Raw genomic sequence first — 71,863 nt, forward strand, 5'->3', positions numbered from 1 at the left:
AGGGTTTACACAGCCATAATTATGTAAACACTGAATAATGACCTAACCAAAATTACAATATAATTACATTGAGAGGATGTGAGGAGAGGAAGGGTATGCCTTGGGGTGAAGGCAGAGGAAACAAAACAAAACAAAATCCTCAGCTTCCATAGCAGGAAGCTAATAGATAATTCCTTAAACTATAATGTCAAGAAGTAGCAAACTACAAAACACAAGATGTAGCAATATCCACTAGAAACATGAAAGCAGAAACCAAAATAATCAGCTAAAAAAGGTGAAAATGGTGTCTCTGGATCCAGCTGTTATTACAGAACTATTTAACTCTTTTAAGTCATGAAAAATGAAAAAAATGAATGAATAAATGAAAGGAAGAAAAGATGGGAAGAGGGAGGTCGGGGAAAAAATCTTTAGTTATATTAAAGAACTAAAAATAAAAACAAAAACTTAAAGGATTAGAATAAAACACAAGACAATGTTTATAGCCTTGGATTGGGCTAAACAACATTAATACCCAAAAGTTATAAAGAAAACATTGATATATTTTACCCCCTAAAAATGTAAAACATGAGTACAAGAAAAAATACCAAGATAAATGTCAAGTATCAGACTGGGAAAAAGTATTTATCAGCATATTTAAGGAAAGATTAATATGTACAATATATGAAGTACTTCTAAAAATTAACAAGAAACAACCCAGTAGAACAAAACATGAATGTTCAAAGAAATACAGATGCTTAATATGCCTAAGTAGCTATCATACTAGTAATCACTGCATTGCAAATTAAAATGAAATATTTTTCCCCCAAATGGCAAAAATGTAAAAATAATCACACATCTTGCATTGATCAGGCAAACAGGCATTTGCCTCAAAGCTTCACAGTATGAGTGTAAGCTGGTCAAACCACTTGTTTTCATAGCTTTTCAAAGTCATAAATGGCTTTAACCCCATAATTCCACTTCTAGTAAGCTATCCTACAGGGATGTATGCACGTATAGAGAGAAATATTTATCAGGAATGTTCAATATAGCACTGTGTATAATAATGGAAATTGCAAAGAGCCTGATGTCTATGCATTATGTAATTTTTTAAAAACGAGAAAAAAAGAGTTAAAGACAATTAAAGACAATGAAAGATTTCCAAAACACAGTTATGCCTTAAAAAAAAAAATCAGGGTATGTTTCTTTGTGTGCAAATATATACATGAAGATACGAAGAGAATTAGAAGGACCCAAGCATTCCAGTAGTTAAGTGTGAGGAAGGGGCAATGGGTGAGGTGAGGATGAGAAGGAAGTTTTGCTTATTTTGCTCTGCACCTTTCTGTATCATCTGAATCTTCTACATGACTGCGTCTTTATGTATCTTTGAATAATTGTTTAAGTCATAAAATTTTAACTCCAGATACTTTTGTAGGAAGTTTTATTTACTTGGAATTTGAAATAAATATTCTTTATGAACAATTACATTATCCCTGAGTTCTAAAAAGTGCTTGAAAAAATAGATAGAAATAAATTTCTACAGAGCACTGCACATACCTAGCAACCTGTAAGGGCTGTTCACTCTGGAGCGTTTGCTTATCTGCAGCCAAATCCCAGAGTGCTGGTGGGGCCAGGCCAGTGTCGGACTCTTTAATACCTATATAGAAAGAGATGACAAAATTCACTGAAATGTAATGCATCACCCTAAATCAACCACAGCACTATGATATTTTGGACTGAATAATTCTTTGTTGTGGGGTCTGTCCTGTGCAGGACATTTAGCAATATGCCTGGCTTCTAGCCACTAGATGCCACTAGTACTGCCCTTCCTCGAGTCATGAGAATCAAGAATGTCTCCAGACTTGCTAAATGTCCCAGGGTAGGGGGAACAGGGATGGGGGCAAAATCACCCCAGCTTAAAATCACTACCCTAAGTAATTATCAAGCCAAAAATTTAACGCCATAGGAGTATTTAACATTTCTTGTGCAGGTCAAATACTTTAAAACTTCACCACTTAAGTTCCTAAAAAGAAGTTTCCAACTACTCAGCAATAGCCCACTTACATCAAGCAATACTATGTGAGATCATATTTTCATTTTATAAGAAAATTTTGACTTGTATATTAGTTTATTGAACTGAGCTTTGACCAATAGAAATGTTACTTGCTCAGAGGATGATATTGTTACTTAGTTACACAAGCATTAAACCTGGTTGTAAAAAGCAGTGAAAGAGATTGTTAAATGTGATCCAATTTCTTAATGGACAGGAAGGATGCTAACTTTTTTTTTTTATCTGTAATTCACGAAGGAGTATAATGTGTATGGAAACCCTTTTGGCATAATTAACACATTCCACGTAAAGGAAGGAAATGGAAATTAAAAAATACATACCAGTGAGCTCATTAATTTTCTTGAGAAGTTGTTGAATGTCATCTTCAACCTGCTTTATCTGCCTAGAATAAGTGCTCTGACCCTAGGTGATGAAGATCAGTTTAATTAGAACATCAGGATATCAACGATTTATTAAACTACAGATAAAAGTTTTAATGGTGGGCCGGCCCGTGGCTCACTCGGGAGAGTGCGGTGCTGGTAACACCAAGGCCACGGGTTCGGACCCAAAACTTATGAAGGAACAGTAAAGAGACGGAATATATCATTTTTAGAAGTATTCCTGAGGGCCGGCCCGTGTCTCACTCGGGAGAATGTGGTGCTGAGAACACCAAGTCAAGGGTTAAGATCCCCTTACCAGTCATCTTTTTAAAAAGAAAAAAATAAGTATTCCTGAATCACTGTTTCCCCCCCAAAACTGACAACCCACCATTATGCAGGACAATAAATGAAAATCATGCCTGAAACTACTGTAAGACTACAGACCAATTTCTATGCATTAAAACTTTCCATTTCAAGATCGAATTCAGTTACATACATTTTAAATATAGTAAATATTTGTGTAAATTACTTTAAATATCTTTCAATATAGTACCATACTTTAATTACAAATAGTATAAAAACAATGTAGAAGCTTAGAGATTCTGAATCTCTGATCTATTCTATGATCTATGATCTGATCTATTCTAGACAGAAACTTCAGGTGGGCAACTTTTCAGTGATGATTACTATGAACTGCTAGACATTCTCTTCTAATTATTTTGGAGGGACTATATCAAGACAATTCTTATTTCAACATAAGTATCTACATTTTGTAGGCACTGAAAGGACTTACGTAAGTTTTCAGCAAGGCAATATCCCCCTCATCCAGGGCTAAAAGAAGAGAGAAAATACATTAGACTCAAAAGAAACTAGAACTGATCAATTTTTCTGTTCAATTCAAACTGTTTTAACTGAGTGACAAAAATTGAGCAAAATTATGATGATATTTGATGATGATCATCAAACAGTTCCCAAACTCAAGTAACTTTTATCTAATTGGGGGAAAGGGAAATTTTAAAAGTATATAATGTACATAATTATCTGTTTTATACACTTTAGTACATATACAAAACACATCCATTAAGGATCGTGGTTAAATAAATTATACTATATTCATAAATATATATATTCATAACACAGAAAAGCACTAATAGACATAGAAAGCTATCCAAGAAATACTATTAAGTGAAACAGGTAGATTTTTTAAAAAAAAGAAAAAGCGGGTTCAGATCCCCATACTGGCCAACTGTCAAAAACAAACAAATAAAAAAAAAACATATAGAATGTGCATATATATAAAAATTCTTTAAAACAAGGGGCTGGCCAGTTAACTGAGTTGCTTCGAGTTCAGCCTTGTAACACCCAGGTTGAGGTTTCAGATCCCTGTACCAGCCAGCCACCAAAAAACCATACCCACACCAATATGCAGGGTAGCCTGAAATGGTGTTCATCTAAATGTTAACAGTGGTTATCTGGGATTTCAAGTGACTTACAATCAGTCCTCTTTATTCATGGATTCTGCATTTGTGAATTCATCCAGTTGCTCAATTTATTTGTAATCCCCAAATCAATACTCATGCGCTTTTGTAGCCATTCACCAACATGCGCAGAGTGGCGAAAAAAGTGAATTCACAGCTGAGAACAAGTCACTCTGCCCTCTGTCTCAGCTCATACAGAGATGACCAGAGAATGGAGATGGTAGGGCCAATGCGAGGGCAATGCAACGTAGTCCAAGAAGCTCCGGCTTGGGATCCAGCAGGAAAGGGTCTGAATCCCAACTCTGGACTCTGTTAGTGGGGCAGCCTCAGCCAAGTCACTTAACTCTTCTGAACTTTGCTTTCTCTTTTGTAAAATAAAAAGACTCGACGAGGATGAGTTTTTAGGATTTAAGATTATTATCTATGAGATATGTGTATATATATTTCTCCTAGGAGCAATGGTTCAGGAATTGCCAACTCAGTGTTCACAATAACTTTTATAAAACATATCTATCATGGATAACAAGAATCAACTGTACATATTTTAGGGAATTTTGGTATATGCTAAGCAGAAGCTGACTACATTACCAGCCCAATAAAAACCCTGCTCACCTAGTCTCTAACAAACTTCTCTAGTTTGCAACATTTTACACATGTTGTAGTCACAACCTGCTGCTGGGGAATTAAGCACATCCTGTACAACTCCACTGGAAGAGGACCCGTGGAAGTTTGTGAGGGTTTGCCCTGGATTTCACTTCATATGCCTTTTCTCTTTGCTGATTTTGCTTTGTATCCTCTCACTGTAATCAATCATATTCATGAGTAAAACTACAGTCTTAGTCCTGTGAACCCTACCATCAAATTACTGTACCTGAGGGTAGTCCTGGGGCCTCCCCAAACATAGCAGCATATCCTGATACAGAAATCTAGTAGGCAGAGAGAAATCTGGCTCTAGAGTTCAGATGTCAGCTTGAGGTTAAAAAGATTGATTAGGGAATCACATATAGAAAAGAGGCAGTCCAAGATGAGAACAGATGAAATTAACCGAAACAAAACCTTAGAGAAACCATGTGAGAACACAATGACAGAAAGAGAGGAAGCGGTCAAAGGAAGAGGATAAACGGGAAGATCGAGTAAGAGAAACCAAGAGAGGCCCAAAGGCTCAACAATGTCAAAAACACAAAGATTAGGATTGAGAAAATACTAAAGATCTGGGAATTAAGAAACCATTGATCAGCTTTAACAGACTGACAGGGACGGAAACCAAACTGCAAGGGGTTTAAAAATGAAACAAGTAGAAAAGAACAAGACACAGAGGGCATAATAGTAATAATAGCTACAATTTATTGAGATGTTCACTGTATGAGACACTGTGATTAGAGATGGATATACATATTACTCAATCCTATATAAGCCAGTCAAGTGAATACAATTATTTCCACATCAGATAAAAAACCTGAGTTTCACTAAATTTAAGTAACTTGTCCATTATCACAGTCAGAAAGAAGCAAAGCCAAGATTCAAACCTAAGTCTTTCTGACTCCCAAGCCTGTCCTTTCAGCCACTTATAGGCAAAGAAAAAAAGAAAAGAAAATGGGTTGTAGTTTGAGAGAGCAGGAGACTAGAATCATTTTCTCAACTGTGTCTTTTTAAGATAAAATGTACATTAGCATATATGTTTACAGAAAGTGGAAAATTCCATAGGAAAAGCAGCATGAGAGGTGGTGAATGATGAAATAAAGTCCCAGAGGAGGAAGGGATAAGGTTAGGAACACAGACGGAAAGATTAGACTTGATAAAAATTGATATCACTTCAAGGCAGGATTAAAATTAAAAACAGAAAAAGACAGAGAAATTAAGAGAACACTGGAGTGAACTCTCAATCTCCTCAGCAGAGAAAAAAGTCATCAGCCAACAAGGAAAAGAATTGAACTGAGGACTTGAGAAATGTGAAAAAGGCTTGAAATAACCACTATGGCAAACAAAACGGAATCAACAGGAGATTCACAAAATGTTATTTTGCAATGAAGACAGAGTTGAGATCTGAAAGTCTGAACTAGAAGTAACTTAGTAAGGTTTTGTGCCTTGTTATTGGCAGCCTATCAGCAGAAGAAAAACAAGAAAAAAAGGAATTTCCAGAATCAAAGACGGGAGGGCAGAAATTGAAATGGGCAAAGAGAGTTGGTACTAAGTACCCAGTGGAAAAAGAGAATAGTCTAAGAAGAAAGCAAAAGATACCAGCTTAGAGGATTAGATGGATCAAGAAGATTCAGTGGCAACGAAGACTGAAGAGCAAAAAGTTGTGATGAAAAGAGAAATGGAATGTTTGATATTTTAGAAGTGAAGCAGTGGAGTTCCAGTCAAGATGGTGGAATAGGCGGTCCCCAGTGTCATTCTCTCCCATAAATCAATTAATTCATAATGATAAAAATGTAACATCAGCCAAGCTGGGGCCACTGGACCTCAGGTGAAGAGGAGGAGAGACCTATGGAACTCATGAAGGCAGGAGAAACCACAATGAGAGAAAGAAAAAACTGCTCTCAGCGTTTCGGCCTACGGCCACTTTAATTCTGGAACACATGGAGCAGGAGTGAACAGGAGCCAGCAGGAGCCACAGCTGTGCCTTTTAAATGGAGTTACTTGGAGGCAGAAGGGGAGAAGAGGTCTTTGGTGGCCTCCAGGACAGAAAGACCACTAATAGGGTTCCCATGGACCCACACAGGAGCGAGAAGCCAGAACAGCTGAAAAAGGGGAGCCATTCAGAGGCCAGTGAGAGGCAGAGGACCAGTGCAGGGCCTGTCCCATGGGAAGTGTTTGGAGCACAGGTGGTGGGTGAGACAGGACCACCGGGAGAACACTGCAACACAGCAAGAACAGCTGATCCACCCCCCAATCTGTGCAGGACCACTCAGAAGAGACTGGTCAGGAATGCAGAATGGCAGGGAGTGCAGTTTGATGAAAAAACTCAGGCCTGGATCAGAGTTTCTATACAACCCAGCTGCACCGAGTATCAGAGCCAGAAGTACCTATAAGGTCATCCATTAAACCCTGAGCTGCACAAAAAGTCTTCCCTAGGGAAACAGCAGCAAAGCAGCAATTTAGGTCAACCACACAGGTCAAGTACTGGTTCCCACAGGAAGTAAGCAAAGGACGAAAAATTAGTTCCGGCCCAGGCACACCACCAATGCCTTGGGGCCCACCCAGGGACCAATGGCATGGAGAAGGGGACTGGACCCCCCTCTCACAACCAGGAACCCCACGCCAGCACCTCAGGGCCCACCCGGGGACCCGGGGCATGGAGAAGGCGACCAGACCCCGCTCCCACAACCATGCACCCTGTGCCAGCACCTCAGGGCCCACTCAGGGACCTGGAGCATGGAGAAGGGGACCGGACTCCCCTCCCTCAACCAGGCTCACTGTGCCAATGCCTCGGGGCCCACCCAGGGACCTGGGGTATGGAGCTGGGAACTGGACCTCCCTCCCACAACCAGGAACCCCATGCCAGCACCACAGGGTCCACCTGGAGACCTGGGGCATGGAGAAGAGGACCAGACCTCCCTTCCACAATCAGGCACACCTCTCCAGTGCCTTGGGGCCCACCTGGGGACCCAGGGCAAGGAGAAGGGGACCGGATCCCCCTCCCACAACCAGGCACCCCGTGCCAGCGCCTCAGGACCCACTTGGGGATCCAGGGCATGGAGAAGGAGACTGGACCCCCCCCTCCCACAACCAGACACACCATGCCAGCGCCTCAGGACCCAGTCAGGGACCTGGGGTATGGAACTGGGGATCGGACATTCTCTACAACCAGGCACACCGCCAAAACCAAGGAGCATGCCAAAAACATCTTCTCCATGTGGGTGACCACCACAGCCACCACGATAACCATGGCTGCTGTGAAGGCGGCTAGATGCTACAACCACCATGCAGATTGTCCACCAGCCACTGGAGTGCCTTAACCCAAGGAGAGTTACCAGCAGAGATAAAGAAAGGAGGAGGATCTCTCTCTCCACAGAGCCCATTTCAGAGTGATGGAAGAGGCATCTGCTCTATGGGGGACCTGATCACACCTCTCAGCATTGGACAGATCTTTTGGGCAGCAAATGAATAGAGTGACCATTATTCTTTCAGAGGGTGAGAAGAAATCTAGGGTGATTAGAGGGGGGTGGGGGTAGGGAGAGGGGGGTGGGGGAGTGAAAGGGGGATGGGGAGGGATCGGACAAGGGGCATAAATAATAATTACAATTTGTAACAATATATATGCTAGTAATATTGATTTGATCAACATATGTAAATGTTGAATCCCCAAAATATGCAAATGTTGAACCCCCAAAATATGCATAATCAAATATGATTCATAAAAATTAGAAAGAAAAAAGATTTGAAGATCCTATTTTTAGGAAAATATTTTTTCAATACAGCTTTGATCTCTCTGAGACTTTGACTCAGCTACAAACTCCTTGAAATTCTTTTCTCTTTTAGGGTTCTTTGGCATTGATTTCCAGATTCTATTCCTACTCCATATCTTTCTCAGTATCCATTGCTGGTTTCCTGGGTTCTCTTTATTTATATACTTCCTATTTGGGGCATATAAATAATTTTGTCCCTTAAGCTTTTAAGATTCTTCCCTTGATATCTGCTTGTTTCACCCAGTCTCTCAGTTCACTTTTCACTCCCATAACTGTTTTTGACTCCCAACTAAAAAAAAAAAAAAGTGAAGCAGTTTCTTTAACAATAAAGTAACAGTGATCATTAGGTGGCTGAGGTGCAGTGACAGTGTAAATCACCAAAATGATTCAGTAACTGTTGAAGACACTCAAAACAATGTGAGAGAACAACAGGGAACCAAAGGGGTTGAGAATCAAACGACCTGGGCACTAGTTCTAAAAAGGTCTTGTATTTACTAGGTAACCTTGGAAAAACCATTTAACCTCTCTTAGCATAAGCTTTGTCATCTGAAAAACAGATAATACTAGTTTTCTGGCCAGCTGCCCCCCCCCCCAAAAAAAGTTGGAGATAATACTAGTTGTACCCTCAGTGTTTCTTTAAAGATGAAATAAGACATGGATGAGGAAGCACATAAAATTCTATACATGTTAATCATAACTGTATCCAAGGAATAAATGTATTAATATTTTTACAGAATAATAACATGTCCAGAGAAACACACAGATCACAATCTGTGCACAGATCAAATGTTAAATCTCTAGCTGAGTTTTTCAATAGGTACTGAGTACCTCTGAGGTTTTTAGTGTCCTAAAGTACTTTTAAGGGAAATAGTAGAGTGGGATGAAGGTAGAGAGGAAATGCTCTTTCTTTGAGGGGGAGAGGGTAAGTGGAGAAGAAAGGGTACTAGGAGAAGTTGAAGTTGTTAAAGGGAAGAATGAGAAACATTAAAAAAAAAAAAAAAAACTTTGAAAACATTTAAAAATAGCTTATAAGAAACAAAGGGAGAAAACAGCATAAAAACAGGCCGGCCCATGGCTCACTCGGTAGAGTGTGGTGCTGATAACACCAAGGCCACGGGTTCAGATCCTATATAGGGATGGCCGGTTGGCTCACTGGCTGAGCGTGGTGCTGACAACACCAAGCCAAGGGTTGAGATCCCCTTACCAGTCACCTTTAAAAAAGAAAAGAAAAGAAAAGAAAACAGCATAAAGATAAGACTACAAATGGGGCTACTGGTAAGAAATCATGACAACAAATGGTGTGCATATTCATGCACTGTGAGTGAAAATTGTCACACAACTGGTATAGTCTCTAGGGAGAGTAATTTGGCATTACCTATCAAAGTTACAACACCATTTCTAGAATTTACCCTACAACTTGTGCTTTTCCATGTGGTAAAAGTTACATGAACAAGGTCATTCATTGCTTCATGACAGCAACAGAATGGAAAAATCTAAATGTCCATCAATAATAATTAAATACATCATTGTACACCCATGAAGTGGGATACTGTGCCGGTGCAGAGAGTGACAAACACCACTGACTCTTCATATAATATGAAACTACCTTTAAGATATATTAAGATTGAAAAAAAAAAGCAAGATGTTGAAGTATATACAGCATGCCACACTTATAAAAAATAAATAAAAAGAATACATAAGCAGACTTGTTTGTATATGTACTAAAAATGTCTCCAAAGATACACAAAATGGCAACATTAGTTACCTCCGCGGAGAAGTTGGGGGCCGGGGCAAGGACGGGTCACTTTTCAAATGTATGTTTTCTGCCTCTTGAGTTTTAAAGCCTGTGAATGTATTATATAGTGAAATAAATGTGTGAGTTTTTAAATACAATTTAGAAGGTACTTCAAAAAGTTCGTGGAAAAATAGAATTAAAAGATAATACAAAAATTTCCACGAACTTTTTGAACTATCCTTATGGGTCTCAATATTCTGGCTACACAGTAATACAACACCAAGCTGTCACCCTTAGGGGTGGGGGACCGAAATGAGAAGATCAGGTGACCAAACACCGCAAGGCAGGGGAATTTTTCAAGGCCTGTAAGGACGAGCAGCGCGCGTGACTTCAAGAGCTGAGACTGAATAAGAATATCGATCAGCAGGAGACGAGCACAGAACCTGGAGCGGGATGCGGGAGACAGACAAGGTTAACTCGGCCGCCCCCCTGGACTAAATCACCAGGGACACGAAAGGGCCACAGCACCGAGCCGGGAGCGGGAACCCAGCTCCTCTCCAGTGCCAAGGCTGGTCCCGCCCGGGCTCCGAGCTCCTGCCGCTGTCAACTGACCTCGGATGGGCTTGTCGTCCTTCTCATCCTCTTTCGTTTTCCGTTGATCCGCACCGAGGTAATCCGGCATTTTAGCAGACCCAAGTGCCGCGGTTCCTTGGTGATTACACAGCACCTTCCTGGCTTCCGGTGGTGCCTGCCTTTCTCTTCCCCACCGGAAGTAGAGCCTGACTCCGCGGGTCCCTTTACGCCGCCGGGAGAGGCGGAAGAGCGCGCTGAAGAAAACGCCTCGGCGCCCGGGTCGCCGTTGTAGGAAGGGTACCTTGTCAGGAGGAAACGTCGGTCTACCGTGGCCCATCACCATCTCTAGTTCCCTGAGCACCCCGGGCAATAAATCCCAAGACCAACCGTGGTTCAGGTGATTAGTAAAATCATGACCTAGTCATTAACTGTGCAGCCTTGGGTAACTTTATTCTCTGAATTTTAGTTTTAGTTTCCCCTTTATCTCACAGGATTGTGGAGGCATTAAATAACCGTGTTTGTAAAATACTGGGCTTATTAGACACATAATAAGTAGTGGCTAGATCTACAGAGTGAAGGTAATATACATTTCTGATAAGGAGTTAATATCCAGAATATACAAAGAACTACAAGAGAACAACCTGATCTTTTAAATGAATGAAGAACTTGAATAGACATTTCTCCAAAAAAGATATACAAGTGGCAGACAAACACATGAAAAGATATTCACCATCACTGTTGGGAAAATGCAAATCTAACCATAATTAGATGTTACCTCATGCCCATTAGGATGGCTACTATCAAAAAACAAAAACAACAGGAAATAAGGGTTGGCGATGATGTGGAGAAAATGGAACCCTTGTGCACTGTTGGTGAGAATGTAAAACGGTGCGACTGTTGTAGAGAAGTGTGGCGTTTCCTGAAAAAATTAAAAATGAAATCACCATATATTCTAGTAATTCCTGTTCTGGATATATACCCAAAAGAATTGAAAACAGGGTCCCAAAAAGATACTGTAAATCGACGTTCATAGCAGCATTATTCACAATAGCCAAAAGGTGGAAACAACCCAAGTGACCATCTAGAGATGAATGGATAAACAGTATGCAGCATGTACATACAACGGAATACTGTAATATTTAGCCTTAAAAAGGAATGAAATTTTGATATGGGCTGCAACATGGATGAACCTTGAGATTACACTGAGTAGGCCAGACATAAAAAGACAAATGCTGTATGATTTCACTTACATGAGGTACCTAGCATAGTCAAATTCACAGACATAAAAAGTAGAAGGGTGGGCCGGCCCGGTGGCGCACTCGGTAGAGGGCGGTGCTTGGGAGCTGGTTCGGATCCCATATAGAGACCGGTCTGCTCACTGGTTGAGCGCGGTGCGGGCGCGACACTGAGGGTTGCGATCCGGTTACCCGTCAGGAAAAAAGACAAAAAGGAAAAAATAAAAAAAAAATAAAAAAACATAAAAAGTAGAAGGGTGGTTGCCTGTGGCTGGAAGATGGGAGGAATGGGGAGTTGTTCGCTGAGTACACAGTTTCACTTTTGCAAGATAAAAAGAGTTCTGGAGATTGGTTGCACAACAATGTGAATGTACTGTACACTTAAAAATGGTAAAGATAAATTTCATGATATGTGAATTTTACCATTATTTTACAAAAACACCGTTATGACCTTAGAGAGGTGATGGTGGGAATGTATGGGAGGAAATGTGAGAAAAAATATTAATATTGAGAAAGTGGAGGTAACTTTGCACCTTGGAGCCTATTTTAATGGTGGCTGCCTTACTAGAGAAGAGGGTCAGGAAGAGTTTTGGGGGATGATGATTAGTTCAGTTTTTGAAAAGTCAATTTTGAAGTGACAACTTTGTCATGCTGCAGACTAATTAACATCTTTAGCAGTGAAAATATAATTCTTAGAGAATAATTTGCTAGTTTCTGGTGCTCCTTGCTGAAGAGTGGCACATCAAGTCTATTTTGCCCAACCTGTTCCAGATACTGCTGTTATGGGCGAGCTTTCACCCACTGGTTTCCTTTGGCTAGTTTTTGCTTTTGAACTCAGCCCCAGAAGGAAGCGTATAGTAAGAATACAACTGTTTTTACTATACATTAAACAATTAAGTCCCAGAGTCCTATAATTTGGAATATTCTGAAAAAAACTTCATCTTTGGGCTGATCGGTTAGCTCAGTTGGTTAGAACACGGTGTTCTAACACCAAGCTTGCAGATTGGAATCTCATACCAGCCAGCCACCTAAAAGTTTTTTTTAATAAAGGAAGAAAGAAAAGAGAAGAAAACATTCCGTTAGAGCAGGATAAAAATATTGCAGCCTTGGAATAGAATCTAACACTACAGAGAGGTTTCTTCTCCAAACGAGTATTAAAAGAGATAATGCAGGTAAATTACTTAGTAATGGCACAACAAATGTTAGCCGCTATTATTATTAAGGTAAACACAATACATAACAAGTATACATGCATAATTCTCTATGGATGTATATATGTATACTATTCATTGTCGATACTAGTTCATACACCTTTTATCATTTTTTATTCATACAAGTATAGCTACTGGAAAAATCAGTGGTTAGGTTCGGACTAATATTTAAAGTAGTAGAAACTTAAAAAGAATAGAAAAGGAGCTGCTTTTAAAAGTCATGTTCTACGTATTCCACATCGATGAGGAAAATAATGCTTTTCACAGGGGAACTGATGAGTCTAGGAATCGTTCTCTCGCACGCCTTGGTCTCCAGCCGGATCCAAGTCAGAGGGACTAAGCTGCTGCACACGTTGGCGGGGGTGGGTGGGGGAGGGATTGGCAACCGCTCCAAGAAGGGTCGATCCCGGAAGTGCTTATTGGTCGTCTCCATGCGCCGGTTCCTGGGCGTCGTAGAGCGAAGGCGCGAGGCTCGGACTGGAAGGCAGAGCCGGAGGGGACGCTAAGCGCCTTTTGCCCGGGACGGGAACCGCGGCGTCCGCGAGGCTAGCCCCGGTGCCATCATGCTGCTGCTGCCGAGCGCCCCGGACGACCAGGGCACCGCAATCACCCACGCTCTGACCTCTGGTAAGTGCCCACCCAATCCTGGCTCCGTCCCGCCTCAGCCGCCCCTGCCTCAGTCCTCCGTCTTAGCGACCCCGGGATCTCTGTACCCTTGACCCTGGCGACTAGCTCTGGAACGTGTGGGGACGTGACGAGTACCCTCGTGTTCCCTACTATAAAGTAATCCTACCCAAGATTGAAAGGAAGGAGGGTGAGGGGCGTCTGCCTTATGCCCCTATGGTTGCTTTCTCCTGTCGCGGCTGCTGACTCATGGATCGGGCTGAGCACTTCAGGACCAAACACTCCGGTATCCCAGAAAGGTTCCCGTAAGCATCTCCTTGGCTACGGACAGGAGACGTAGTCCTCAGCGAGCAGCCCACGTGCTGGGGTCGTACAAAGCCTTGTTACTAGCGCTCTATTAAACACCATTCTCCCTCTCTACGTTTGTTCAGGCTTTGTTTTTTAAATGTCAGATTTCAGACGCTTCTTATTCTCAATGTTAAAAGACCTCCTGGAAAGGTCTACGTAGATAGACTTTTAAAGGCAGTCATTACAAGTGAAACATCTTGCTGCTGTAGGTTCTTAGATTTATGCTCAGGACAGTTGTGGGTATTGTAAACTTAAGGACTCCAGTCTCAGCGATCTACATTGATTCCCATAGCCACTTACACAGGCGCTTGTTGAATGTGAATTCGAACGTACACCATGTCACGTGTTGCATGTGTGTATTCTGTGTGTAATCTTACTACTAGAGGAAAAGATGTGAAAGGCTATGTTCTTAAAAGTCAAACCCACACTATGCTGGTAGTACTTCTCGGACATAGTGTTTGTCAGCACCACGCTCAGCCAGTGAGCAAACCGGCCATCCCTATATAGGATCCGAACCTGTGGCCTTGGCGTTATCAGCACCGCACTCTACCGAGTGAGCCACGGGCCGGCTTCGGACATAGTGTTTGAATCCTCTCCTGTGTAAGGTGGAGGAAATCTTAATTTCCCACACCACTTCAACTGTGGTCGTTAGGTACGAGGGAAAACTTTTAGATGAGTTATTCATTACTGGGCAGAAAAAACCTTTTTGCTTAAGTGGACTATGAAATTAAAATTAAGAAGTTCATTTTTTTCCCTGACACAGATTACTTTTTTTGAATTGCTAATATAAATCTGTGATTTATCCCCACTTCCCAGGAATAGGTAATGCCTTACTTTTCTACAACAGTTTGTGATTTTCAATGTGCTTTTATGGTTTCTCATTCAGTCTTCTTAGGAACTGACTTAGATAGGTATTATTCTCATTTTACTGTTGAAGACATATCTGAATCACTTTAGGATACATAGCCACTAATTGTCAAACCTAAACTAAACCCACAGCTTTTGGTTTCAGATCCAGAGCTTGTTCAACTACAGCACAGCTGCATTATTAAGTCACCATTTGTTGCTTGGAAAATTGTCTTTTGGAACAAATCACTGCTAGTGAATACTTAAAATTCTTAAGATCTATTTCAATTAAAGATTTTAATAAGATAAAGTTTGAGTTGGTTGTAGATTGTTTTTGATGAAGCTAGCTCTTGATGACAGTTTATCATTTCTTATTGCTTTGGTACAATTATTGGTCCAAAAGTAAAGCAGTTTACATTTCTTTCTGTTTCTCACCTTCCTCTTATATAACCAGAATGGTACTGATTATTGTTGACATTGCTAAATGTTTTATTTTGTCACATAACTGGAAGAGGTTTACTGAATACTCTGTATAGACTAGGAAATGAAAATTTCTTGCTAACCCTCATGTAAACTGGATAACTGCAATTATTTTCTTCACTGGTGGTTTTTAAATTATATTCTGATGGTATTATTGTTTTGAACTTATTTCTTGAGAAAATTTATTGCCTCGAAACAGATTTATTCCATGCAATACATTGAAGCCTCTCTTAACACTTTCAGTCACAGCCTCTACACTTTGTCAAGTTGAACCTGTGGGAAGATGGTTTGAAGCTTTTGTTAAGAGGAGAAACAGAAATGCTTCTGCCTCTTTTCAGGAACTGGAGGATAAGAAAGAGTTATCAGAAGAATCAGAAGATGAAGAATTGCAGTTGGAAGAGTTTCCCATGCTGAAAACACTTGATCCCAAAGACTGGAAGGTATTTAATATCTGAATCTTTTGTTCAGTCGGATACTTTGTTAGACATCAGCAATTTTCCCATGTGTTTTCCACTAATAAACCATGTTTAAGATGTTTCAACAAGATAACAGTAATTGAGCACCTGTTTATTGCTAAACTGAGTAGGCTAACACTAGCCATAGGGTACTATTTCTGCTGGAGAAATCATGTCACAGAAAAGATTGCGTTTGAGGTGGTCTTAAAAGGATAAGTGGCTGTTGTTGAAGCAGAGAAGGGAGAAAAGGCATTCTGGGAAGAAGGAATAGAGAAATGCAAAGACAAAAAGGAATAAAATATACTATCACCTCTGCAGGCCTTAAAGAAGAGTAGAGTAGGGTACATGAGGGATGGTGGTGAGACATTAGTTCTGAAACTGGCTGTAGACCAAACTGTTGTGTCCTTTTTATGCCATGCTAAGGAAGGAACTAAAAGTTTATTTTGGGAGCAATGGGAAGTCATCAAAAGTTTCTAAGCTATTTTTAGAAAACGAATTCTCCTGACAATAGAGAAGATTGCTTGAAAGGGGGACAGGAATGGAGGGGAAGTGAATAGTTTAGTGTTATAGGGCAAGTGTACTAATCCAAGCCTGTGAATGAAGACTTGAACTAAATTTGTGTCTTGGTTTTGAGGAAGGGGGGACAGATTTGCTTTTTTTTTTTTAAGATAAAATTTATAGGCCTTGGTGACCTTGGCTGTGTGGCAGAAGAGAAGGAGAGGTATGCAGAAGGTCTGCCAGCATTCTGGCTTGAGTGACCTGCTACAGTGTGATGTCAGTAACCAACACTGGGATCCAGATAAGGAAGTATGTGGAGAGTGCTGTTTGTGTTCAAGTTTGGCTATGTCAGAATTGAGGCTCTAGTACTATACTGATAAAATTGTTTAGCAGATGTTTGGAAATTGGTCTGGACTCTGAAAAGAGGTTAGAGCCAAAGACATTTTGAAGTCATTGGCAAATAGTAGTTGAGGCCATGAGGAATTGAATGACATCAGCCAGGAAGAAAATATAGACAAACAGGTATTATAATGCTTAAGTAGGCACTAATATAGTACTTAAATGTGAACGCTGTGGAATTAGAGTGCCTGAATTCAAATTTGGCTTGCCGTTTAGTGTGCTGGGATCTTGGAAAAGTTACTGAACATTTCTGTACCTCATTTCCCTTGTTGGTGCAATGAGATTGTTAACAGCTCAGAGGATTACAGTGAGGATTAAAGAAATGATGCATACAAAGCCCTAACTTAGTGCTTGGCACATAATAAATGCTGAACAAATAGTGGATGATAAGAATTCCCATCTCACAGGTTTTTTCAAGGATTAAATGAGGTAAGGCATATGTAAAAAGCACTCAGAAAGTGTTAGCTGATTCTCCTACTATTGTTGACATCAATTTTTTAAAAAAACTACTGAACACTGAGGAGCATGGATATTTAAGTAATAGGAAGAGGAGGAGAAACAGCAAAGGATACTAAGAAGAGTGAAATAAATAGAAAGAAAACAAGGAAAAAGACATTTGTTAGTTTAACAAAGGCTTATTAAACATCACTATACTCTTCCAGAAACAGGGAGGAGGAGGTCTGAAGAATGAAAAAACAGTCAACAGTGTCACTGCTTCAGAGAGAGGTCAATCACATAACATGAAAAATGACTGTAAAAAAAGCCACCGGATTTGGCCAACAAGTTTAGGTGACCTCACTGAAAGCAGTTCCAGTAATATGATTGGGAAGGCAAGAGATGCTGTGGGTTGAAGAGTGATTAGAAGGTGATGAAATGTAGACCCAAATGTAAAATAGTCTCTTTCAAAGCTGGGTTAGAAGTTGACCAGTAAACTCAGTTGGTAAGAGTGCAGCCTTGTAACAGCAAGGTCAAGGTTTGGATCCCCATACTGGCCAGCACCCCTCCCCCCACCCCACCACCCCAAAAAAGCTGGGTTGTAAAGAAAAAACAGTAACTTTAGGAGAAGGCAGGATTGGTAGAAAACATAATTGGAGAATGTAGAGATCTTCAATAGAGAAAAGGATGAAAGAATGGAGAAGGTCTTTGGTGTAGAAAGGAGTAGATAACAGCAGAGTAAGGTAGCATAGCAGGTTTCATTCACTAGTTCAGTTAATTGTTTCATTCATCAGATATGGATCAAGCACCTACTATAATGTCAGACAGTGTTCTAGGGGCTAAAGATACTGTGCTGAACAAAACAATATCACTGTTCCCACATAGCAGACAGAGTAAGTAAACAATCAAGAACATGTGGCCAGTAAGTGCTGGGCAAAGAATTGGAATAGGGTGTGATAGAGTGTCCAGGCCACTATTTTAAGTTGAGTAGATGAGGAAGGCCTGCAGAGTTAACATTTAAGATAAAACCTGAACAATTTGCAAAATCAGAGAGAATAGCATTCTATGCAGAGAGCTGATGCACCAGCAAAAGAAGTTTGGATGTGCCAGACACTGAAAGAAGGCAAGTGGCAGGAACAGAGTGAATGAGGGATGGGTGAGGAGTAGTAGTCAATGGAAAGCCATTGGGGAGTTTTAAGCACTGACAATTTTTAAGCACTCTAGAGGGAACAATAACAAAAAAAGTGGAAATGGGGGAGAAAGTTTTCTATTTTAAATAAGGTGGTGAGATCTAAGCTGAGATCTGGAGAAGAAGAAGATGGCAGCCACATGAAGAGTGGGGGAAGAATGTGCCAGGTAGGGAGAATAGCATGTTAGGCCCTTATATCAGAAACAGCTTGGCATCTTCAGTGAACTGAAACACCAGTCTTGTGTTTGGAAATGGGTGACCAAGGAAGAGGATGATAGGCCAGGAGGTTAGAGAGATGAAGGTGCTATGTACATCTGGAGCTCAGAGGAGAGGTCTGCAGTAGGGTTAGTTGGGGAGTTGTCAGCATATACACGGTACCATGTTATAGCCCAGGATTGAACGAGATCACCTAGGACCAAAGCAAAGAGTGAGAGAAGGAAACTCCAGGACTGAGCTTTGAAGGTTATCAAGAAGCCAGTAAAGGTGGCTGAAAAGAGCTACGGAAGGTGGGAGGAAAACAAAGAGTGGATTCATAGAAACTCTAGAGGGAGATAATGTTTCAAGGAAGGAGTTAGCTGTGTTGCCACTGGAAGTTGAAGTCAAGTGAGAGTGGAAATTAATACTGAAGAAAACAGTTTCATAGCACTTAGTTTGGAGTGGGTTGAAAAAGGAATGCGAGACAGGGTAAGAACGTTGTATGGACAGCTCTTTCAGAAAGTTTAACTCTTGACAGAGCTATCAGGCAGTAACTGGAAAGGGGTCTTGGAAGTGTTTTCAAAGATAAGAGATTACAGAGCATCTTTAATTTTTTTTTTTTTTTTTTTTTTAAAAGATGACCGGTAAGGGGATCTTAACCCTTGACTTGGTGTTGTCAGCACCACGCTCAGCCAGTGAGCGAACCGGCCATCCCTATATGGGATCCGAACCCGAGGCCTTGGTGTTATCAGCAACGCACTCTCCCGAGTGAGCCACGGGCCGGCCTGAGCATCTTTAATATTGATGAGAATAATCCAGTTGAAATTAGGAGATAGCTGAAAGATGCTAATCCTGAGAAGACTTTTAGTTAAGCAAGAGGCAAAGCTATTACCTAGAGGGTGGAGAAGTATGTGTGAGGTTTGAGGAAAGATTAGAGGATAGACGTTATGAAATAATCATCTTACAGAGTGGAAAAGTGACCCACTTCAATAGCTGATCTCATTCTCCATGACAAAGTAACACCATTTGAGTTTTGTAAGGAACCTTCACTCCAGTTGCTACCTTGACTTATAAATTCATTAGGAAGTTAACCAAAGCAGAAATGTAAGCAGACACTTCCTCTCCAGAGAAGCCTCATCCTTTGGTTTCTCAAAATTTCCATCCAACCTACCTTTTCTTGTTTGCTTGTTTGGTGGCTGGCCAGTAAGGGAATCTGAACCCTTGATCTTGGTGTCATCAGCACCACAATCTCCCAGTTGAGCCAACCAGCCAGCCCCTTACCTACCTTCTTTATTTCATATGGCTCCTAGTCTTACGCTGTCATTGTCCACTGGCCCAACCTACTGGGGCTACTGTAATGCTCCCTTCAGTTCTGAAATGTTCCTGGCTATACCTTGATTTAAGGATGGCCCATAGGATATTAATGGGCATTAAGAGAAAAAAGGGTACTTTGGTCAAGTAAGTTGGGAAAATGTTTGGTTTTAACAGGTTTTTGTTTTCTTGTTTGTTTTTTAATTGCAGGATTTCTCAGAGCCTTTTTTAGGCTTATACGCAGGCTGTACAGTAGTTCACATTTCCCAAATTTACATGACCGCAGAACCCGTTTTATACAGAGCCTCTCAGTGGACTCCTGTTATGGAAGTGTCACTTTGAGAAAAACTGTTTTAGGGTTTCAGAACATAAGGGATGAGATATATTGCTCCATTTCAAACTTGACTCCCCTTTGTGTGTTTATCAGAATCAAGATCATTATGCAGTTCTTGGACTTGGCCATGTAAGATACAAAGCTACACAGAGACAGATCAAAGCAGCTCGTAAGTATTTAGTTACTTCGAAATAATAAAATCTCTGGTGTAGGAAATGTTATCCTTTTTTTTTTTAAAAGATGACCGGTAAGGGGATCTTAACCCTTGACTTGGTGTTGTCAGCACCACGCTCAGCCAGTGAGCAAACCGGCCATCCCTATACGGGACCCGAACCCGGGTCCTTGGTGTTATCAGCACCGCACTCTCCCGAGTGAGCCACGAGCCGGCCCGGAAATGTTATCCTTTTGAAAGGATATGCAGAATCATTGTCTATAGTCATAACTCGACATTTAATAGCATGCATTATATTGTCATATCAATGTAAAACCATGTTCTCCTTTACCTTCAGAGGCAGGAAAAAAACAGTTTCATGTATGGATTTTCCCATTAGGGATAAGAAGTCAGGGAGTACGTGTATGTGTGTCTAGATAAAGAACATTCTCGCAATGGTAATCTTTTAAAAAATAATATTTCACCTCTCTTTAAAAGTATGGGCAGCAGCACTTAGTGGAAGCTGCCTTGTTACTTAGGGTTTTTGGTGTTATTTTGTGATCTTAGGTCATACCTTTGTTGATACCACCTTCTATCCTGCTCAAGAAAGAGTTCTGATGCTCCATTGTTGTTTTCATTAACAAGGTTAAAAATGGGGGGTGGGGGGAAAGAATGTTGGTAATCTGGGCTTCATATGTCTCATAAAACACCATTCCTTGATGCTTCTAAATGCATTCTTGTGGATGTAATTCCTTACAAAAACATTCGGTTCACCTGATTAGTAAAGTTTAATGAAAGAGGTGAAGGTGATCAGTTTTCTGTGTTTTGTCTTAGGAGAATGTTCTGCCCTCCACACTAGAGAATGGATATTGAGGTCAGAGGAGGTAAGATTGTGGCCATATGGAAAAGGAGTAGGGAGTCAGCCAGTCAGGAAGAGAAAGTATTGTACTTGGAGGAAAATGGCTGAACAAGAACTATATCATGTTGAAAAATATTAGTTGAGACAAAGTTTTCCCCATTAATCCTTACATTTAGCAGTCACAGGAAAGGTTTTTTAACAAAGTAAAGGAATTTATCAGATTTAGATCTATTACATTTCTTAAAAGGCTGGAATAATTTTAGATAAAGCATGTATTAGTGCATATGTATAGTTGTTGGCAGTATACATAAAAGCCAGGAAAATTTATTAGCCTTGGAAAAGTCTTTACAAAGTTTTACTATATGAAAAGATAGCATACAAATACCAAGTATGTCTTGATACATATAAATTTGTTGTATTAGTCAAGGTTCTCCAGAGAGAGCCAGTAGGATATGTATGTGAATATGTGAGAGGGGATTTATTAGGAGAATTACTTTATGAGATTGTGAAGGCTGAGGAGTCCCACGATAGGCCATCTGCAAACTGGATGCTGATAGCGTGGTTCAGTCCAAGTCCAGAAGCCTCAGAACCAGAAAAGCCAATAGTGTGATTCTCAGTCCAAGGCCAAATGCCTGAGAGCCGGGAGTGCTGCTGGTGTAAGTCCTGGAACCCAAAGGCTGAAGTCTTGAGTTTGGATGTCCATGGACAGGAGAGATGAGTGTATCCCAGCTCCAGCGGGTAGAGACAAAGAGATTCTCCTTCTCCTCCATTTTTATTTTCTCCAGGCCCCAGAGGATTGGATGGTGCCCACCCATATTGAGGGTAGATCTTTCCTACCCCGTGTCCAATCAGGCTCACATGTCAATCTCTTCTGGAAACACCCTCATAGATACACCCAAAAATAATGTTTTTCTAGGTTTCTGTGTATTCCTTAATTTAGTGTAATTGATACCTAAAGTTAACCCTCACATTTGTGAAAGAATTAGATGTGATTTAGAACTATGAAAATAGTTGGTGTTTAAAGGAGAAGGAATTCTGTCTAAAGATTAAAAATGAGAGAAACATACATTTGCTTCTGTTGAGTCTGCTCATTATTGGCATAATAGAAATTAATTTTTTGAATATTCTGTAGCCAAAAATTTTGCAACACCAGTGCAGAGGTTGTTAACAGTAAGGGGAATTGCAATTCACTCTCTGCTACCTTTGTTGAATATGCTATCAGTATTTATTCAGAAGTAAATTGTCATCCTCTTACCTCTGTCACTATAAAATAAACAGTTACTACTTACAGCTTTCTGAAAGTCTAGTCCAAAAGTTAAAATGCATAGTTAGTATTTGCAAATTTATAATTAGCACCAACCTAATAAAAATGTAAGTCCAGGGCCGGCCCGGTGGCGCACTCAGTAGAGGGCGGCGCTTGGGAGTGCAGTGGCGCTCCCGCTGAGGGTTCGGATCCCATATAGAGGCCGGTCCGCTCACTGGTTGAGCGCGGTGCGGACACGACACCGAGGGTTGCGATCCTGTTGCTGGTCGCGGTGCGGGCGTGACACCGAGGGTTGCTATCCCGTTACCGGTCATGAAAAAAAGACAAAAAAAAGGGGAAAAAAATGTAAGTCTGATAGCATTTGAGATCTTTAGAGTTCTTGCATCCTATTACAAACACAAAAAATGAGTTTTATTTTTGTTTAACATATTTTTAATAGCTACAACAAAAATTAGGAAGTCAGTTAAGGGTGAATAAAGTAAATGTTCTTTTTTCCCTTCTCTGCATTATCTGAAAAGAATAAATTGCTAGAAAAGTTGAACCCTGAGTTAAGAGAAAGTACTTGACTACTAAGGGGTGGTATTTAAATTACTTATGTAATTCTGTTTTTGTAGTAAAAGTCACCACTCTGGCAACTGATGCATGTAAGTTTGATATAGTTTGCATGAAAATAAAGTCTTTGGTAATTTGAATTTTCTAGATGTAATAATTTATTTGTGATATCTTAAACTGAAAACTTTCATATCAGGCTTCTTAAAAATTAAGAGACTTTTTATAACAATAGCAACATGAATGTACAAAAAAGCCTGTTTGCTATTGTACCTTCAAAACACCTCAGAAACTGTCTTTTGTCAGGGAGAGAAAAGGAGAGGAAAGTTGTTGAAATTTCAGTAAACTTATGATAGCTGTTCCTAAATTACCTTTGTTTCTTTTTAAAACTGATGATGTTCTTTGGCTGAGTTTACCTTATTTTTTTTAAATTGGGTAACATCTTATGTCCATTCCCAGCCCCCCACCCCCCACACCCCCTCACCAGGGACAGAGTATAAAACAGTAAGGACCCTCTAATAGACATGGGAGGATAAAGATGACTAGGCAGTAAAATCAGTGTAGAGAAAAACAGTGCAGTGTAAGAAGAGACTATCCAACAAAAAACTGAGACATCACCTCTTTATGAAGACACTGTTTATTGGGGGCAGGGTAGGCATTGCAGAAAGAGAACAGGGAAAAGTAAGTACAGATTACTTGGAAACTACAAACCTAAGAGCAGAATTTAAAATTACAAAGGTTGATGTATATTTAGAAAACACAAAGCAGAGGACAACCTTGAGGAATGTTCCCAAGATTCAGAAGGAAAGAATAAAAAGATGCTAGATTTCCCTGAAGAAGAAAGCAGAATAAATGTAACAGAAACAATAATTGCAAATAAAGAAGAGAACTTACCTGATTTTTTAAAAGATTTATGTCTTGAGATTGAGAGTGTTTGTAGGCATGTGACTTAGATTTCATTAATCAACACACATGGAGTTCAAAGAAGAACAATGTAAGCTGGGCTGTGCTGCACAAAATCCCTTTTGCTGGCAAGAGTGGAAGAGCACTGCGAAGAGAAACTTAGAATTTTCACTGGCTGCCCTGACAGTGGTCATAGCTTGTGCTCCATATCTGCAGTATGATTGTGCCCACAGTAGCAGGTCATCATGCTTCCAAATTGTCCAGCATGATTTGGTTCTTGAGCCTCTAAGCCTGACAGTTTTGTTCTCATGGAGATTCTGTGAGCTAACTAAATCTTTAATAAATTCCTTTTCTGTTTAAACCAGCTAAAATGCGAAAATGTGTCTTCTCCAGTGTTAGTAGAGAAACTGATAACACTTAAGTAGTAGAAAGATCTTAGAACTCAAAAAAACAAAAATGTATTTGTCAGTTTCTGAACCCTTTCATTGTATGTAGAAATGACGAAGTGTAATATGCCCATAAAAAGATTTCTACAAAAATGTTCATAGCAGCCTTATTCAAAATATCCAGAAACTAGGACTGGCCTAGTGGTTCAGTTGGTTAGAGAGTGGTGTTGTAACACCAAGGTCAAGGGTTTGGATACTCATACCAGCCAGCCACCAAAAAAAGAAAAAAAAAAAAAATCCAGAAGGTGGAAACCACCCAGATGTTCAACAACAGAAAAATAGATGAACAAACTGCTGTATTTTGGTACAATGTAATACTACTCAGCAATTAAAAAAGAAAGAACAATTTACTGATACACATAAAAGCATTATTTGTGTCTCACGTGATGAATCTTAATTCATGATGTTGAGCAAAAGAAGCCAGACATAAAGACGTACTATAGGTTTTGTCTACATGAAGTTCAAGAACATGCAAAAAGAATCTGTGGTGAGAAATCAGAAAGTGGTTGCCCCAGGTGATGAAGATAGGAATTGACTGGAAAAGGGCATAAGGGAACTCTATGGGTGATGGAAATGGCCTATATTTTCTTTAGGGTGGTAGCTATACGTATGTAAACAATTGTCAAAACTCATTGAACTGAATACTTAAAGTCTGACCATTTTATTCTATGTAAATTTTATCTCAGTTGAATAACATAGATATGATTAAATGACCATAAAAGAAATCACTTTGGAAATTCAATATACCCTTTTGGGCCTAGACAGAAATAAAAATTGTATTAAAGAGGGGAAAAAATAAAGTAGGCATTCAATTCACATGTTTAGAAGAATAGCAGTAAGGAAGGTGGGGGAAGAAAACAAAAAGGTGAAACAATTTCCCAAAATGGGTTTTATAAGAATAAAAAACATAGTGAAATACACAAAAGATGAAAACCATTATGGAAGATATTCTTAAGACCACTACTGTATGCAGTGAATTTGAAATTGTTGATAAAATTGAGGAAGGAATTTTTAATGTTACCAAAGTTTAAAGTTACCTAAACTGTTTTTAGGCCCAGTGTTATACTTCCCCTTGTTTAATGGAGATGTAAAAAAGAATTATGTGATTACTCAAAGCACTATGTATGCATTGAGAGGCCCGGAAGGACTGCACTTCAGTAATTTCCCCATTAGGAGGAGAAAACTGAATGTGACAGCCCCAATTCAAAGTTAGCCTCTCCCTTTTATTGTAAAGACAAGTAAGTTTCACAAGAAAATTCAGTTGATTTAATCATTACAAAGAACACAAGGATATGGGCAGAATTATGGCTAAGTATAGTTTTAACAAATGGAAACTAGTAACATCAGTGAGATAAACAGTGACATTTCATAATGCAATTTGTAAAAGAGTAAGTCGATCCAGCAACAAAAGCTTGTTCTTAGCAAACACTTTTTTCCTACAGCAATATCCTTAGTGTTTTTACACAACAATCAAGCAACTTTCTTAACATATGAATCAGTAGGTTAACCAAGGACATCTGTCCTTGAGCCAGCAATTTTGCTGTGTTACAATTCTTTATCTACAAAAAGACTTTAGCCTGGGAAAGTTTCCTGTCTTTTGCAAGCTTAACATTTCTATATGTAATTCTAAAAAGTTAGGTTATACCTGAAACTACAGGACTTTGGAAGCTAGGCCCTGTAAAATACATTTGTTTTATAAATGTTAGTATCCTCCACAGCCCAGTTTTTCAGGAGAATTATTTCAAATGTTAAAGGAATTAAAAATTCTCATGCTGACATAAACTGAACAATTCATTTTGTAAAGTTAATGTAATTCATGTATGAAAACCTAGCAAAGAGAGCTCAAAAAAACAAATCCCAGTTAAAGAAGTAGCAAGTTGAATTTAGCAGTACATTAAAAGAATAATAATGCTCATGAACAAGCAGAATTTGTCTCAGGAATCCAGTTTAGGAAATATATTAATGTAGCAGAATCTGTAGTTTAGATAATATTATTAATAAATCTATGTGATTTCCGAAGGAGATTGTGAAAGTGCGTGGAATACAATTTAATACCCATTCCTTTTTGATAAATACTTTGAAAAGAAATGCAGTTAATATCCTACTTTGATAAGTATTTCAGGCCCACAGCCAGCAAACTTTTAACTATGTGGCATTAGCACTTTTACCACTAAAATCCAGGGAGGAAACTAACCTGCCTATTATTTTTTATGTTATTTTGGGAGTTTGAGTTAATGGAGTAAGTCATTAAATAAGATAACAACTGGAAATAAGGAAAGAAATCTATTATTTGTCGGTAATATAGTATCTACCTAGAAAACCAAAAAGAGTTGACTGAAGTGGCTAGATGAAAGAAAAATACGCAAAAATTATTAGTTTTTGGAAGTTAACATCAAATATATTAGAAATGAAATTAGTGAATGAAAATGGCAGAACAAGCTCCTTTCCAAAAGTTATATTACTTCATATTCCTATGTGAACATCCTTTTCACCACAGCCTCATCAGCACTGGGTCTGATTATTTAATTCCTCCATAGACAAAGGATGAAAGATAGAAACAAAAAAGTGTTGAGTGCCAATGATTATCACAAAGTTTAAATAATTAGACCCAGTGCTGGTAAGGCTATGGTAAAAAGGATGTTTACATAGAAGTAGTATAACTTTTGGAAAGGAGCTTGTACTGCCATTTTCATTCACTAATTTCATTTCCGTGAATATATTCTAAGAAGAAAGAATCCTTAATAAGGAAAAATACTTCTATTCAAAATTATTCAAATTGACATTATTTATAAAAGTGAAAAATTGGAAATGATCCAAATATTCAAGAATAGAGAAATACTTGCATAAATTATGGTAAATTTACTTGAAACTTTACAAAGCAGTCACTAAAAAAAATTTTGGAAGAGTGCAAAAAACATGGGAAATGCAAATGCTGTAAGAAGTTGAAAACAGAATATAAGTTTGTATATATGATAATAATTAAACCTAAGTTTTTTAAAGCATATTCTTAAGTAAAAAATGTCTATTTGGAAATACACCAAGATATTAACAGTAATTGTCTTTGGGTGCTGGCACTTTGGCTAATTCTTAAAATACTTCTTTCAGTTTCTCTACAATTTCCATGTTTAATAAGCATATATTTTACTGTGGGAGAAAAGACTCTTAAATTAGCATTTTGATTTTAGAACTCGTCTGTATTTATCTCATCTTTATTTTTAGTTTTGATGCCTAAAGTGACAAATTATCTAAGTCTAACTCATTTTGTAGATAAAGCAATGGTTTTAAAACATCACCCAGACAAACGGAAAGCAGCTGGTGAACCAATAAAAGAAGGCGATAATGACTATTTCACTTGCATAACTAAAGGTAAGCAAATACTTTAGAGTCAGGAATTTCTAGGAGTAATTATTATTTATTAGTTGCTAGGATTGGGTTTCTTATGTATACTGTAGGTCATTTAACTATCCCATGAAATTTTAGAACATTTTCAGTTACATCTGTAGTAAGCCTCACTACACAAAGTCAAGTTCCCCCCACCAGCAGCATCAGCAACCCTGGCTGCCTGTTAGAAATGCTGAATCTCAGGCCCTGCCCCTACCTACTGATTAGAATCTGTATTGTAACAGACCTCCAAGTGATTCTTACCATAATCTCATCCTATAGTTAATTCATGTAAGTGTTGTATTTCATGAGAATACTAAGATCTTTCTCCATTTTATATGCTTTGTTGGTAATAAATTGTTTCTCAGACGTTTTTGTAGTCAAGATGATTATATCATAGTACAGACTCCACAGCTATTTTTTGCTATATACATAGCCATATTCTCATTAAGCAAATTAATATAGGTAACCACTATTTCTAAACATTTCCATAAATGTGTGTACGTTTGTATGCTAATTTTTTAAAAAGTGTATACACACCTTTCAAACTTACTGTTCTTGGCCCATTCTTCACAGTGCTCAAGAAGCCTAAGATCTTTTGATCTTTTACAACTGTAGGATCTAACAGTTTATTTTCTAGCTGTTTCTTTTAGCCCAGAGTCATGTACTTTCTTGAGGGGTGATTATTTAACTATTGGTTTGTCACTTGTATAAGACAATTAAGACAAATGACTTGACAAGAAATACTTAAAGAAGGAGTGGAGTGCAGTTATATCCAGTAGTGCCAGAGCTGTTGTTACCTAAATTAAATCCCCCCCATCACAAACACAAAAAATTTTTAAATATGAAAATTAATAACTTTTTTAAAGAGGGGGCAATGTTTTCTCATAGGGAAAAAATAGGTAAAGTCATGGTAATGTAATTTTATAATTTTTTTCTCAGCTTATGAAATGTTATCTGATCCAGTGAAAAGACGAGCATTTAACAGTGTAGATCCTACTTTTGATAACTCAGTTCCTTCTAAAAGTGAAGCAAAGGACAATTTCTTCGAAGTGTTTGCCCCAGTGTTTGAAAGGAATTCCAGGTGAGTTAAGGCCTCCCCTTTTGATCATAATACTCTATTGGCTTGCTTCTTGTAGTCTTCCAGGCTTCTGCTTTTTTCCTAATAGTTTTTTCTACAGAATATTTCCATTGTCTCTTCCTCCTCCTCCTTCTTCACGGTATTGAATCCTTCTTGGGAATTTACTATTCTCATTTATTTTGCCTCTAAACAGAAGTTTTACCTTTCCATAGTGAAATTCCTTTACAACTTACAGGATTCTTTTTTTTAATTGACACATTGTAATTGTATATACTTATGGGGTGTAGTCTGATGTTTTGATACACATATGTTGTATAATAATCAGGTCAGGGTAGTTAATGTATCAGTCATCTCATGCATTTATCATTTCTTTGTGGTGAAAATATTCAAAAGCCTTTCCTCTGGCTGTTACATAATATACAAAACTGAACTATTAGCCGTAGTCACCCTACTGTACAATGGAACATCAGAACTTATTCCTCCTATCTAATTGTAATTTTGTACCTATTGGCCAACCTTTCCCTGTCCTCCCACTCTTCCCACCCTCTAGTCTCTGGTAACCACCGTTCTGCACTCTGCCTCTATCAACTTTTTTTTTTCTAGATTCTGTATATGAGTGAGTTCATATAGTATTTGTCCCTCTCTGCCTGGCTTACTTGACATAATGTCCTCCAAGTCCATTCATGATGCTGCAAATGACAGGATTTCATTCTTTTTTTTATGGCTGAACAGTATTCCATTGTGTATATATACCACAATTTTTTTTTCCATTCAACCATTGTTGGACAATTAGGTTTATTCCATATCTTGGCTATTGTAAATTATGCTGCAGTGACCATGGAAGTGCAAATATCTCTGACATAGTGACTTCATTTCCATTGGGCATATACATCCAGTAGTGGGTGGTTCTATTTGTAATTTTTGAGGAAACTCGATACTGTTTTCCATAATGGCTATACTGGTTTACAATCCCACCAACAGTATGCAAGTGTCTAATGGGATGTTTTCTTGTAAATTTCCTTTGGGAGAAAGAACAATATCTGGCTTTGTATAGCATGATACTGATACTTAGGTGACAGTATTTTACCATTCTTTTGCTTCCCCTTTATCAATGGGGACACTACTCTATTTTGCTCATTATCAGTTGAGAAAAGCTTTTGTTCCTTTTTTTGAGCATCTGATTATCACAGGGCTTCTCTGACAGGATGGTTTATAATTAAGATTAAAATGTATATAATTTATTTCATTAAAGTCTGTTTTAAAATAGTGTATACTTTATGCTACATTTTTGGTTCGATATGCATTGGTAGGTTCCATTAAAGCACATCTTGGCTGCACATTGGAACCACCTGGAGAGCTTGAAAAACTTTTGATGCCCAAGTTCCATCTGAAGAGATTCTGATTTATCGGTTTAAATACCTGTAGGGATTTTTAATGCTCCCAGGTGATTCTATTACGCATCCAAATTTGACTTACGGGGATCGAACACTGAACCTTGTTGTTATCAGCACCGTGCTCTAACCAGCTGAGCTAACCTGCCAGTCCAGCAGCCAAGTTTGAAAACCACTTTGATAAGTGGTTTGGTGCAGCCTAGTACTTCCTCCATTCCACCCTTTCTATTCACATGTGTTTCATAACAGTGCTGAAGGTATAAAAGGGTGTAGTATATTTTTTGTGTAATAGTTTCATAGGGTAGAAAATATGGGTCAGTATCAGCCTCAGGGTCCTTTTCAGAGGTCATAGATGAAGTGCTGAGCCTAGAAGTCTGGCTGTAAGTGGGGAGGTGGTGGTGATGAGTGGGTGAAAATCTGTTCCCTCTGTGAATATTAACATTTTTGAAAAGTGTAGGTAAGCCTACTGGTTACTTCTGTGCTGCCTGTTTTGGGGCAAGAGTAAGTGAGCTTGGGAAAAGGGGCCAGCTGCTATTTTTCCTAGGCTACCTGGCAGCTGCTACATAATTGTATTTTATAAAACTAAAAATAACCTGATGGTTAGAAGACTATTCTGTTGTTTCTCCCCCAACCCCAGTCCACCTTTGTCCTTACTTTTATCACAGCTGCATTGTTTAACACACCACTGCTGACCTTTCAGCTCCATCTTTTGGTTGTAGGGGAGGGAGGTCAGAGGGGATCAGTAAAAACTGTTGTTTTTAATAAATTAGGTTGTTGAAATTTTGTACAAAATTTTTGAGTTGAATTTTTTTTCTAATATTTCAGATGGTCAAATAAAAAAAATGTCCCTAAATTTGGTGATATGAATTCATCATTCGAAGACGTAGATGCATTTTATTCTTTCTGGTAAGTGAATACACTATTTCTATGACGCTGTCATTTTTTAAAAGGCTAAGTATTCAATAAATACTTAATTGTTTATAAATTAATTGAGCAATGTGTGAATTGCAGAACCTTTACTGAACAAAAACTGTTCAGAAATGAATAAAAGTTTTCACATAATGCTGTATATCTCCTATGTGATATTCAGGCTTTTACAGTTTTTTCAGTCTGTTTTCTGTTCATGAGATTTCTAGAGATCGAGCACACTACAGTGGTAGAAAATGAAAATTGGGGAGTCATTTGAATGCCATAAAAAACATTTTCATTTAGCTATCTTTCTATTAAAAGTGCATAAGTAGGGAGAGTGCTATTTGTCTGTGACAATTCACTAATAAAGACAATATTTACTGGCCATTTCATATGTGCTGTGTTTTCTCATTAAATGTCTAATAAATACATAAACATAAAATCACTGTAAAACAAAAATGACAAGATTTAGTCCTATCAGTTGTAGTTACTTTTACCTTCAGAAGATGCAAACCAGAGATAACATAAACACTGCTAAAGTTACCTTAAGACTTTACAGACTAAAGTGAAGGCAGGGAAAACTTTAATAAGTCCTAGGCAAGAGAGAAACCTAACAGAAAAGAGATAGGGAGGTGTGATTTTGACTTAGCGGTGATGTGTGTATTTTGGATTTTCATGTCAAATGGCAGTGTCTTTAAAAAGAGAAGACAACGACAAAGACTTGAGCATAGTGTTAGTTCAGTATCAAAAGGGAGGGAAGGGAATTAAAACAAATTCATCCACTTGCATTGCTGTTTTTTAAAATTATATGCATCTAACTTAATTTTAGAAGGAAATTATTTTGAATTGCTTCTGTCTTGATTTTATTTTATTCCTGTCTGTATTAGGTATAATTTTGATTCTTGGAGAGAATTTTCTTATTTAGATGAAGAAGAAAAAGAAAAAGCCGAATGGTATGTATGTAAATCATTAATAAAGGAAGAAACTTATTTGGTTCTTTGGTATTTGCGATGATGTAAAAATATGCCACATATATTTTCTTTTTTTTTTTTCCTTTTTGTCTTTTTTCGTGACCGGTAACGGGATCGCAACCCTCGGTGTCGCGCCCGTACCACGACCGGCAACAGGATCGCAACCCTCGGTCTCGCGCCTGCACCACGCTCAACCAGTGAGCGGACCGGTCTCTATATGGGATCCGAACCCTCGGCGGGAGCGCCGCACTCTACCGAGTGCGCCACCGGGCCAGCCCTATTTTCTTTTTTTTTTATAATCTTTTAAAATAAGTTTTGAGGGCCGGCCCGGTGGCGCACTGGAGAGTGCGCCACTTGGGAGCGTGGCGGCGCTCCCACCGAGGGTTCGGATCCCATGTGGAGACCGGTTCCTGCTCAGTGGCTGAGCGCAGTGCAGGCGCAACACTGAGGGTTGCGATCCCGTTGCCGGTCCTCGGTACGGGCGCGACACCGAGGGTTGTGATCCCGTTACCGGTCAGTAAAAAAGACAAAAAGGAAAAAATAAATAAATAAATAAGTTTTGATATTTTGAAATCCTTCATCACAAGTTAAGCCAGATGGAGCCAAATCAATAATTGGCTAGGGTACACTTAAGAAATTGCCAAAGAATGTCATTGTCAAAATAGCTCAATTCAGCAAATTCTTTTTCTTCTGGTTGCTTAACCTAGGTTTTATTTTAGTTTTCCCCATGTGTAGGGAAATTTCTTTTGACATGAATGTCTAAAAGGATTAATTAATCAAAATTAATTCTAAATAGAATCACCCTTTAATGTTAGTAATGACAAAGCATTTTAACCTTCTAAGACATTATTCACATCTAAATTTATAAAGTATTACATTTTCCTGTCATACTGTCTATAAACAGTAGTTTGTTCTCAATACTTTGTTCTGTAGTCGTGATGAGAGGAGATGGATTGAAAAACAGAACAGAGCAACAAGGGCACAAAGAAAAAAAGAAGAAATGAACAGAATAAGAACATTAGTTGGTAAGTATAATTTGATTTTTTTAAAGTTCTTTAATTAAATATTGGAAATTCAAAAGATCAACTTTTTTTTGGTAGACAATGCATATAGCTGTGATCCAAGGATAAAAAAATTTAAGGAGGAAGAAAAAGCCAAGAAAGAAGCAGAAAAGAAAGCAAAAGCAGAAGCAAAACGGAAGGAGCAAGAAGCTAAAGAAAAAGTAAGATGACTTTTGATGAAATTGGACTTCAAGTGTTCATAAAATCTTTAATCTTCAGATTTATTTTTTTAAAAACTGTAATCTGGAAGCAAAGAATTGGGTGCTAGTATGAATGAGTCATGACAAGTTGGTATGATTGATCTTCTTTACCAGCAAATTCTTACTGAGCAAAAACATAATGTTATATAAATTTCTGTAATACTATGCTTACTTCTAATATGTCTGTTTTACATTTTCTTTTTTAAAACCATTTGACTTGTTTTTGTTTTTTTGGCGGCTGGTGGTATGGGAATCTCAACCATTGACCTTGGTGTTATAACACTGCACTGTAACCAACTGAGCCAAAAGGCCAGCCCTCAGTTTTACATTTCCTAATAAATGTATGTAGAACTTTTACTAGCTGCCTTTCCCAGTTCAACCTTCAGTCTTCAATAAGTTGACATGTCATCTTTTAAATTTTTTAATTTATTAAAAGACTGAACTTTTTGAATAAGATTATATAGTGTTTAGAAATTCTAATTTCCTTATTAAAATTTTAAAAGCAAAGACAAGCTGAATTAGAAGCTGCTCGGTTGGCTAAGGAGAAGGAAGAAGAAGAAGTTAGACAGCAAGCATTATTGGCAAAGAAGGAAAAGGATATCCAGAAAAAAGCCATTAAAAAGGAAAGACAAAAACTTCGAAACTCATGCAAGGTATGTCAGAGTAATTGAACACTATGCACAAGTAAACCAAGTTGCTGATTAAGCTTTAAAAATTTCTTTTCTTATACTATGCAAATAAAATTAAACATATATACACTTTTATCTTGAAACTTAAATGTTTTCTAGTTAACTTTTGATGAATTTCACGTGTGCATATTTCAGCATGCAAACCTGATAGTTTTTTTTTTAACATAACCATCTTGCCATTATCAAACCCCCAAAAAGTTATTTAATATTCTGATATCTGATCCATATTTAGATATCCATTATTATCTCAATAATGCCTTTTTATAGTTGGTTTATTCAAATTAGGATCCAAATGAAGTCAATGCAGAGGCTTCAGTTGTGTCTCCTAATTTTGTCTAAGACTCTAATTCTGCAGTCGGCCCCCTATCATCACCACTTCTCCCCACCATCCTCCGTCTCCCACTGTCATTGGTTTGTTGGAGAAACTAGATTGTTTTTCTGAGAATGTGACATTATTTGGTTTTAGCTGGTTGCTTCCTAATGGTGCAAAATTAATTTTTATCTAGAAAAAATTATTTGAGGAGTTAAACTTCAAGTATCTTTCATTAACAATGGGATATCATTTGGATGAGTACTGGTAGTTTTCATTCAAATAAAATTTTCACTAAAAAGTATTAACCAAAAGTACCCAAAAGCTTTGAATTTTGTCTAAGAGATATTCTTACATTTTAAACTGGTAAAGTCATAGAGCAGTATTGTTCCTTATTAAACAGCATTGAATGAGTAAATTAATGAAATTCAAGCTATAGTAGAGATTGCCTCACAGAGACTATTATATACTGTACCATTGTAGTTAAATTCAGCAAGTATCTAAATGCTTAATATGTATACAACAATTGTGTTACCTTTAATGTGACTGTCCAGAGGGCTGTAGGCACCAGCATGTATAGTCTAATATATGCCATCCTAAATCTTACGTTAACAATACAATTGAAATTAACTTGCATTATCAGCAGGCTTTTAAAAGAGGTTTAATAAAAATACAAGCACTGGTTGTCTCTTCAGGAATTTTGGTAAGCAAGAGGAAAATCTAAGTGGAAAAATGAAATATTTTCCTGTTTTCACCTGGATAGAAAATTATTTTCAGAAGGATGCAGTATTTCAAAGTGGTAAAGAGAATGGGCTTAAGACAAGCTGCCTGGGTTTGAGGTCAGTCTCCATCTACCACTTACTAGCTGTGGGACCCTCAGGAGGTTACCTCAATACCTTTGTGCTTCTGTTTCCTCGCTTGTACTATGGCTGAAATAATACCTAGTCAGAGAGTTGTGAAGATTAAATAAGATAATTCACATGTAGTGCTTGGCATATGTCAGTGTACAATGAGAACTCTAAAAACCTTTAAAAGGCCAGTTAGGAAATAGAAAGCCTGAATAGTTCTTAGAGATTTCCCTAAATGAAGGTAAAAGTTCAGGCATTTGGTAACTATGTTTTATTGCTCCTTTCCAGCATGAGTTAATTTCATTCATCAAATACCTGATAAGCACTTAGTATATACTAAGCAGTTATAACTGATGGGGCTATAATGATGACAAAGTCCTTGCTTTCAAGGAATCCACCTATCAGTGACGGAAATGACAAGTAAACAGTCAATTCAAACACTTCAAGATAAATACTAGGATGAGAAGGTACCAAAAAGGTAGTCAGAGAAGGCTTTCTGGATCTAGTGTGACTTATCCAGGTGATGTACATGGGATTAGAGATAAGAGAGATGAAAGGGTATTGAGAGAATGCAGAGATCCAGAATAATGAAGTTTAATGAGCCACGGGCACCTGAAGAGGTAAGGAGGAACCAGGTCTTGAAGGACTTTATGCTTCTTGCTAAAGAGTTTAAATCTGATCCTGAGTTGGTTTTGGTCAGGTTGCTGAGAAGATTAGAGACAGAGACCAATTAGAAGTCTTTTGCCATAGAGTCTTTTGCCACAGTCCAGGTGAGAGTATCGTGGCCTGAACAAAGGTAGAGATAATGGGAACGGGAAAAGGTAAATAAAATGAAGACATATTCAGGAAGTAGAATAGGCTACTGCCTGTTGGGATTGTGTGTTGGAGGTAATAAAGGAGAGGTGAGGTTTGTATGTATCTTGGTTTTTTGCATGGACCACTGGGTGGATGATGGTAGCATTCAAAGAAATAGACAAAAGGAGGAGGCAAAGGCTGGGGGAAAATGATGAGTTCAGTTTAGGGCATGTTGAGCCTGTTGGAACACTCAAATGAATATACTGAACAGATGATTAAGTGTACAAGTCTAGCATTTAAGAGCAGGGTTATCAGATTTACCTGAATCTCACTGGCACTAGAAACTATGCAAGTGGATGAGATCACCCTGGGAGAGAGCACAGACTGAGGAGGGTGGAGGACAGGACCCTGGCAAACACCACGACTTCAGGTGCTGATATAGGAAGAGAAGCCTGGGAAGGAGTGACCAGATAGGTAAGAAGAAAATCAGTAATGCTTCTGGAATCCCAGGGATGTGTCAGCAGTAAAAGGAGCATTGCAGTCTTAGTGAGCACCAGATTGCATGGATTAAGGGAGCAAGGAGAAGTGAAAAACAGGAGACATGAGAGTCAACAGAAGCTTAAAGCATGGCAAGTACTTTCCAATTAACTTCTTGTACATCCGGGTATATCATGCTGTTCCACTCTGAGCATAATCTTTAGTTACTCAGAATTTTTGCTATTAACCTGTTCCTTAGCATATTATATTACCTTTTTTTAATTTCACATTTAGAATTTCCAGTAGATTTTACAGTTCAGCACACACTGGATAGAAAGGCAGCTGAACAAAGGTATTTTAAGTCATCATACAGAATTTCTTGATCCTTAAGTTGTTCTCTGAGGAATCATTCTGCTTTCTATAACATCTAGAGGTATTCTCTACCATCTTTTTTCTGTTTTGCTCCTCTACTCATTTGGTATAATGCTTTTTATTGCTAGCTGAGTAGGGAGAGCCCTGGGGAGGTCCCTTGGGAGAACAGCTGGTGACAGGCAGGCCATCGAGTACGTTCACATCAAAAACCTCTCTGAGAAGCTCATGCTTTGTAATTGTGTTAGATGGGTGTATTATTGAGTGTCAGTAGATATAAGATGGAAATGTTTGTGTTTTTGCTTCTAGACCTGGAATCACTTTTCTGACAATGAGGTGGAACGGGTTAAAATGATGGAAGAAGTGGAAAAACTTTGTGATCGGCTTGAGCTAGCAAGGTATATCTATGGAACTGCTACTGAAATCTTCTCTTGAACTTGGGCTAAATTTTCATACCTTTTTTTCTTTAGTTTACAGTGCTTGAATGAAACACTCACATCGTCTACAAGAGAAGTAGGAAAGGCTGCTCTGGAAAAACAGGTAATAGAAGAACACATCACTTCTTCCTACATTTAGCAATTTTTTTTTTTTTTTTTTTTTTTTTTTTTTACTGATCGTTACGTACCTATATTTAGCATTTAATTCTCCTTTAACTTACTGTTTCTCCACCTAATATATAAGTTACCAAGGGCAAAGACTGTGGTTTCTCTGTGTCTCCCACTATGTTTTGCTCTTGTAGATTTTAATTGAATTTAATGCATATTGTTTTTACTATACATAGTGTTTGATTTGTGGTATCTAGCATATTACGTAGTTCTTGCAAAATCATTGCAAATAATTGTCTTAATTATTCCTTGAATATTTTCATAGGATGATAACATTTAGAACCAGAAGAGATCTTTGTTTTGTCTAGTCTACACCTTTTATTTTGCAGATGAGGAAACAGGCCCAGAAATTCAGTTCAACAAATGTTAGTACCTATTACACATAGCACTATGCCTAGGTGCTTTTAGAGAAATGCTTAATGATGTCGGTGCCACAGAGTTGTTCAGAAACAGTTACGCTGAAAAGAAAAGGCTTGAAGACCAGATGGAGGGCCCACAGTAAATGCCATAGGTTATATAGGAAGTGCCACCTCCAGGTGTGAGTGGTCCAGGAAGGCTCAGCAAAGGGTTTGAAGCAGCCTTGAAGGAAAAGACAAGTGTCAAAATGAAGATTGGGGAAACAGCATGAACTGTATATTATAGGTAGGAGCAGAAAGTTATGGGGAGGAGTGAGAAATGAAGTTGGTTAGGGAAAGTAGAGCCAAACTAAGCAAGTTTCTGATACCATGATGCCTAGTTTCCATTACTGCAGATCTTTGAGTAGTAGCAGAGGGTTCAACATTGTACTGTTAATCTAGCATTTGTGGGCAGGAAGCAACAGATAGATGTGAAGTAACGAGTTATAAGGATCTCATTGTAAGGACCTGTACTATAAAAATAATGATGGGAATTAGAAGTTTTCAAAGTTACAGTTATTGGACTTGATGACCGGTTCTAAAGGACTGAAGGAGAGAAATAAGTCAAAGATGACTCTAAGATAGCAGCTGACAGAAGCAACAAGGTCAAGTAAAGGTTTTCTTTTTTTACTTGTCCAAGTTTGAAGATAGACTAGAAGGAACAGTGTAAAAAGTAGAACTTCATGATAAAGCAGAGGACACTTTGCTATGCCTTTACCTTTTTAGAGAATAAATGAGATTATCTGCTATAAGGGTGAATATGAGCTTAAAGAAATGGCCATGTGGGTGAATAACCCAGTGACTGTAGACTTGCTGAGTAGTATCCAGGGCAAATGGAAGTCGCATGACATGAGTATCGGGCAGGTCAAGCCATGGGTGGGTCTTGGGTCCTCCAAAAGACCTATGCAGCCTGGAAGCCAGGGTGAAAAGCTGATGCTGCTTTGGGGGCTGGCCTGGGAGGATTATAGGATCAGGGAAGATGACACTGAGAGTTGAGGACCAAAAGCCCCAGCCAGAAAGAGAATATAGAGTAGCAAAATGCTTTAAGTTCCTGACTCACCTATGATATTTGTTTAGATAGAAGAAATAAATGAGCAAATTAGAAAAGAGAAAGAGGAAGCTGAGGCTCGTATGCGACAAGCATCTAAGAATGCAGAGAAATCAACTGGTGGAGGTGGAAATGGCAATAAAAATTGGTCAGAAGATGATCTGCAATTACTAATTAAAGCTGTGAATCTTTTTCCTGCTGGAACGAATTCAAGGTACTGGTTTTAATGAAACTTCTCTTCAGTACATGCTGGAGCTTGGAGATAATGTAGGCAAACATCCAAATAGAAGCACTGGTTATGGCAGAAATTTCCGGAAATAAGCTTGAGTCTAGACAGATTAACTGCTTTCTACTAAATTCTGTGCCACAGTGGGTAGTTTGAAAAACAAGGTGCCTTTTGAACCTGCCAGTCTTATCCATTACACTAATACGTATATACATATGTATGTATAGCAAAATGCTTCATCCCTTTCTCAGGAAATAGAAGATCATGAGACATAAACATTGGCTGTTACATTGGTTTATTTTGTTATGGCTTATATTAGAGAGCCGGGTTTGTGTTATGTCGTTTCTCTTCCATAGTCTTGGCTCTTTATTGTTTCCTACCTTAAACTGGAACTTACTTCAGAAGTCTGAATTTAGAACTCAAAAGAAGCCTTAGAGATTTAGAGATCCAGCTTCCCTCAGTCGATAGATGAGGAAACTATGGCTGTTTTCAGAATGATTTATCTCCTTTTCTTAAGAAGTATATGTCATATTGGCAGTATACAAAATGTGTGGTTTTATTTTTGTTGATTTGTACACAGAATCTATAAGGTTTTGTACAAACTTAAAACCAAAATTGTATATAGTTGATTTAAACATATGAAAGGCAAAAACTACAGTCCAGCAATAGTAATTTGGAATAGTAGCATAATTAGACCACCAATTTGGAGCTCATTCTAGATATTATAACTAACCTCTGCAGTAAAAATGTAACGGTTTTTGTTTCGTTTGTCCTTAATATAATTTAAACTATTACATTGGTTACTCTAGATGGGAAGTTATTGCTAATTACATGAACATACATTCTTCTTCTGGACTAAAAAGAACTGCCAAAGATGTTATTGGCAAAGCAAAGAGTCTGCAAAAACTTGGTGAGTTAGTTTTGAGAAATCAATTTGTTACCTTAAATACACATTTTTAAAATTTATGCAATTTAATAAAAGACTAAATGAGATGATGTGTATGAAAATTTTTCATTTCTCAGATCCTCATCAAAAAGATGACATAAACAAAAAGGCTTTTGATAAGTTTAAAAAAGAACATGGAGTGGTGCCTCAAGCAGACAATGCAACACCTTCAGAGCGATTTGAAGGTAATTAAATTTTTTTTTTCTAGGAGTAGAAAATGGAAGCCATGTATCCAGTTACTTGAAGATATACAAGACCTAGAGTCTGTGTTAAGAATGTCTGGAAAATAAAATGTTTAGAAGACTGGAAGATGTAAAGCAAGCATTTTCTGGACAGTCACAGATTTACTTCAACTAACCATTAATAATTGAGAATTACAGTTCTTCCATTTCAGAGGCCATTAGGGGAGGGGCTGTGCTTATCTTGTTTGCCAGATTTTCCAAATCAGTATTAGAGGATATTATTGGGACAACTGAAGAGATAATCTACTTTTATCAAGGTTAATTTCCTGATTTTGGAAAATGTACTGTAGGGCTGGCTGGTTAGCTCAGTCGGTTAGAGTGTGACCTTATGACATCAAGATCAAGGGTTTGGAACCCTGTACCAGCCAGCTGCAAAAAAAAAAAAAAAAAAAAAAAGTACTGTAATTGAGTAAGAAAATGTCCTTGTTTTAAAGGAAAAACCTGCTCTTTTATCTCCTTCACAAAATATCATACAACATTCAGATATTAATACACTCTTCTCAGCTCTTTTTTATGGGATTTGTTCCCCTGTTGGAGGCAGACCCTGATGTTTGTACTCACAGCCTGTCTTCTGTCTGTGAGAGCAGGAGTGATTGACATTGATGCTAACCGGATGTGACTCCTTTACCTCTTTTATAGGTTTAGTGGGAAAGCTCCTCCCTCTTCAGTTGTGCCATTGTGCAAGCTGGTACCATTTTTTGAGTAGTGATTTCTCATAGGAACTTTGCAACATTATGTTTCATTTATTTGGGTATTGTGAAGTACTGGAGAACAGCAGAAAATAATTGCATGTCACACCATCTTTTTTCCAAAAGACAGGAGGTGATATTAAGAAAGGCTTTAGACCAGTAAAAAGAAATTCAATTAAGGGCTTCTTAGGATTTAAAAGCTACCTTCCAAAAAGCTTCTAATCTGCCTGCAAATACGGATACAAGTCTCTGCCTTGTTTCAAGTAGGTGGTTTGTTTTTTTTTTTTTTTGGCAGCTGGCCAGTATAGGGATCCAAACCCTTGACTTTGGTGTTATAAGCACCATGCTCTCCCAGGTAAGCTAACCAGCCAGTCCCATTCTTTTTCTTATTTAATTGGGAATTAACTTTGCTTTCTAGGCTTAACTTTGTACCAGATCTCATAGGATGTACCAGGGTACTTCAAAAAGTTCATGGAAAGATTGGTGTTACCTTTTAATACTCTTTTTCCATGAACTTTTTGAACTACCCTTGGAATTTCAAGCAGTAGTCAGACTACTGGTACTATAGGTGCTACTGCATTTTCCCTACATTATCTGAAATAACTAAATTGCCAGTAGTCCATTAACTTAAAATAATCAAATCAACTTTTCACCATTCATCATTCACATTTTACCTACGTGAGCTGTGTAATACTTACATCCTTAAGAAATAGATTTGTTTCTGACACATATATTAGATATGTGGTGAAATATAAAAGGTTTAGTTGAAGAACCACATTAGCAGTTACATAGAGGTGCTTAGTATTGGCTTCACAAGATTTTAGTGGGTGTGGTGAAAAGAATGCCACACTGTAACATTGAATGTAACCTCAGCTTGCCTCTATAGCACTGAAACCTTGGGTACTCGGCTTAATTTTGCTAGGCTTGTTTCCTCCAATGTTAAACAAGAATGGTTTCTAGGGGTCCATCCACCTAAAAGTTTTATAACGGAGGAGCTCTTTCCCTTATCCTATAAGGAACTAGATTTATCAGAAATCTTAGATGATGTGATTGTTTTTTTCAACCCAGCAGTCCAACTATACTGTACATCTAAATCAGACTTAAATACAAAACAAAGGGTCTGGTGAGATTAATATTAAGTCTTGAGAGACCAGCAAGCCTCATATAAGGCAGACAGTGTCTGTTATACTGTTTTAAAAGCCTTTGAGATGTTTGATTTTCTGGGATGTGAGCTATCTAAAGTTTTTTCTCTCTTTCATTAACACTTAAGAGTTTTATATGTATGTCTCATCTCTGGAAGTTTCTTCCAAATTACATGTTCCATATTGGAATGGGCATTTAGCAAGATATCTGTGCAAAAGACTCATCTGGGAATGCATTCCAAGACAATTTTCTACCACTCACAGGAGAAGAGTTTTTAAGTAATTTTTCTCAAACAGGTCCATACACAGATTTCACTCCTTGGACAACAGAAGAACAGAAGCTTTTGGAACAAGCTTTGAAAACATACCCAGTAAATACACCTGAAAGATGGGAAAAAATAGCAGAAGCAGTGCCTGGCAGAACAAAGAAGGACTGCATGAAACGATATAAGGTTGTAGATTTTTAGAGTTTATAAATTCCATTATTACTTAAATTGTAACTTGTGTTATAGTTGGCATTTTGATTATGTCTATTAATTGGGTAATAGTGTATGTTACTGTGCTTCACAGTAGTTATGGGGGCCAATAGTACTGCAAAGAAATGACCAACCTTAGAAACCTTCTAGTCTAGGCAATAGTGAAATCAACCTTTTTCAGTAGTGTCTTAACTTACAGATTTATCCAATTTGAATTTTTCACATATTTAGAACAAACACTGAATATGTCTGTTTTTAAATTCTGACAGCTTCTAAATTTTAATCATACTTTTTTCCTTTTGCAGGAACTCGTTGAGATGGTAAAAGCAAAGAAAGCTGCTCAAGAACAAGTACTAAATGCAAGTAGAGCCAAGAAATGACCTAATGACAATCTTTATTGTGTGTGCATTTTATAATAAAACGGAAAATACTGTACAAATTTTTATTCTTAAAATTATACTTATGATAATAATTTGAAAGTGTGCTGCTTCTAACATAATTTCTCAGAGCACAAAGATCAACCATTATACAAAGCAATCCTTCAGGGGTCTTATCCTTTGAAAGTATGACACAATATGTCACTCACATTTCCAAAAATATGTTTATTTTTTATTTAGGAATTGATAGCTTAAAACTTGCAGCTCTCTTAGTTTTATAAATACGTATGTTGAAAATATTGTGATTAGGAGCATACTAATCACGAAGCCAGCACATGTTACTGCGAATCCTGTTAAAATCTGGTAGTTGCTCAATGGGACCTAAAGGATTAAAAAGATAGTTAAAACTGAATTAAATTAAGAGAAAAGTACTTGGCCAACTTTCTGCATAGGAGAAAAGGAGTTAGGCTTACCAACAGCAGCAATTGCTGGACTCTTATCATAAATATATTTGTTACATACTTCTCGAACTATCTCAGCATTCACAGCCTGAAATAGAGAAGACACTATCATTCAGAGCTTTTTGTAGTAAAGACAAATTCTATAACTGGAACTTTTTTAAACTAAAGCAAGATTTAGGATACATATTTTAAGCTTTTGTAATAAAGATCTTTTTACACAAGACCCAATAGTATCTCTAAGGACTAATTACATCAATTCTTGCTTCAAGCTCAGGGATGGGGATTCTTCTATTATAGCATAACATTTGCCTGCCAATATCTTCACAAATTGGAGTTGAACCTGTTTAAAGAGAAGGAAAAACTTAAATATTGGAATATAGATCAGCCAATAAGAAAAAAGAACTTATGTCTTTATTCTTACCATCAAGCTGCAATAACATGTTTGTTTTCAGAAGATTTTTGGCTCGTGCAACTTCACTTTCAGTGACACTTGTACAGAGTCGCATCCTAAAAAAAATTTGAGAAAAGTGGTATTATCCAATAGTTGGAAAATGTTATGTGTTTTATGAGTTAATGACCTAAAGAAAGATAGGCTATATTCTACATATTACACCACAACATGCAAGTGATTATGATTTCAACTTAGTAAAAAGTTGAAATTACTAATAATCGCAATGCTAAGCAAAAGCTAAAATAATACTGATTATTTTCCCTGGTATTAACTTCTCAAAAATGATGTAAATTTGTCTAATTGCTCATTAACAGACATTCAATACAATATAAAAATAGGCCGACCACATTTTGAGAAATGCTATAATCATCTTGAGATTTCTCAAATCCCCATCTGTGAGGGTCTGATATGATAGGGGATGGGTCAGTGGGTCAATTATTGGTTTCTCAAAAGAATCAGCTGAGTCTTAACTGAAATCTAATCATTAAATTAATAATTACAACCCAATTTGACCAAATGTAGAGAGATGTAAGCCACTTAGGAACAGTGGAGGAAAGGAACCAAAGCTAAATAAAAGTTTTCCAAGAAGCTGTGAGCCTTTCTGCCTCTGTCTACTATATTAGTTTTTTATTACTACATTTTTCTTTTAGCAATGGTGGCTTCAGATTTACTTTCTTAACACTGCTTTTCCAAGCCACATTACTTTTAGAGATATTTTCCAAACAACTTCTAGTTGACTTTCAAACTTTTAGGACCTTCTTTCTGAAGTAATCTGCTTCTGAAAGATGAACTTTCTCTAGTATAAATTAGCTTCCCGTGTGGTTTAGAAGAAACACCTGTGATCTTCTAAAACATAGCAACCACTGCTATTGTTTAGTCTAGTTCTCTTACTTAGTAGCTAAAATTATGATCAAAAAATAATCAGCAGAGGCAATATGAATTCTAAGTAAGATTTAAATTACTTAAGGCTACTGTCTCACCATTCTTTTTGAACAACATGTAGCATGTCTGCAACCGTGGCTGGTTCACAAACCATATAGAGTCCCCATAATCCTGTATCTGTGTAGGAAGTATTGAAAGACTGGAAGCTATGGCAGAGGTTGCCATGACATGTGAGCTGGGCCAGCCTGCTGGATAAATTCTGTAAGGAAAAAAAAAATACTCCAAAAGAACTGTAGGTGTACGTGTCCAAAATACCAGAAGGGAAAATGAGGTATGTGGCAAATAGTGAATTCCCTAAAAGGCCAAGTTTCACAGTTTTATCCAGCAGCATCTCAATAATACAGTTAAAATGCAACAAGACTAAGTAAGAATTATACTTATCTCACTAGCCCAATGCATTCTTGGAGAAGTTCATAATGTAAAAGCAATGAATCCTGCATCTACTTCTAAAACAATAAGTGGCTCACTTGGGAGAGTGCGGTGCTGATAACACCAAGGCCACGGGTTCGGATCCTATATAGGGATGGCTGGTTAGCTCACTGGCTGAGCACAGTGATGACAACACCAAGCAAAGGGTTAAGATCCCCTTACCAGTCATCTTTCTAAAAATAAATAAAATAAAACAATACATCGCTGTCCTCAACCCAGTCTGTAGGGCTCTTTATGTGTGCTTAAAGAGTCAAAATTAAATTGCATGTGAAGCTTAAGATATTTACATAAAATGTATTTTGGAGAATCTTTTGAGTGCAGACAAATCTATACAATTTATATTTTGAAATGATTTCAGACTTACAGAAGAATTGCAAAAAGTAGCACTAAGAATTCCCTTTATCCAAATTCCCTTAAAAACTATTATCATTTTACCATGTTTGCTTTATCATTCTCTTTTTACATGTTTTTTGAACTGTTTGAGAGTAAGTTGCAGATATGATGCTTCTTCGCCCCTAAATACTTTAGAGTGCACTTCTAAAAAATTTTTCTTACATCACCTCTGTACTATTAAAATTAGGATATTAACATTGACATATATTAATTATATATTATCTAACTCTTCTGTCCTTATTCAAATTTTGCTAGTTATTCCACTAATAAACTTTGTGGCAAAGGAAAAAAGAAATTGGTTTTTTCTGGCCCACCCATATACAATCCAGTATCACCTTGTATTTTTAAAGTCAAAATTCTTAGTACAAAACTCCATTTTGCCATTTAAAAAAAGTGGGGGGAGAATTCGTACAGAGAACTATTTAGAAAAACATGATAATCTATTTATTATGGGAAATTACTTCCAAAATCACTTACCATTCCTCCTCCAAAAGAGCGATCCCAGTTGCCAATCAGTGTGTTTGCAACCATGAGACAGATTGTATCTGGATGTGCCCAACCAACAGCTTCAACAGCTATTGCAAGGTGTGCCAAAGGCATCTTGTCATCCCTCACACGAATCTAGTGAAGATAAAGAAAAAAAAAACTAGTTAAGATTACCATTATGTAACATGTTTCACAAGAAAGAAACAAATTCAACAGTCCCATTAATTGCAAAGTTAAAATGCTCACCATGACTATATTTTGTTTTTTAGCTATGAGACCTTATTACATCACTGGATTGTTTAATCTAGAAGAATTTCATGAATTAAGGAAAAATTACTTTCACCAAAAGATCTACAATTGAAATACTACAGATAGCCACTGGATGGTTCACCTGGTCAAAAAGGGTTGTATTATTTCATTGGTAGAAATCAATCTTTTGTTTGTCAATCTGAATTTTTCTAAATTTAAACTAATAATTAACATTACAAATTTATTCTGTACTGCTATGCCACAGTTCTATGCAGCTGACAACATGAGATCTCTTTCCAAACACTACTTTCAGCATCATCCTTAATGTGGCACACTAAGTGCCCCTAATGAGGCTTAAAGCTACAGCTGACAACTATCAGATTCCCTGAAAGCTGTGGCTGCAACAGCTACCCCCAGAAATGTAGTTTGGGCAGAACTTAGCCAAGAGTAAACCTGATGTCAAAATTTGGGGTTTCTTTTTAAATAAAAGATTACTTTTATACCTTACAATATATAAAAGGGCATAATGCCAAAGAAATAGAACAAAAAGACCAAATTATTAATACTGCTCTTAAAACCTTACTTCCCTAGGAAAGGAAAACAGGTGGTTAAATAATACAGAATAATAGGAAGGAATGTAAGCAAATGAGTCCATCCTCTTCCCTTTCTGTTACAGGTTAATAAGCCTTTGACTCCTTCCATTTTACTATTAGAAATAAGCATATTTTGTACACTCATTTATATATACAACACAAGAAACCCAAAATATGTACCAGCTAGGAAGCTTGCCCTACCTCACTTCCTGTGAATCTGCAGGGAGGCAGAGCTGGTATTTCTCCTTTGTGTGTGCACAGAGAGTCACCAAAATGAAACTTTGCTAAATCAAGCAGTTCATCATGGGAAACACCTAAATTGAAGGAAAATAATTGTGTATGTATCTAGCAGCAGTACAGTCTGTCAGAAAACTAACTACCAATACTTCAGTTTACAATAAAATCCAGGTGGTATAACATGATATATATTCCACATGAACCATGTGCACTCACCAAAAGCCATTTAAAAGTAAGCTCACAGAGCACACTTATTCCTTGGTGTTAATGATTAATAAGGCTTGGGGTTATGCAGCTTTCTCATTCTATAGAGCAACTGACAGTTTTCATCAACATACCAATGTATTCACAGCTAAGACAATAAAACAGCTTGAAAATACCACCTTCCATACAAAATCATATTATATTAAGTTATAAAAAGCTCCAGTATGCAAACTAGCAAAAAAAGTCAATTTTCAAAAAATTACCTTTTCGGTAGAAAAGACTACAAATATCTCATTTAAAGAAAGCTGGATACACAGATATGCTTCGTTCTCTGAGTGCTGCTATCAGAACTCAGGAACAAAATAGTTTCATTTAAAAAAAAAATTTTTTTTTGGGGGGGGGGGGGGGTGCTGGCCGGTACAGCTATCATCTAAATTTCGGAAATCATCCATAGATATCCAAATGCTCACTACTTGCCATCCAAAACTTAGGAATTTCTTAGATTCTGTACCTCTTAACTATCCATACTTGGGACCCAAGCAGATTCAGCACTGAAGGATTCTTAAACACAACCATAAACTTAAAAAACAAATTAAGACATGTGCAAATGCTTTAAAAAATACTGCCATAGGGCCGGCCCGGTGGCGCACTGGATAAGTGCGCCGCTTGGGAAGCGCGGCGGCGCTCCCACCCGAGGGTTCGGATCCCACATACAGACCGGTTCCCGCTCACTGGCTGAGCGAGGCGCGGGGGCAACACCGAGGGTTGCAATCCCGTTGCTGGTCCCCGGTCCGGTACGGGGGCAACACTGAGGGTTGCGATCCGTTGCCGGACACGGAAAAAGACAAAAAGACAAAAAAAAACAAATACTGCCATAAGAGTTCTTTAAATGAAACATTCCATTAGAATGTGTAAGCACAACTTACACCCATATTTTCCAAACCAATCTGTGGTATAAAACAATACAGTGTATGATACTAGGTTGTTTAGGTTGTTTTCATAATCACTATGTAGGAAAGCCACCTTGGATACCTATCCAGAGGGTGAGGACACAGTTTATAAAGACCACAGGATTAAAAGGATGCCAGAAGGCCAGAGTAAAAAACTGAACATAAGCTCAATTCTCACTACCTGACAACAATTGCCTCCACTATTTTGTTACCTTCACCTACTAACCCTCTGGGTTGGATGTGTCAGATACTTGGCTCCTGCTGCAACACCACCTCTACTTAGGGAAGGGCTCACCAGTTAGCTCGGTTGGTTGGAACATGGTGGTATAACAAGGGCAAAGGTTTGGATCCCCGTACTGGCCAGCCACCAAAAATAAATAAATAAATAAATAGCAGGGGAACTGGTAATTTTTTAAAAAATGAAGCTAGGATACAAAAAATTATTTGGCAAATGAAAGTTATACATCCTGAAGATTAACCTAGAAGAGCTAAATGGTAGCTGAGATAACTCAGACAAGGTCAGCAGAGACTTAAACTAGCTTATTTCACTGAATTTAAGATGTCATCATTTGTAAGGCACATCCTTTATGTACCAATAAGATAAAATGCTAATTAATCTATGACAGACCATTAACTCTAAGATATTCCAACTTCAGCAATGTCAAATGGAACCCATGAACCAAAATAAAACTCATTGTGTCTATATGCCACCAAGAATGACAGAGAGGTCCCCAACAGCTTGGTTATTAAGACCCCATCTAACGAAGAGTCTTTTTCCCTTTCCAAGGCAGTTTCAAATGTTTAAGCTCCAGTCAGCACCAGTAAAACAATATTACTCAAGAGAATTTCAGACTTCATGCCTGCCTCCTCCTCCTAGGAGCCACAATGAATATACATTTGAGATATTTAACCTTCATTTTCTATCCAGAGCAAACAGAATTTTAATTTATCGTAATTTCTAAAGAGATAAAAATTAAATTTACAAGAACACAAAAGAACCTCTATCTTTGCTTTGCTCTTACATTGAAAGATAGAGAAAGAGAAAACTGGAAACCAATTAAAATGTGCTGTTAGCCTAAATTCAGACTGCCAACAAAGCCGGCAGAATCTGATGTGAATTTCTTTTCATTCACTGGCTTCAAACACGTCCCCAAAGAACCTGCGTCCTGATGCCACCTGCATGTTTGAATTCCCATTAAACATTTTCATAGCCCTCTATGTACTTCCCCTTCTCAGTTATTAGTAGAGCTATTAAAAGAATGGTTGAACAGATGAAATAACGAATGCACAACATACCCTGTTTCACATTTGACCAAGGATGAAATTGGTTCTCAAGAAATAATTAAAAATCTCAAGATATTCTAAACTGTAAAACACCGTCCTCAAAATGCAATTATCTCGGGCCGGCCCCGTGGCTCACTTGGGAGAGTGCGGCGCTGGTAGCGCCAAGGCCACGGCTTCAGATCCTATATAGGGATGGCCAGTTCGCTCACTGGCTGAGCATGGTGCAGACCGCACCATGCCGAGGGTTGTGATCCCCTTACCGGTCAAAAAAAAAACCAAAACAAAAAAGTGTAATTGTCTCCCAGTTCACTCATTTGCCCTTTTCTTGCAAGTAAATCCCATTATGTATGTACATATGTACTGAACAGTTCATAAGTTTTTCTGTAAATGAAACCTACTAAAAGAAGATAGAGGGAAAGTCTGGTTCCAATGCTCCACATCCCCCTTACCCAACACACTTAAACAATTTGCTCTGTAAATAAAAACCCTTAGGACATCTCCCAATGAGATCAAACTGATAAAGCACACCACTCCAACTGGACTGTTTAAAACATTTAAAGAAAATAAATTGACAAACCTCCAGCAGCAGCGAGCACTATTCTTGGCCCCTTATAATGTGTGGTTATATAATCCACTAAGTCCTTACGATTTATAGATCTGTAAATTAATAAATCAATTTTTAAATGAAATAATAAAGCACAGATCTTCGCATAATATACCTGAAATCAAACTGGATCTTAAGTTATTCTAAGAGTTAAAAGCAGTGAGTACTATGATACAGGCAACAAGTATCAAAGAACTTCAACTTTTTTATATCAAGGAAAAAGATTTGATACCACTACTACTTTATTACAGACGTAGCTATGAGCCCAGACACCTGGGAGTCAGGTGGTGCTAAACTGTATCTAACTACAATTTCATATAGATTATTGGGGGAAAAAATGACTCTTTTTTTTTTTTGACAGCTGGCCAGTACAGGAATCAAACCCTGGACACTGGTGTTGTCAGCACCACACTCTAACCAACCAAAAAATGACTTTTTAAAACAAACTTTTTGAAAGTCTGTAAATGTTAATTTCCACAACTCATACATTTTTCTCCAGAATAAAAAAATCTAAGAATTATACCTACTTGATATTTTCAGTTGGTCCCAAAATTGTCCGTCCAAGTGCAGTATTTTGATAAGCTGTGGCATGAAGATAATCAAAAACAACTTCTTGTAAATTGGTTTCAACTTCCTGCATCTCTCTAAGGATTACTCCACGCTCACGTTCAATCTCTGCTTGTCCCAATGTGCTGTTCTGTATTATATCAGCAAGAATTTCTACAGCTAATTTAAAATAAAAATAAGAAACACTAAGAATCTTAACTTTCACTATTAAAATCTATTATACCAACATCAGAAACCATGACACTGACCATCACTCAATACTGACTAAATGATTAATCTGAGAGAAGAAAATTTTTCCATACATTCAATATACTAAAAGGTCAATATTAAAATAAAAAATGTAAAATTTAAACTCCTGTGGTACGGAAGAGGTTGGAGAAAAATCCTAAATTTGTCATCATTTTGTAATGGCTCTACCTGCAGTCACTTCAAAAATGCCACGGAAATCTGCATATTTAATATAGATTGTTCTGTATGAACTTTACAAAGTTGAAAGTTACCAATATTAGACCAAAAAAATCTAGCTATGTACAGAAGTTTCATATCACCCAAGTATTTAATATCCAAGTTCCCACAGCAATGAGACTGCTATATAAAAAAGCAAAGAATCACCATAATCTAAAATAGAATCCCAACGAAACACTTACAGAACTGTGTCCTCTCAAGCCCTAATTTGCAAAAAGCCATAAGTGATATGAAAGATGTCATATCAGGCTATTCAGCAATTTTAGGAGGCTGGCCAGTTGGTTAGAGCAGTGTTGATAATACCAAGGTCAAGGATTCAGATACCCTTACTGGTCAGCCGCCAAAAAAAAAAAAATTTTATCAGAAAAGTTATATACCTTTGCAAAAAATAAAAAACTATTTTATTCCTTTTTTTAAAAAAAGATGACCGGTTAGGGGATCTTAACCCTTGGCTTGGTGTTGTCAGCACCACGCTCAGCCAGTGAGCAAACCGGCCATCCCTATATAGGATCCGAACCCGTGGCCTTGGTGTTATCAGCACTGCACTGTCCCGGGTGAGCCACAGGCTGGCCCTGAAACCTACTTTATTCCTGAAGTATTAGTACATAGTTGCAATCACAATCTAAGTTAAATATAAAATGAACCTAAGTTTCATTTTTTTTTTTACCATAAACTTTTGTTCCTTGTTTTAAGTTCACTTTAAGGGGATTTGTCTCAGAACCAATTATGTTCAAATACTGAGAACATGACAAAACAGACTGTTAGAGTAAACTGGGACTCAGATCATGACCAAAAGGAAAAAATTACCTGTAAAACCAATAAAACCCATCTGTCCAGACAAGAGAACCAGAATTCGACAAGATGGGAGAAGACAGATGGCAGGACAAGAATTCCTCTGTGAAGATCCTGTCTAGAGTGGTAGTTTCAAAGAGAGGGAGTTCTGTTTTCCTAGCATTTATGTTTTAATCTGGATCTTTATTTCTTTTTAATGTATATTTAAAATTATGTTAGTATAGTAACACATGTACTTAACTTACAAATATACATATTGAGGGTGTATGATCAAGTTTCTTACCACTGAGGATGGGTGACTGTAAAAATTTGGAGACGACTAAACATCTAATTATTACCTCATATACCAGGGCTTCACCCAGCTGGGCGGATAAAAACCTCAAGCAAATCCCCAAAGTTGAAGCTGCTTCAGAGAGCACTTCTATTTGGGATTCCTCAAGGAGCCCCCTCTGCTTTTCCACTCCCACTGGCAGGGGCTCTGTCCTTCCCGGCCAGAAGCTAGGAGGAAGAAGTCTTTTAACTTCTTTCCTTTTCTATTCCTCTTGTTTGCTTTCCCTACTGTTCTGTGTGTAAATAAAAGGGTTGTGCTAGAACAAACAACTCTTTAAAGAAGCCTGGCCTACACCTTTCTTTTTTTTTTTTTTCTTGTCTTTTTCGTGACCTGTAAGGGGATCGCAACCCTTGGTGTGGTGTCGCCCACACCGCGCTCAGCCAGTGAGCGCACCGGCCATTCCTAAGGATCCGAACCCACGGTGGGAATGTCACTGAGCTCCCAGCGCTGCACTCTCCCGAATGCGCCACAGGCTCGGCCCTAGACCTTTCTTCTTTGTCTCTAATTAGTCCTGGGGCAAAAACTGTTTCCAAAAAATCATTAAGAATGTTACTATTGGTTTTTGCAACTCACACCAACACACCCTCCATTGTTGTTGTCATTTTTGTTCCTTTTAATGTAAAAGTTAGGGTACTATATTCAATTTTTTATTTTATTTATTTATAGACGGTGGGTTTTTTGTTTTGTTTTGTTGTTGCTTTGACAAACAATTGAATCTGAGTCAGAAGACATGCATTTGAGTCCACAGTAAGCCACTTACTTACTAGCTATTCAATCCTGGTCAAGTCAGAGTCTGTGCTTCTATTTCCACAACTGCAAAGTGGAGACACCTACCTGATTACTATAGGATCGAATGGATAATATACACACAAAAGAACTTGTGTAAAGTGCCGTTCAAACACTATTAATGAAAATCTATTAGAAATCTAAAACTTCAAAGTTAACTACATCTATACAAGGACTTTAAAGATAACTTCACCAATTAGCTCTAAAACTGCTAAATTTTGTTGTGAAGTCTTCCACTAGGAAAATGTTTCATGTAACTACTTTGCTTTAAAATACTTAAGATAAGGGCCGGCCCGTGGCTCATTTGGGAGAGTGCGGTGCTGATAACATCAAGGCCACGAGTTCGGATCCTATATAGGGATGGCCGGTTAGCTCACTGGCTGAGCGTGGTGCTGACAACACCAAGCCAAGGGTTAGGATCCCCTTACCGGTATAAAATAAAATACTTAAGATACAATAAACTGCTATACTATGCCAAAATAATCTTATTTCTACAAAATAAAAATAATCTCTATTTTATTGCTTTATAACAACCATCAATAATTTTATAAGTGAACATTTGCTTATTTTGCTCAGGACCAATAGTTTTTGTATCAAACAAGGAATAACAACACTTAAAAATATTTCACTACACAGTTTGGCTCTAAAGAAAGGAGGTTTAAATCAAGTGTCAGGGTCCTGTTTTCACAAGTCTTTGGCCTGTAAATATTTGATATAATTTTTCGTATTTGGAGAAAAAAATAACAGCTGCCCCTTCACCCAGAGTTTGGTTCATTTTTTCACATTTCTGGGGTTTACTCTTTTATAACAGGGTAGTTTCTGAACCCTTGTGAAAATCACATTATCTGCAGTATAAATAACAATACCTCTTGGCAAGTCTTTAGAGAATGCTTTGGCATAATACACAGTCTGCTCCCTCGAAGTATAGGCATTGAGATGAGCACCCATATTTTCAATCTCAAGTTCCAGATCTAATTGGGATCTCTTTTTGGTGCCCTTGAAACAAAAGAAAAATTATGATACCTTCCTTTATCCTTCATCTATTCTAAATAATTCAGATTTAGGAAGGACAATGTTGGGGACAGAATAAGAGGGACATAAGCCAATGTCAGTCTATCCAGGGCCAAATATGGTTTCTAAAGTACATTAAAGAGGCTGGCCAGTGGGCCGGCCCAGTGGCGCACTGGAGAGTGCACCGCTTGGGAGCGCGGCAGCGCTCCCGCCGAGGGTTTGGATTCCACATGGAGACCGGTTCCCGCTCACTGGCTGAGCGCGGAGCGGGCGCAACACCGAGGGTTGCGATCCCGTTACCGGTCAGTAAAAAAAAAAGACAAAAAGAAAAAAAAAAAAAAAAAAGAGGCTGGCCAGTTAGCTCAGTTGGTTAGAGCATGGTGTTACACCACCAAGGACAAGAGTTCAGATCCCCATAATGACCAGCCACCAAAAAGAAAAAGGAAATCAAGCTTCAGAAATGGTATATTCAGATGACCCCTGCATCCTGAGAGAAAAAAATCCTTGTTTCAACTTTACAAAGAATTATCAGTAATTCTTTCAGGTACTGTCCTGGAAAAGTAAAAATAAAACATGCTACACTATACAAGTAGTTCTCCTTGTTTTTAATGAATGAGATTTCATGCTTACTACCTCTTAAAGAGAATTCATTTTTGTAAAATAAGTCTTACAACTTGCCTTAAAAGCCATATGCTCTAGAAAGTGAGCTGTTCCATTATTCTTCTCATTTTCATATCGACTTCCTGCATCAATCCAGAGTCCAACCTTAATGCAATCAAAGAACAAAAAACAAATAAAACCATTTTATTTCTTTGGAGGAGGAAGGGCAGTCTCCTTCTTTTTTCTGACAAATGCTTTCCAGTCTTAACACTGAGGTTTTCTTGAGCTGCATGAATTGACAGTTCACTCCTATGAACTATGAGATCTTAAAAATTTGATAATCAGTCTACTACAAGATGCTACAAATATCGACCTGCCAGTTTCACTGAGGACCCAGATTCTTAGCCAAACTCATTACTACAGCCAATTAATTAATAACCAAGGTATAAAGAATATCAGAGATTGTCAGAAAACTTAGGTGTAAATCCCGGCTCTGTCATGTATTAGCTGCACGACCTTGGACAAAACCATTTAACTTCTCTGAGCCTGCTTCCTCAGCTATAAAACAGATGTGATAATGCCTACTACAAAGAATTGTTTTAAAGATCAGCAGTCTACAAGAATTGGATGTAGACAGTGAAACAGTACAGGCAATATCCAGTATGGAAGTACCACTAGAAGAAAGGTTCACAACCCACAGAAACCTGTCAAGGCAAAATAAATGCCACCATTTTTCAACCACCAGCCAACTAAAGAGCTGCAGATTGAAATCAACAATTTGCTCTCTCCCAAATCACAGGTCACTTAGAGAAGTTTGCTTGGAGTCACTTACTGTGCATGTTGACAGCCCAGAGTCTTCAGAAGCCACTCTGAGTCCATTTTCCAAACGTGTTACTCGTGTTTCAGGAACATTCAGAATAACTTGTGTAGAAGCCTGTGTACTTCTCAATCTGTTCCCTCCAAAGTATGAGGGCTGGTTGGGGTAGGGGGTGGAAGAGAGGAAGGAAAACACATTACTATATTAAATTTTGATTAGAAAATCAAATCTATCTCAGACTCTATGAAATACCCTCTCCTCCTTAACTTTGATTTCACTGAGATACACCACTTTGCCTGGCCTATAAACTTCCTTAAGCAATCACTCTCCTAAAGCCAGCAACATGTTTATAAACATACCCTTACCTTACAGAAGATGAGCAGTTACTAACATTACCCAGAGAAAAACCGACTTTATTTCGATACCTCTCCTAGAAATGTTTCAAATTCATTATGGAGAAAACAAGCGGGGGTGGGGGGGAGCCAAGAAAAGAAAAACATCAAAATACAAATACAAAAATACGTACACACAAAACAGTAAGGAGACTTAGGTTTTCATTGTTCAAGAAGAGCAACAAGTTTTTAAAAGGGTAGAAAGAGTATAGGAAAAAGGACTGATGCTCAAAATAATCTCCTCAGCTGACCGGTTTGTTGACAATGGACTATTCGACTTTGAGCAGTTTTTCTTTTCCTTCATACATGCTGGTACGTCAAAGTGTCACTTCCCTTTGGAGAAAGCTAGAGGCGCTCTTATGAGAAAAACGCAAATACAGACACAATTTTACTTTAGCTATCCCAAGGTTCGCTGAGGATGACGCAAAAACAGAACTTCCAGCGGCGACCATTTCCCTTTCTGACCTCTCCAATTTGCAGCCGCTAGGTTTTCAGTGGTCAACATGCACTTTTTATAATGAATTCCCAGTAGCTGAGCTGAGGGGCCGGTAACCAGGGTCATCCCGCACATCACCGGCCAGTCACGTAGCGGGTGACTCCGGCCGGGCCAGCCCAGCCCCGGCCAGAGTTAAGCGGCCTCAGGCCGCCTGGCGCCCCGCGGCTCCCGGGCGAGGAGGCCCACCCCGACCCGCTGCTGGGATCCGTGGCGCCGACGCCCAGGGCCGCCGCGCCTCCCCGCGCGGCACCCAGCCCAGTGGACGGAAGCTCACCCGCCCGGAGGCGCCTCGGACCAGCAGCCTCTCGGTGAAACCCCAGAGACGCCGCCGCACCGCGGGAAACAGAACCGAAGCGACCGCCGCCATCACCGCTAGGGACGAGGTGGAGGATGGGCTTCCGGGGTCGTGACCCGAGACCGCAGAGCAGAAGGCGGGCCCCACCTTGTGGCCATGATGGAAATGACACTCCTCGAAGCAGTCGCGGAAGGAATTGGGGCCTGGGGCGTGACGCTGAGCGGTCTTCACCAGCTACTAACACGAGTGAGAGTCTGCATCATCAGTTACCTAGCGCTTGCTTACGGCGGGCAAGGCGTGAATGTCGCGGAGTTAAAGGTAACGTGACGCAACGTATTATCCTGTTGGTGGATGAAATTGATTGGAAAAAGTGGAACAAGATCCATGGCTGACTGTCTTTAAAAGAAGCGTCTAGTGGGAGAGACAGACTTGGTGAGCGGCAGGAAAGGATGCATCAGCGGTGACCCCATTCACGCTTCAAACCTTTACAGACTGGCCCATCCCAATCCAGGGAAATATTGCCCTTAGTAAGGTCACTAACTGCTGAAAGATGGACACTTTACAGACCTTATCCGACAGTCCTCTTGGCAGGATCTGACATTATTGGCCTCTCTGAAATTCTCTTTTCTCATTATATCTTCAAGCTCCGCCTCCTCGTAGTTCCTTCTTCACCTTTTTGGGCTCGTCTTTATTCACACATCCCTTAAGGGAACTGAAAATAGGAAGCACTTTTCTAACTATGGGGTAGATGCTATTATGTTCATTTTATAGATTAGAGACTGAAGTAAAATAACTTCCTTAAGGTTCCCCTGCTAATAAAAGGCTGTCTAGTTCCAGAGACTGCTCTGCAGCACATGTTGCCCTAAAGGTTGGTGTCCTCCAGGATTCTGGGTCTGGGTTGGGCCTCTTGTCCTACTGCACATTCTCCCTCTGGGTTTCCTCTTCCACCTGAGAACCTGTCTCCCCAACCCAGGCCTTTAACTTGAGCTCCAGCCCCACTTAACCATCTACTACTGGACAACTACACTTAAATATCTCATTGGCACCTCAATATCAACTTGTCCAAGAGGGAATTCACTGTCTTGCCCCTGAATCTCTTCCTATATTTCCAATGCTAAACAGCACATCATACCCCTATTCTCTGGACATCCAAACCAGAAAGCTAGATGTGATCCTTAGCTCCTCCCTTTTTTTTACCTCCACATCCAATTGATACACCCCTTTCCTGCCTTTTCGATTTGCTCCAGCCCCATTGTCACAGTTTTTCACATTGCTACCTATAGGATCTTTTTAGAATACAGTTCTTAGCATGACAGTCTACTGTGGGTTAAATGTGTCCCCCAAAAGTTCATGTATTAAAAACTTGACCCACATTGTAAGAGCATTAAGAGTGTGGGAAATCCAATTATGGTAATTGAAAGGTGAGACCTTTAGGAAGTGATTAGATTGGAAGGACTGTGTCCTGGTGAATGGATTGATCCATTCATCGAGTAATGGGTATGGTTCTGATGGCTTTATAAGGAGAGTGAGTGAGAAAGTTAGTTCACTCATACTCAACCCATTCTTATCATGTCATACCCATGTGCCCCCTGTATCGTGGATTTCCCAGCCTCCAAAACTGTATGAAATAATTTTCATTTCTTTATAAATTTCCCAGTTTTAGGTATTCTGTTATAAGAAACAGAAATGGAAAAATATAGTCCCATTATGAAAAATCCTCTGGTAACTCCCCTCAGTCAGGGTAAAGTAAGGGCTCCTTAGCATGGCAGATAGGGCCCTTCATGATCTGACTCCCACTTATCTTTCTGGACTCATCTCTCTACACCCTACCCCCTCGGAATGGTTCACAGGCTCAGCCCACAAGATCCATTATATAATAAAGGATGGCCAAGGTTATTCCCTCATGTTTCTAAAACAAATGTGTATTAACAATCAAGAAATTCAAACATGCGTACATATACACAAAAATATTTAGGTATAATCACAAAGCACCTGGAAGAGATTTTTAGCATTTAAAAGATGACCGGTAAGGGGATCTTAACCCTTGGCTTGGTGTTGTCAGCGCCACACTCAACCAGTGAGTGAACCGGCCATCCCTATATGGGATCCGAACCCGTGGTCTGGGTGTTATCAGCACCACACTCTCCCGAGTGAGCCACGGGCCAGCCCTTCAACTTATAATCAATTTTTAAAATTTGTTAGTGATCATTTCCAGTCAGTATTTTAGAACATAAAGGCTACAGAAATTTAGTGAGCCAGAGTGGAGGAAAGAAATCAAAATGCTTGACTGCTACCAACATGGCTCTATACCCCAACAGTGTCCATTACTGTTATGCCCTCACATACTTGAGTAATACTTGGTACTTGTCCTCTGGATCCTGGTAATCATGCTCAGAAGACAGCATTGATAATAAAAATACTTATTGTATGTTTTTAATATTTTGATATACTTTTGTTTTCATTCCTGTAGAGCACAGAGTTAAAGATTGGACATGGTGGGGGGGTTGCACAGAGGGACAAGAGAAAGAAGAATATGTGTCAACTGTTATAATTTATTGCAAATAAGAGACCAAGAAGCTTCTGGGAGTCTGGCCATTTGTAAGAACATCTATAGTGATAACTTTTCACTGCAAAGGATTTTCCAAAGGCTATTGCCTCGTTTCACAGGTAGAATGGTGGATGGAGTTAATGAGGAAAAAAAAGAATACAAGTATACACATTTTAATTCAGAAATTAATTTAGAAAAACTAGGTAAGAAGCAGAGTAAGGACCTCTAAAAATTCTCTCCATCGGGAAAAAAAAATGAAACAACTAGTAAACAAAAGTTAGAATCAACATTTGGGCCGGCCCGTGGCTCACTCGGTAGAGTGTGGTGCTGATAACACCAAGGCCACGGGTTCAGATCCCATATAGGGATGGCCGGTTCGCTCACTGGCTGAGCGTGGTGCTGACAACACCAAGTCGAGGGTTAAGATCCCCTTACCGGTCATCTTTTAAAAAAAAAAAAAGAGTCAACGTTTTTAGAATGCTAGAAATTAAACAAAAGGTTGCAGCAATCTGAAGAGTGTTTATTCAATAAAAACACCAAACTCATAGAAGTAGAGAGTAGAATGATTGTTATGAGATGCTGAGGAGGGGGTGTAGGTGGAGAAAAGGAGATGATCAAAGGCTGCAAAGTTTCAAGAGGAGTAAGCTTTAGTAATCTATGGTATAGAATAGTGACCACGATAAATAATAATGCATTGCATATTTGCAAATTGCTAAAAGAGGAGATTTTAAATGTTTTCACCACCAAAAAAGTATGACAGGTGATATATTTGTTAATTAGACCTTGATTTAATCATTCTACTTTGTAAACACATATCAAAACATCACATTGTATCCTGTAAATGTATACAATTATTATTTGCCAATTTAAAAATTTTTTAAATCTACATCTTGGTGAGAATAATGGGCTTTGTAGCATTTTAACCTGCCCTATTCTAAACCCCTTCTTCCAACTCCCTGGTAGCCTTGAAAACTAGCATTCTACAACCACGATGAAGATCAGCATTTTTACATAATTTTAGTTCAGTTGGTTACAGCACAACCTTGTAACACCAAGGTCATGAGTTTAGATCCCTGTACTGGCCAGCCACACACACACACACACTGAAAAGACAACCCACAGAATATGATAAAGGATTTTATCTAGAAAATATAAAGAACTCTTGCAACTCAATAATAAAAAGGCTAATAATTAAGTTTAAATATGAACAAAGGATTCGAATAGACATTTCTCTAAAGAAGGTATACAAATGGTCAATAAGCACATGGCAGGGTGATCAACATCATTATGAAGGACTGATACAGGCTACAACATGGATGAACCCTGAAAACATCAAGTAAAAGAAGTCAGTCACAAAAGACTACATATTGTGTGATTCTGTTTATATGAAAGGAATAAGCAAATCTATAGAGAAAGTACATTAGTGGTTGTCTAGAGTTGGGGACAATGGGAGGATTAGGGGTTGACAACTAAAGGGTATGGGGTTTCTTTTTTAAGATATGAAAATGTCTTGGAATTAGATAGTGGTGATGTTGCACAACTTTATGAATATACTGAAAGCCACTGAGCTGTACACTTTGAGTGAATTATATGGCATGTGGATAAGAATAAATATTTCTCCAAAAATGATATACAGATGGCCAATAAACACACAAAAAGGTGTTCAACATCACTCAGCATCTGGGAAATGCAAATCAAAACTACACTTAGATACCATCTCACCCCAGTTAGAATGGCTAAAATCCAAAAGACTCTGAACGATAAATGCTGGCGAGGTTTCAGAGAAAAAGGAACTCTCATACATTGTTGGTGGGACTGCAAAATGGTGCAGCCTCTATGGAAAATGGTATGGAGGTTCCTCAAACAGTTGCAGATAGATCTGCCATATGACCCAGCTATCCCACTGCTAAATCAAAACCACACTGAGATACCATCTCACCCCAGTTAGGATGGCTAAAATCCAGAAGATGCTGAACGATAAATGCTGGCGTGGTTGCGGAGAAAAAGGAACTCTCTTACATTGTTGGTGGGAATGCATAATGGTGCAACCCCTATGGAAAATGGTTTGGAGGTTCCTCAAACAGCTGCAGATAGATCTACCATACGACCCAGCTATCCCACTGCTGGGAATATATCCAAAGGAATGGAAATCATCAAGTCGAAGGTATACTTGTTTCCCAATGTTCATTGCAGCACTCTTCACAATAGCCAAGAGCTGGAATCAGCCCAAATGTCCATCATCGGATGAGTGGATATGGAAATTGTGGTATATCTGTGCAATGGAATACTACTGTGCTATAAAAACGAATGACATACTGCCATTTGCAACAACATGGATGGACCTTGAGAGAATTATATTAAGTGAAACAAGTCAGGCACAGAAAGAGAAATACCACATGTTCTCACTTATTGGTGGGAGATAAAAATAAATAAATAAATTCACACGCACACACACACACACACACAAAAAAAAAAAGGGGGGGAGGGAGAAGAAGACATAACAATTACAGTTCCTTGAAGTTGACACGACAAGTGAACAGAAAGGACATTGTTGGGAGGGGGAAGAGGGAGGAGGGAGGGAGTTTTCGGTAATGGGCCACAATAATCAACCACATTGTATATTGACAAAATAAAATAAAAAAATTTAAAAAAAAAACCATAATAAGATACTGGCTCATACCACTAAGATGGCTGTAATGAAAAAGACAGACAAGTAACAAGTATTGCCGAAGATGTGGAGAAATTGCAGCAGTCAGTGTTGCTGGTAAGAATATAATGGTTTGGCAGTTCCTCAAAACGTTAAAAATAGAGTTACCATATGTCTCAGCAATTCCACTCCTAGGTATATATTAGAGAAATTAAAACATATGTCCACACGAGTGTTCATAACAGCATTATTCATAATAGCCTAAAAGTGTAAACAACCTAAATGTTCATTAACTGATGAACAGATAAACAAAATGTGGCATATCTATATTCGGGAATAAAAATGAATGAAGTGTTTGAAAACATTTTGCTATAAGAGAAGCCAGTCATAAAAGGCCACATATTGTGTGGTTCCATTTATACGAAAAGGTCAGAATAGGAAATTCATAGAGGCAGAAAGTAAATTAATGGTTGCTAGGGGCTGGGGGCAGAGAGGAACAGAAAACGACTCCTAATGGGTATGAGATTTCTTTTGGGGGTTGGTGAAAATTTTCTGGAATTAGAAACCTTATGAATATAATAAAACCTACACAACCTTATGAATATAATAAAACCATTAAATATTACACTTTAAAAGGGTAACTTTGGGGCCGGCCTGTGGCTCACTCGGGAGAGTGCGGTGCTGATAACACCAAGGCCATGGGTTCGGATCCCATATAGGGATGGCCGGTTAGCTCACTGAGTGAGCGTGGTGCTGACAACACCAAGTCAAGGGTTAAGATCCCCTTACCGGTCATCTTTAAAAAAAAAAAAAAAGGGGTAACTTTTATGACATGTAAATTATATCTCAATTTAAAAAATGTACCCCCAATTCCCATCCAAAAATTATCCCCATTTACATTAGGGTAACATTTCAGATATCTTTTGCTATGGTTTGAATGTTCCCTCCAAAACTCAGGTTGAAATTTAATTGCCATTGTGACAGGATTAAGAGGTGAGACCATTAAGAGGTGGTTAGGACATGAGGGCGCCAACATCATAAATGGATTAATGGTCCTATTGCAGGAGTGGGTTTGTTATTGTGAGTGTGGGTTGTTATAAAAGGGAGTCCAGCCCTCTTTTGCTCACTTATCCTCATGCTCTTTTGCATTTCCACCTTCCTCCATGGGATGACATAGCAGGCTCTCTCCAGATGCTGGTGCCATGCTCTTGGACTTCCCCTCCTCCAGACCCATAAGCCAAATAAATTTCTGTTCTTTATAAATTACCTAGTCTTTGGTATTCTGTTGTAACCAAGTAAAATGGACTAAGACATCTCGCCATTGCATATATATGACTAGAGAAGTAGATGAATGGGTAGAAGAGATAGCTATTGAGTAAACACTCCAAAAGAATGGAATTACTTAATAGGTGCTATTTTTACTAAAAAGTGTGTGGACATCTTTCTTTTGTCCCTCCAGATTCACTCTGCACTCTTTTCCAATCGACTCTGTGCTCTGGGAGCCTGAACTGCATAAACTGCTTGATTCATCAGGTTTCTAGTTGGGTTTAACTAATGAAAGGCACCAGCAGACACAAGAATCCTGGTGAAGTGAGGTAGATGTATTTATCCCTTGAGTGTCCTCCCTGAGGGTCGATGCCGTGCTTTAGCAATGACCAAGCCTTCCCATAACTATCCTCTCCAAGTTCTGGTGGTCATTTCTTTCCCTTCTACCTTTGGGTTTAAGTTGATACAGGTCTCTGCTGTAGCTACTTCTAGAATACCATCTCCCCCTTGTTGGTTTCTCTAAACCCTGCCCCTGCATTTGTAAATAGTTCCTTTATTTGAACTGCCCTTAAATTACTCAACTTGAGTATGCCCAGAACTAGACTGATATAAAGCTTTATATTTAATTTGTGTTAATATTAGTATAAATTGGCATTATATTTAATATTTGTGAAGTTGTATTAGGATTAAAACTGATTCAATAATAGTATTAATAGTCAGTATTTAATTTTATTTTAATTCCATAGAGGAATAAAGAAACTAAAGTGAAACTGAAGGAATTGTTAAACTTCAAGTATTCCTTCACTACAATAGATATTATTTCCTAAAAGCAACCATTTTGGAGGTCAAGAGCTAGTGTTTTATTTATTTATTTATTTTTCCTTTTTGTCTTTTTTACTGACAGGTAACGGGATCGCAACCCTCAGTGTCGGCAACGGGATCGCAACTCTCAGTGTTGCGCCCGCACCGCGCTCAGCCAGTGAGCGGGAACCGGTCTCCACATGGGATCCGAACCCTCGGCGGGAGCGCCATCAAGCTCTCAAGCGGCGCACTTCTCCAGTGCGCCACCGGGCCGGCCCAAGAGCTAGTGTTTTAAATTGAAATATTTATTTTTCAAAAAGGTCTATCCCAAATTAGAGATTTTTAAGTATATGTTTCAATTTAAACAGTAGCTCTTGATTCCCATCTTTGGAAGATAGAGACTTTTCAAATTTTACAGTTCCTCTGATTTCATTTCTCCACCTCTTGATTTTTGTGAGATATATTATTATTTTTTGCCTTACTCAAATTTATCTCATTCACACTCTGTTCTGTAACCACCATTCCCATAATTGTTTGGTACTGGTAATGATATTTAAATACATCAGTGTTTATCACCAATCCTTTTATGTGGCTTTTCTATTCCTGAGTTTGTTACTTCGATTAATCTCTTAATTGGGGGCCGGCCCGGTGGCGCACTGCTACAGTGCGCCGCTTGGGAGCGCAGTGGCGCTCCCGCCGAGGGTTCGGATCCCACATACAGACCGGTTCCCGCTCACTGGCTGAGCGAGGGGTGGGCGCAACACCGAGGGTTGCGATCCCGTTGCCAGACATGAAAAAAGACAAAAAAAAAAAAAATCTCTTAATTGATTGAATTTCATTGTCAAACAGTTATTGCTATTTTTGTTGTTTCAAAAGTTTCATCATGGATGCCATATTTCTTTAATTCTTTTATGTTTTAGAATGTCTGCTTTTGTCTTTATACTTGAATGATATTTTGGGCCTAATATTGTTGGGTCACATTTTCATTTTCTCAGAATTTTGTGAACATCGCTTTATTGTGTTCTTGAATATTTTGCTTTGGAGAAGTCTGTGGCTAGCTAGATTGTTTTTTTTTTTTAAATAAAGATGACCAGTAAGGGTGTCTTAACCCTTTGGTGTTGTCAGGACCACACTCTCCCAAGTGAGCCATGGGCTGGCCCCCTAGCTAGACTTTTTTTTACCACCTTAAATTTGGCTTGCTTTATCTGTCTGAATACCTGAAAAGTTATTTTATTCTTGAAGTTCAGTAATTTAACTAGGATATATCTTAGTGTTGAGTAATTTTTGTGTCGAGTGACTTTTGCAAAATTTTCAGAAACACAATATATTTTTTCAATTGGTAGGTTCACTTCTCCCTTTGTTTTAGTGAAATTCTCTTTGAATACATCTTCTGGCATTTCATTCAGTGAGTTCTGTCTTCAGGATAGCAGTTATCCTTATGTTGAAGTATTTATCTCTCTTCTATATTTATGAGCATCTCTCTAATTTCTTACAACTTTATCATTTTTATCTATATATTTTGTAATTTTTTTCAAGCCAGAAATATATCTACACTAATATGCCCAACTAATTTTTGACTAAGATGCAAATGCAATTCAATGGGTTAAGGACAGCCTTTTCAACAAATGCTGCTGAGCAGTTAGGTATTCAAAGCTCCCCACCTCCCCCTAATGAACTTCAACCTAAACCTCACACCTTTATACAAAAATTAACTCAAGGGCTAGCCAGTTAGCTCAGTTGGATAGAGCACAATGTTATAACACCAAGATCAAGGGTTAGGATCCCCATACTGGCCAGCCATGAAAAAAAAACAAGTAAAAAGGGATTATTAACTTAAATATAAATGTAAAATCATAAAACTTTTAGAAAAACACATAGAATAAAATCTTTGGAATATAGGAATAGGCAAAGAGTTTTCAGACATGATACCAAAAGTATAATCCATAAAAGGAAAAATTGATAAACTGGACCTCATCAAAATTAAAAACTTTTGCTCTGTGAGAGATGCTATTAAGTGGTTAAGACAAGACACAAACTTGGAGAAAATATTTGCAAACCACATATTCAACAAAGGACTTGTGTCTAAATATGTGAAAATTCCCAAAACAGTAAAACAAAAAATCCAATTACAAAATGGGCAAAAGACATTTTACTGAAGAAATATGGACAGCAAAAAAGCACATGAAAATGTGTCCAATATCATTAGCTATTACAGAAATGTAAATAAAAATCATGAGCTATCACTACACTTGTGGCAGACTGGTTCAAGTAAAACAGAAATAACACCCTATGCTGGCAAGGATGCATGGAAATGAAATTACTCATACATTGCTTTGGGAATGTAAAATTCCAGAGTGCCACCTAATATACAAGCCAGCAATTGCATTGTTGGGCATTTATCCCAGAGAGATGAAAATGTATGTTCACCCAAAAATAACATGAATATTCATAGCAGCTTTATTCATGATAGCACTAACAACCCAAATGTCCTTCAACAGGTGCATGGTTAAACAAACAGTGGTACAACCATAGCATGTAACACTACTCAGCACTAAAAAGGAATGAACTATTGATAAATGCAACAACTTGAATGGAACTCAAAGGAATTATGCCAATCTCAAAGGTTATATGCTGTAGGATTCCATTTATATAACATTCTTGAAATGACAAAATTATAGAGTTGGAGAACAGATAGATTAGTGGTTTCCCGGGAGTTGGGGGGAGGGGAGGAGAACAGGGACAAGGGGGAGGTGAGTGTAGCTATGAAAGGGTACATGAGAGGTGATGGAACTGTTCTCTCTCGAGTGTGGTAACGGTTACACACATCTACACGTGTGATAAAATTGCATAGCATTAAATACATACAAATTAATGCATGTAAGTCTGGTGAAATGTAAGTTTAGTGGATTGTGTCAATGCTAGTTTGTTGGTTGTGATGTTGTATTATAGTTACACAAGTGGATTGTGTCGATGCTAGTTTGTTGGTTGTGATGTTGGATGAAAGGTATGTGATATCTCTCTGTATTATTTCTTACAAATGCAGGTGAACCTACAATGATCTCAAAATTAAAAGTTTAATTAAAAGAAAAAATGAGGTTACATTTCCAAAACATTTTTATTATGGGAGGGAAGAGTGGGGGAAGAATACTTCTTTCTATCTATTGACCATTTTGTATCACAGCCGTGCATTCAAATACACATGCACACACACCAGTCACAGGGGTTCTTATACAAATTGAAATAGGAAGAGATTTCAGAATTGTTCATCTGGCCGTAACTAATAAGGTAATAAAGGAAACTGCAAATGAATTGGAGCAAAAAATCTTTGCATGTTTCATAAAGCTTTCCTGAACCAGCCTTTTCTACAATGGCGCCCTGGGGCTGAGGGAGCGATTAGTGTGCTATGATGTGTAACGTGACAGTTTGAGTAGCTCCTTGTGTCTGGCTATGGTGCTGGCAGCCTTTGTGCACAGTCTGGACTCATTGAAGTGCTTCGGCTTTATTTCTTTGTGTCTCTTGCCTCTTAATGGAGGTTATACTGAGTAAGAAGTAGGCCCTGAGCTGAATGTGTAATCACCATGGGAACCGAGGCTACGATCAATCCCTGAGAATGTGGCCCACGGCCTCCACATGTCTATTGTCAAAGTCCTCCTTGAACACTTTTCTATGTTCTGAATGTCTCAGAGTTTGTGTGAGTTTATGTGTCCCTGTGTATGTATATGCTTATAGCTTAACTGATTTGTCCTTGAGGACCGAAGCAGAAAAAAACATGGGGCACTTTACAAACAACCTCACATCTTTCAAACTTCTGGTTTGTGCCTATTAACTAGGAATCAACTATAATTGAGTAGAGAAGAAAAGTAACTTCTGAAAAAAATCCCACTTACCCTCCATGCAAGCCACCATATCTCTTCCACAGGAAACTAAGCCCAGCATCTATACTGCTAGTGAAATCTGATTTTCTGTCTTCCTCACCTTTGTTTCCCCGGTGTAGATGACTCCAAATTGTGAGGATCTTTCTGTGTCCAGTGGTCTTTCTGGGGTGCTTGAATCATGAATTGCCTCCTCATTTTGTTCTCCGTTGTTCATGCAGTTAGTGCCGCTCGATTGACACTGGATTGATGAGTGCTGAGTTTCTGTCCTTGGCTTCCATTCATTCCACAAACCCTCCTTGAGACTCTCTCTGTCCATAGTGGAGACAGATAGGCCCTTCTAGGCAAATGTTCTACTCTACATGTCTCCAGTGGTACCTTTAGCAAGGGACTTGGTAAACTGGAAAGGGGAGGAAGGGGACAGAATGCAGATTCTAATTTAATGTGGGAAAGCTTCAACAAAGATCTCAACACTAGTTTTCAAGAATACCAAATCACCTGGGCCCAAGATACTATTCTTGAGACATGGTTATAAAATACTCACAAAGTAGATTGAAACTGTCTTCAACATCTGCTCAGTTATCTGGTATCTTAAAAAAGAAAAGGATATTTAGAAACTATAAGGATGATGATTTTTCCAATTAACTAACTTAGATCATTGTTTTAGTGTTGATTTCCAGGGAGAAAAGCTAGTCAAGTCACTTTTATTATCTACCTGCCTGGGTCTCCTATATGCATCCCTCCCTTCTTACCCCTAGCCAATTTCACCAAACTTGGGTAGAGAACTCTAATCCAGAAGTAGAAATTTAATGGTAAAGATTATTTTTTAGCTGCTGGCAGGTATGGGGATCCAAACCTGTGACTTTGGTGTTGTAAGGCTGCACTCTAACCAACTGAGCTATCCGGCCAGCCCTAGGTATTTTTTTAAATCCTACTAAATCCTTAAACTGGCATGAACCTCTTGCATTAGTGAAAGGGACCTTAGCTAAACAACCATCTTTGGGGTAACTAAGACCAAGCAGAACATTTCAGTCAGCCCTTAACTTGGAAACTGATAATTATCAATTCCTTGAGGTTAGCTTAAGAATTGAGAGACTGCTGAGAGATGAAATCACTGCCTCTTATGTTGATTTACTTCAGAGGGGATGCACCTACAATTAAGGACTGAAACTAAGTTTCTTGTTTTTCTTACCTCTCTAATTGGCTGCAAAGGAGGAGATATAAGAGAGAGGCAAGACAACCTAGCTGGTTGTAAACTACCTCTTACTTAAAGGAAAACTGCATCCATGTTAGTTAGAAATCCAAGTCAGGTATTTTTATGATGTTTGACTAAGGTTATTATCCTTGAGATAAGGTCTCCAACCTCCAGGGAACATCAAGTACTTGAGCTGACCACAGACTCTGTGACACTGAAGTTTCCAATCCATCATGGGACCCTGACATTTGACTCTGACCATCTGCTGCTTCCAGTCCCCCCCCCCTTTTTTTCTTTAGAACAAAGACCCTTACCTCATCTTCCTGCCTCTTCCCCTTTATAAACTCCAGAACATGCATCAGAGGCAGGATGATTTTAGCTTGCTCATTCCCCAGATGCCAGTTATCTGAATAAACCTTTTAATCCTTGCACCAACATTGGACTTTCGAGTCATTTGTTTAATGCGAGAGGGCAAGCAGAGCCTGGTCAGGCGGTAACATTAGTAATCACTTTTTAGTTTCAGTTTGTGACAGGCAGAATTCTAAGATGACTGCCAATGACCCATGACCTGTATAATTCTCTCCCCATGGAATCTTATTCCCGTGATTAGATTAGACTAGATGGCAGAGGTGAAGGGATTTTTCAGATATAATTAAAGTTCCTGTGGGGCTGGCCCGGGGCTCACTTGGAAGAGTGTGGTGCTCATAACACCAAGGCCACGGGTTCGGAATCCATATAGGGATGGCCGGTTCGCTCACTGGTTGAGCGTGGTGCTGACAACACCAAGTCAAGGGTTAAATTCCCCTTACTGGTCATCTTTAAAAAATAAATAAAGTTCCTAATCAGTTGATTTTAAGTGAATCAAATAGGAGATTATCCTGAGTAGACTTTACTTAATCAGGTTAACTCTTTGGTAGAGGATCTAGAGATAAGAGATTCTCCTACTGGCCTTGAAGCGAGCCGCCAGGAGTTCCAGGGCTACAAGGAAGTGAATTCATCCAACAACCTTGTGAACTTGGAAGAGACTCCAGCCCAGGCTGACACATTGATTGCGGCATTGGGAGACCCTGAGCAGAGGACCTATGCTCAGACTCCTGACCAATGGAAACTGTGAGATAATAAATGTATTGTTGTAAGCCACTAGATTTGTGTTTGTGTTACAGCAATAGAAAACTACTACACAATTTACAATGCCACACTCTTAACAAGTGAGCTAACCAACCAGCCCCTAATACACAATTTAATCTTCAGAAGTTTGGCTGGCTGTTGCAGAGTGACCTTTTTGTTACCTTGCTTTATTGTCAATCTCTTTTAATATGCCCTATCTTGGAGAGTCAGAAAAAAAAAATCCCTCAACACCAGGCTCTAAGCCTATGTTTTGCAGATAGTAGACAAGGGGGGCGGGGAGAATAGTATAAATATAAATTCTTACCTTGATCTCCCATTCCCTGTCCAAAATGTAAATTTCCCCATCACAGACATTTTATTGACCAAATTCTGTTAATTCTACCTTCAAAATACATTCTGAATTTATCTTTGTCTTTCAATCCCCATTTCCCTGTAGTCTAAACCAATATTACTTACAGCCGAGACAACTACAAACCAGCCTTCTATCTGGTTTCCCAGCATCTTCTCTTTCTCTCTTCTAACTCATTTCTGACCAGTCCAAAGTGATATTAAAATATTGGAGGAAAATTGTGTCACTTCCCTGCTTAAAACCCTTCAATGGCTTCCCATCCGTAGAATAAAATCCAAAATGATCTGGTCGTTCTCCAAAATAGTCTTGATCCACTTTTCCAATACCTCACAATTTCCCCTCCCTGCTGATCATCTTTTTGTTTTTCTTCACATTGGAGCCTTTGCACGTTGTTCCCTGGGCCTGGAATACTCTTCTTTGCCTCTTACTCATCCTTCAAATCTTAGCTCAAAATCACTTCTTCAGAGAAGCCGCCACAGAAACTGTAGCAGATACTACTGATGGCCTGTCTACATGGTCTGTACCCAGCAAGTGCATCCACCCCTTAGCCTACAGGGGTGGCTGCTGCTAACCCCTCCCACTTACACCTTTCTCCAGAGCATTGCCTTTGGCTGATGCGAACTGCCATGTTCTCCCCCTGCCCTATCCCACTGACCTCACTCCCTTACAAGTTTTTCCTGAGCCTCCTCCCTAGATGAATCACTTGCACAAGAACCCCCACCTCAGGCTCTGCTTCTAGAGAACCTGCCCTAAGATGTACCCGATATAAACAACATTCCCATTATTGTGTCACATACACCCTCTTTTCCTTCATTGCACTTTTCAAAAACAACAGTTTTTTATTTGTGGATTTATTTATTTTCTATTTTCCTGTTAGCAGTGAGGTTGATGATCTGTGAACCCTGTGAGGGTAGAGACCATACCTATTTCATCTACCTCTGTGTCCCCAACACTAGTACCATGCCCAGTGCCTTGGGGGAGCTCATAAGTTGTTGAATGAATGAATGAATGAATGTGTGAATTTAGTGTCTTTCTTCTACATGGTATATACTTACATTTTTCTTTTTTTTTTTTTTTTTTTCCCTTTTTTTGTCTTTTTTCGTGACCAGCAACGGATCGCAACCCTCAGTGTCGCTCCCATACCGGACCGGGACCGGCAACGGGATCGCAACCCTCAGTGTTGTTCCCGCACCTCGCTCAGCCAGTGAGCGGGAACCGGTCTGTATGTGGGATCCGAACCCTCGGTGGAAGCGCCACTGCG

General features: G+C 38.6%; 4 protein-coding genes across 6 annotated transcripts in view; 2 read left to right on the forward strand and 2 right to left on the reverse strand.

Moving 5' to 3' along the window:
- The window catches only part of SLC26A5 (solute carrier family 26 (anion exchanger), member 5), a 70,739-nt gene extending 66,474 nt beyond the window's left edge, over positions 1 to 4,265 (forward strand). For both annotated transcript variants that reach the window (XM_008592273.1, XM_008592279.1), the window contains one exon: positions 4,074 to 4,265. In XM_008592273.1, coding sequence (XP_008590495.1) covers positions 4,074 to 4,108 — 35 coding nt within the window. In that variant the 3' untranslated portion in view covers positions 4,109 to 4,265. The remainder of the gene's footprint in view (positions 1 to 4,073) is intronic.
- PSMC2 (proteasome (prosome, macropain) 26S subunit, ATPase, 2) overlaps positions 1 to 10,754 on the reverse strand; it is a 20,586-nt gene extending 9,832 nt beyond the window's left edge. Inside the window, exons 1-4 of the mRNA XM_008592243.1 lie at positions 10,641 to 10,754; positions 3,200 to 3,237; positions 2,368 to 2,449; positions 1,534 to 1,633 (exon numbers count right to left, since the gene is read on the reverse strand). Of these exons, the coding sequence (XP_008590465.1) occupies positions 1,534 to 1,633; positions 2,368 to 2,449; positions 3,200 to 3,237; positions 10,641 to 10,710 (290 nt within the window). The 5' untranslated portion in view covers positions 10,711 to 10,754. The remainder of the gene's footprint in view (positions 1 to 1,533; positions 1,634 to 2,367; positions 2,450 to 3,199; positions 3,238 to 10,640) is intronic.
- Positions 10,755 to 13,469: 2,715 nt separating this feature from the next.
- Positions 13,470 to 43,019, forward strand: DNAJC2 (DnaJ (Hsp40) homolog, subfamily C, member 2). 2 transcript variants are annotated; one of them, XM_008592298.1, is made up of 17 exons: positions 13,470 to 13,674; positions 15,589 to 15,785; positions 20,255 to 20,330; positions 27,601 to 27,699; positions 28,657 to 28,798; positions 31,012 to 31,092; positions 31,983 to 32,048; positions 33,000 to 33,091; positions 33,167 to 33,288; positions 33,831 to 33,980; positions 37,125 to 37,213; positions 37,286 to 37,355; positions 38,893 to 39,077; positions 39,899 to 39,999; positions 40,113 to 40,220; positions 42,406 to 42,560; positions 42,890 to 43,019. In XM_008592298.1, exons 1-17 carry the CDS (start codon positions 13,611 to 13,613, stop codon positions 42,962 to 42,964), a joined length of 1,872 nt encoding a protein of 623 aa, XP_008590520.1. In that variant the 5' UTR covers positions 13,470 to 13,610; the 3' UTR covers positions 42,965 to 43,019. The 2 variants fall into 2 exon arrangements, with proteins under 2 accessions (XP_008590520.1, XP_008590528.1); XM_008592306.1 differs by having other exon boundaries at positions 13,631 to 13,674; positions 15,684 to 15,785.
- On the reverse strand, positions 42,962 to 56,874 carry PMPCB (peptidase (mitochondrial processing) beta). The gene is made up of 13 exons (XM_008592289.1): positions 56,776 to 56,874; positions 55,629 to 55,769; positions 54,875 to 54,961; positions 54,052 to 54,181; positions 50,772 to 50,970; positions 50,218 to 50,297; positions 47,167 to 47,279; positions 46,115 to 46,258; positions 44,854 to 45,014; positions 43,844 to 43,929; positions 43,674 to 43,762; positions 43,435 to 43,510; positions 42,962 to 43,342 (listed from the first exon to the last, which is right to left on the reverse strand). The coding sequence occupies exons 1-13, from the start codon at positions 56,866 to 56,868 to the stop codon at positions 43,278 to 43,280; spliced, it is 1,464 nt and encodes a 487-aa protein (XP_008590511.1). The 5' UTR covers positions 56,869 to 56,874; the 3' UTR covers positions 42,962 to 43,277.
- Between the last annotated feature and the right edge of the window lie 14,989 nt (positions 56,875 to 71,863).

This window comes from Galeopterus variegatus, unplaced genomic scaffold (assembly GCF_000696425.1).
Source record: "Galeopterus variegatus unplaced genomic scaffold, G_variegatus-3.0.2 Scaffold153, whole genome shotgun sequence".
In the NCBI taxonomy this organism is placed as follows: Eukaryota; Metazoa; Chordata; class Mammalia; order Dermoptera; family Cynocephalidae; genus Galeopterus; species Galeopterus variegatus.

Excerpts from the sequence above, each read along its gene's own strand:
- DNAJC2 (XM_008592298.1), top strand. The coding sequence starts at position 13,611 with ATGCTGCTGCTGCCGAGCGCCCCGGACGACCAGGGCACCGCAATCACC. Across the intron at positions 28,799-31,011 it reads GTGTTTGAAAGGAATTCCAG|ATGGTCAAATAAAAAAAATG; the intron begins GTGAGTTAAGGC and ends CTAATATTTCAG. Across the intron at positions 33,289-33,830 it reads AGCAAGAAGCTAAAGAAAAA|CAAAGACAAGCTGAATTAGA; the intron begins GTAAGATGACTT and ends AAATTTTAAAAG.
- PMPCB (XM_008592289.1), bottom strand. The coding sequence starts at position 56,868 with ATGGCGGCGGTCGCTTCGGTTCTGTTTCCCGCGGTGCGGCGGCGTCTC. Across the intron at positions 43,763-43,843 it reads CATGTTATTGCAGCTTGATG|GTTCAACTCCAATTTGTGAA; the intron begins GTAAGAATAAAG and ends CTCTTTAAACAG. Across the intron at positions 43,343-43,434 it reads TCCAGCAATTGCTGCTGTTG|GTCCCATTGAGCAACTACCA; the intron begins GTAAGCCTAACT and ends TTAATCCTTTAG.